This window comes from Camelus ferus, chromosome 21 (assembly GCF_009834535.1).
Source record: "Camelus ferus isolate YT-003-E chromosome 21, BCGSAC_Cfer_1.0, whole genome shotgun sequence".
NCBI classification, from domain to species: Eukaryota; Metazoa; Chordata; class Mammalia; order Artiodactyla; family Camelidae; genus Camelus; species Camelus ferus.
In genome coordinates, this window is record NC_045716.1 from 16,713,430 (window position 1) to 16,775,624 (window position 62,195).

Below are 62,195 nucleotides of genomic sequence, written 5' to 3' on the forward strand. Positions count from 1 at the left end.
TTTAATGCTCCACTGTTGCCATCCTAAAATTCCTGATTGTTTTTAAATAATGGGCCCTGCATTTTCATTTTGCACTGGACACCACAAATCATCCAGGCCACCCTCATGGAGCTGAAACCATCATGTATTCTGAAAATGCCACACATAACCTCTGGCTTACCCCAGGCCCTCAGCTCCTGAAAACAAGTTCATGTGTGTGGGTTGGGGGGGGGGTAGGGATAATTACACAAAGTTCTGATGCTCCCCCTCTTCCATGACTTAGGCATACTCAGACAAATGGCTTCCATTATGGAAAATCTGCAGAAAGGACACCAAGTATTCATCCTGGGCTGAACGTGAATTATTAATGTTGCATTTTCTAAATAATTCATCACGTTCAGTGTAACACATGGATTCTTATTCAGAGAGAGTGCAGTGAGTGTTTTCTACCTGTCTAGTCTTTTACATAAATTTTTTAGTCATCAGAATTTCTCACTAAATTTCCAGTTACAAACACCATTGATCTATTCATTCAACAAATAGTTGTGCCAGGCATTTTTCCATGTATCTGTAGACATAGCAATGAACAAAAGAGGCAAAAATTATTGACAAATATTGTATGCTTTGCTAAGCATACAAGAATACAAAATGAAAAAGATGTAGCCTCTGTTCTTAAGAGGGCATGCATTCTAATAGGAAGGAACCAATGAAAATAAAGCAAGATAAACACATCCATAGGTATCTGAAGAGAGATGCAAATTAGACATGAGAAGATAGGGTTTCAGAAAAGATAGAGAAAGACTGAAAGTGACTAACGTGTTTTTTATTAGATAGAAAAATTATCAGTGCCTGTGTACAGGTTTGATATTGAAATTCTACACATCTTAGCTAATTAAAATGGGAGACTGATCAAAGCTCCCAATACTGGGTCTGAAATAAGCAACTGCATCATAAAAACACAGCTTCATAGAAATTTAAGTTGGAAATACTTCTGGATAATTCAGGAAAGGGCAATCCTAAGCAAGCAGAAAATTTAGGATTATACATTAATTACTACTCGCCTTATCTTGAGAGAACAACAGATTTATCCACATGAGAAAAGTAAGTGGTTGGATTATTTGACACTAGAAATTTCATGGAGCTCAGATTTAATTGGCAAGCTACATTTGTTATGAGACTGTACAATATTAGATAATAAGTCTTTTGTGTTCTGAGACCCAATTTCAAAACTACGTTTGTGGGAGGAAGGATTTCCCATACAATCAGCAAACAATTCTCGGGACACCAGCAGCGTGTCCTGCAACTCAACACCATTCGACTCCATTCTAACGCCATCTGCCCAGAGATAGCATCAGATTCTACAAGTTAAGGGTTTCATCCTGCTAGACTGCCCCCCACCCCCGCTTCAGACACCAGCGATGGGGTTCGAGGCAGGCGGCCCCAGATGTGCCAATTTGGCATGTGAATTATTTCAAGCAAAGGACAATCAAGGTCCAACAGACTTAAGAAGAGCTTTTCACCTCTCCCTTAACTGCCAAGAAGACATTATTAGATAGGGACTTGTACCAGGAAGAGAGATATTATCAGAGTTAACTTTTTACATCAAAAAGACTATCTGTCCAGCAAGCATTTGCTCTTATCATCTTCCTGGGAATTGTCTTCTTCCCGGTTGGAAGCCCCAGACCACTGCTTCCTTCTCCTTAGCTCAGGAGGCATTTATAAGCCTCAATAACCGCTGTCTGGAACCTCTTATCTTTGGGATTCCCGTATGTATGAAATTAAATTTAGATTTTTTCCTCCTATTAATCTATCTTATGTCAATTTAATTATTAGGCCAGCCAAAGAAGCTAGAAGAGAAGGGTTTCAGAAAATTTTCCTCCCCTGTACCAGTCACAAGCCCAGGCTTTTATCTGTACTTCTGACCAACTGTCTAGGTTCAATTAATTTACCAGAGTTGCTCACAGAACACAGAGAAACATTTTACTTACTAGATTATTGGTTTATTATAACAGGATATAGCTCAGGATCAGCCAGATATAAGAGGTTCATAGGGACAAGGTACGGGAAAAGTGCCTGAGATTCCATGCCCCTACAAGTGCCCCTCTCGGCGAATCCCCATGTGTTCCCCAGCCCAGAAGCTCTCAGAACCCAGTCCTTTTATGGACACTTCACTACATAGTCATGACTGAGTAGATCACTGGCCATTGGTGACTGATTCAACCTCCAGCCCCTCTCCTCTCCAAAGAAATTAGGGGGAAGAGGGGAAGAGGGGGGAGTACTAAAAGTTCCAAAGTTCCCCTGGCAACCAGTCCCCATCCTTGGGTTATCTAAGGGGTTCCCAAGTCACCTCATTAACACCATCAAAGATACATTTATTGCTCTTATCACAGAAAAATTCAAGGGTTTTAGGAGCTCTGTGCCTAGAATGGGGTCAAAGACCAAAAGCGTATTTCTTATTATAAATCGCAGTATCATAGTAGGGTAAATCAGACCGATGAGTTGTGCAAATCCAAAGAACATAATTTATATGAATATGTGTATGGCAGAAACAATGTGAACACTATTCCTGGAGAAGTATAACACAGTATTAGGGAGCAGAAGTGAGCAAATCTGAGACTGCCACGCTTAATTCTGAGCAACAGGATTGTGCACGTCGGGAACCTACTAAGGGTGAGTTTTCCACAAAGCACAGTATTAATAATTGCCTGCTATCATTTTCCAGTTTGTCTATGTGTTGGCTGGCTGGTTTCTGTTTTTTTATTACTTGAGAGTGATTATAAAAACAACCTTTGAACTTAGAGCTACTGTGAACAGGAATTTTAAGTCTAACAACACCTTATGATATAGTAGCCCAGGACTCTTGCTATTTACTCCCTTTAAGCCCACTCATTTGTAGTATTAAAAAGTGCTTTTTTTACTCTAAAGAGTTTTATTATTATTACTATTATTAGCATTAACCAGAATCTAATCAAAAATAGTTTAGAGGGGGGTGGAGTATAGCTCAGTGGTAAGGTGCATCCTTAGCATGTGTGAGGTCCTGGGTTCAATCCCCAGTACCTCCATTTAAAAAGTAGTTGATAATGCTTTGAGGGTGCATTAACAGATGAGAACTACACACACACACACACCCTAGAAAGAAATCAGATGTAGAAGCAGCTCTCAAAAAAAAAAAAGAAGAGAAAAGAAAAGAAAAAATCCAAGACTTACTTCCAGAGGGTGAAATTTATGTAAGACAGAGCTGTTACAACTGCAGTCTTGGAGGTAATGGCCAAAAATGTCAAAAGAAAAGGGCAACGCTGTGAGGGAGGTCACAGTGGGGGTCACGGAAAGACGGCTTATGGTCCCCCTGGGGAAGCTTCTGTTAGGACGGTGCATAGATTCAGAAGCAGCATCACAGTGCAAGTGACTAAGACTCTTCACAGAAATTGATTTAGTGTGAAAGCAAAGCTCCATCTGGCAACCAGAAAATGCAGCACTACGGAAGGTGTTGCTTGCCGACACAAGGAATGTCCTGTGTGTCCTAGACTTGGAGAGACGGTAAGAACATTTAAATAGGGGGAAAACTTTTTAAAGTCAATGATTTGAACCAAAAAGAATCACATAGTAAACCCGAAAACCAGTCTCACTATTTTGAGAGAGTCTAAGTAGCAACGTTAGTGCCTTTCTGAGCCACAAGCCAAGGCGAAATTTTTGTGCAGTTTTACTTTTTAATTATTTTGTGTGTGCACATACACACACACACCTGGTAAAACAGTGCTTAGAGCAGGCGTTACTGAGTTATAAGGATGTCTTTTCTTCACCCTTCCCTTTCGCTTGTTGGAATAGTCTGGCTTACCCACTGCAAACTACATGCCCATTAGCAATGCTTTTTTGAAGTAAAGGGGGCTATTTCCATCCGCTGCCCTAGAGTCTGTGAAATGAACTGAGAGCTAACAGCCACCACCCCACCCTCCATTAGGCCTTCAACAACCACCACCACAAATCAATGAACCCAAAACAATTCTAATGGCTTTGACAGTCACTCTGTCACTGTCTTTTCTTGCACCTGAAACAGCAGCCCTTGTGTCTGGTCCTCCTGGGCTTCCTTCCTGTTAATAGCTCATTGCAAGCCCACGAAGAAGTCTGTAATAGAGAGCCAATGTGGGGAATTCTGTTTACAAATTTGCTCCACCGCGTCCTGCATTTAACCCATCAGTGTAGAGCCCAGAGTAAACAGCCTTTTCTTTAGACATAATTTGTTTGAGTCATTGTGTGTGTAACAAAGAGACACAAAAAGGATTTGACCCAAGGAGACCTGAATTTAACTGCCTCTTGGTAAAAGACACATTTTGATTCTTCTAAAGCAGCTTCCTTCTTCTCGGGAACAAATCACGGTTATTTCAAAGACAATTTGGCAGCTAGCCCCGTAACTATTTTGGATTGATGCCCTGTACTTGGCTGCACTTACTTTCTGCCTAACCCACCTTTGGCAGCCATATCCTTAAAAAAAAAATAAGTGGTGTGGTCTGTAAAAAGGACAGGGACTTTAAAATCAGATCGATGTCCTTTCTCTTCCCTCCAATCGCCAGCTATGTGCCTTTGGACAAGTTATTTAATCTCTTGGTTTCAAGTTCTCACCTATGAAATGAAGGCAAAAGAAATTTACAGGATCTTTGGGGGGATTCTAGATAATCGAATTAAAGGTACTGACCATATTTGGTACAGTGGGTAAGACTTTTAGCCTGCAAACTGAAGAGTGTTTGAATCCAACTTTATTCTATCACTGAATTTAAAATCTACCTGTGCACCTCTCATCTGCTGAGAGGCAGAGACTTAATCAGTTTGGTGACCAGTACCACCCTCCTTGCAACATCCTCAGGGTTTGATTTCTGGGGAGAGATTATGTGGAGCTAGCAATGGGTTGAGGAGCAGATTAGGAGAGGAGAGGGGAGAGGCGAGCAGCACTTGGTCTGGGCTGTTACTATCTGAGCAGGTACACGACTGCTGGTTCTGTTCCTAACCAGTTTTGGTTTCCTGCATGTCACTGTGGCATCACTCGTCGTTTTCAATCCAAGATCCTTTGTGACTGATGCCCCCTCAGATAACTCCAATGCCCCATTCTGTTCCCATGGTAACACGAGCTGTGGAAATCCAGTGGGGCTGCCTGTAGACCTGCACCAAACAACAGACAATCCTCAGCTTCAGAATAATTGATTTACTCGATTTCTCTTCAATAATGCTGTACAGATTCCTAACGCCACAGCTTTTGTTCCGTTTTTCCCAGAATCCTCTTGGCTTTGTTCTCTGCCTATCCAAATCCTCAGTGAAGTCATTTCTATCTCTTGTACTTAGCAGGTACTTTGTCTTCCAGTTACCCGTTACACCACATACACCACTCCGTTGGCATCTGTCATTGACTCCACTGGGAGAACTTGTGATGTAGTGGAAAGGGCATGGACTTAGAGCCAGATAAATCTAGATTCACATCTTCAAGTCAGCATATCCTAGTTCTGTGATCGCTGGAAGCTACTTAACCTCTCTGAATTTACATGTCTTTATCTGTAAAAACCGGTGATAATACCTATTGCACAAAGTTGTTGTGAGGAGAATTTGAAAACCGTATCTGCTCTGATGGTGCATCTTCAAACTGATGCATCAAACTGAAGACACGTCCAGGTCCATTTTACTTTACTAGGTGTTTTTATGAGTTTTGCAGACCTCGCCTCATTGTCTTTTAATTTGGGGTTACTGTGTTCTCATTTAACTGTTACAGTGATAGTCTGTTTGCAAGTGATGCTTTTGTTTGAACCAGATAAAATTTAGTGAAACTTTGTAATGATCTCTGTGCACTTTTACTTGTAAAATGGGAATTTCTGTACATTTTTACTTGTAAATAAAATTGTCATTAGTGCCCCTAAAAAAAAGGGGGGGGGCCTTTCTGGTGTCTGTTGTCTGTAATGGAGACAATGTGACATTTTCAAAATTAGCTCTTTATTGGTGAGGACAGAATTGTATGCAGACTTACAATGATTTGACTTGACACTTTTTCAACTTTCAATAGTGTGAAAGCGACATATATTCAGTAGAAACCATGCTTTGAATTTTGAGAACAACAGCTCTCAGTTAGCCCCGTGATCATGCGAGTAAACAACCATACACTTACAACCATTCTGCACCCATACACCCATTCTGTTTTTCACTATCAGTAAAAATTATTCATAAATTGCATGAGATACTCACACTTTAAAATAGGCTTTGTGCCCAACTCTAGGCTAATGTAGGTGTCCTGAGCACATTTAAGGTAAGCGAGGCTAAGCTATAATGTTGGGTAGGTTGGGTGTGTTAAATGCTTTTTCGGCTCACAATACATTGAACTTATGTTGGGATGATCAGGGTATAACCCCATTATAAACCGAGGAAGCTCCAGAGTGGCTAGCGCATCAGACTTCTCTGCTCTGGTCCCAGCTCTGCTTTAACTAGATTTGTTAATTTGGGTAACCTTTCCTGTTGGCAGAGAGTGTGGTCGGAAGACACTTATTTTTACCCTGCAATCTTGATGCTTTCTTCCATGTGCAGGTAGTGGCTTCCTTCCACCCCTGTACTCACTCGTGTCCCTGGAAAGTGGATGCTGACTCTCCCATCCCTTTGCTCTTCCATCCCTGTTACAAGCTGGCTGTCCACAGGGAATGCATTCAGCTCTGCTCCTGTGCAGGCAGACTCTTCCCTTGAGGAGAACCCCCCTCAGTTCAGTGTAGCTGAGTGAGTCAAGCAGCTTAATATTGAGGTTCAGGATCAAGATCATCTGTTCACAGACATAAGCCACAGCACCCACTAACAGAGTGTATCAGCAGTATGCACACTATGTGGGCTCTATCTAACCTACTCTTTTGTCTTATTTTATTGTTTTAAGTGATTCAGAACTTTGGCATAAAACAGGAGTGTAGTTATTTGGTGCCCCATACTCCAATGATTTTGCCTCTCTGAACCTCAAATTATTCATCTGTGAGTTGGCCTGTGTGCTTTCCATGGCCACTCCTAGTTCTGAAATTCTGCAATCCAAGGGAAATAATGAAGATGACAGCATCTCACACAGCGTGTGGTGTATGGTAAGTATTCAACAGATGGTAATGTTTTCAGTTCTACACATAGCAAGACAAAAAGATGAGCTTAAGATGGAAAGACTTCTTTGCTTTACAGGATGATGGATAAATGCATTTTGGATAACTTCCGAAACACCTCATCTATGTAGAACTTTAGAAAAACAACTAAAGTAGTGTTTCTAGTCCCCTTATTAATCAAATTATAAGCATTTCCCAAGGTCCTTAAAGAACAGGCCTTGGAAAAAATTAATTCAGTTACAGGATATCCCCTATAAAAGCCATCAGGATCTCAATGAGATAGTTGACTGACGTGTGGTTGACAACCAGAGAGTGAGAAGTCGTGGGTCTCAAATCATAGGTTCATGTTCTCAGACAATTAACCAATTCACTGAGTAGTACCATAGCTGGTATCTTGATGGCTGGGAAGCAGGATCCAGCCTCCCAAGAGAGCACTCTGGTAAAATCCAGATAAGGAGCTCTAGTTAGGTGGGCTAGTGTGTAATGGAAAAAAGTTAGTTTGGTGGCAAGTAACAAAAAAATTAAAACAAATTAGCCTAGTAAATGTGTGTAGGTGTGTTTCTCAGAAGTCAAGGAAGCCAAGGAGTTCCTACTAAACAAGAAAAACATGACTGCAAGAGGGATATAAATAAAACCAGACCCTGGGTAGAAAACATGTCAGAATTATTTCTCTCCTCTTCTGATTCTTTCTTTTTCCTTCCTTTTTCTTTCCTCTCCTCCTCCTCCTTCTCTCTCTCTCTTTATCTCCCTTTCTTCTTATTAAAATGTGACAACTCCAACTGGCAGATTTTTTTGGCCACTGGTAGATTCTCAGATTTTAAGAATCTCAGTACTGCATTTTTTTTTAAATCTCATGGGAGGACATTGGTACCCCCCCAGACCAATCATTTGTGACTAAAGAAAGAAAGTTATATATTTTTTTCAATGGAAGCTCTCACAATAGCAATATTTGGAGCAGGAGTGTGTTTGGGGATTATCTTCTTCTGGAGAAGATGAAGTGCTAGACAGATAATCCCATAGACTCCTTCTGAAGGCCATGGTGGGGCTTTGATGGCCCCATCCTATTACAGCCTGCCCCTCTACCACACTACTGTGTTTGTACCTGATGACATGTGAATACAAAGAATTATAACAAGACATAAAATAAAGTAGTTGCTTTACTAATAACCAGGGAAGGACTTAATACTCTGATGCAATTTTTTTTCTGGTCAAAACTGGGTTAGAGAGTGGAGTTGAGAGGTCTAAATGAAGTCTCTTCTTTTCTCCCCACAAAACCTTTGCCTACTTTATTCCTGAATCCCAGAGAGTGATTCTCCTGCACAATGTGAGACAAAGCCAGTCTGTAATGCAACCCATAAAGTCAGAAGAAAATGGCAAGATATACAGACTATGTTTGTCCCAAATGCCAGGTGAGAAGGCATTATTATTCTTCTCATGTACAGGAATATAAATCAAAGCACAAAAATGATAAGTCACTTGTCCAAGGCAGCATAGCTTAGAAGTGGTAGACCAAGGATTAGAACACGGGAACTCTGGGTCCAGAGTTGTTGGGTTTAAACAATTTCTCAGTAGAGGATGTTATATAATATACCAAGTAAAACAGTATGAATCCCCTCCCATCATTAAGTTCCTAGACAGAAATTAGAAGTCAAAACTGAAATTTAAAGTTAATTTTTCCCCTACATACATAATAGCAGACAAAAATTCTTCCTTACCAGTAATTACGTTAAGTATAAACTCCAATTATAAGACAAAGATGGGCATAATGGATTTTTTAAAAAAGTGATTCAACTATATGCTGTCTACAAGAAACACACTTGAGATTCAAAAGCATAAACAGATTGAACATTAAAGGCTGGAAAAACATATACTATGCTAACAATAACCAAAAGAGAGCTGGAGTGGCTAAATTAATATCAGAAAAAAAATAGACTTTAAGATAAAACTTGTTACTTGAAACAAAGGACACTTTATATTGATCAAAGAGTCAATTTATCAAGAGGTAAAAATTATAAACATATGTGACCCTATCAACAGAGCCCCAAAATACGTGAAGCAAAACCTGACTGAATTAAAGCAAGGAATAGACAGTTCAACAATAACAGTTGGAGATCTGAATATTCCCCCATCAATAAGGAATGGAACAAGTAGATATAAGATCAATAAAGAAATAAAACACTTGAATAACAATATAAGCCAATTAAACCTAATAGATACTCATAGAGCACTCCATCCAAAAAGCAGCAGAATATAGATTCTTCTCAAGGTTACATGGAGCATTATCTAGGATGGACCACATTTAGGCCATAAAACAAGTCTCAATAAATGTAGGAGTATTAAAATTGCACAAAGTATATTCTCTGACCACAACAGAATGAAATTATAAATCATGTGAGGCTTGGAGGTGTGTTTATTCTGAAAACTGAATATTATGTAATTGGGGGATAGATATTGGAGGACAGGTATCCAACTCTGCCACGTAGGGTTGTTGTGGGGACCAAACAGAATAACATGTGAGCAAGACTTCTGTCATTCATGAACCATTACACAAGGTGAGTCATTGCTATTGCTCATCTGGCCAGGTTGGCAGGGATGCCAGCCTTCTCCAAGGATGACTCAACCTGTAACTGAGCAAACATTTATAAAAAAAATAGTTTTATTGAATCCAACATTTGTTTTCTAAGATTTCAAACTCTTAGTACAAGCACAGACAAGTATTTCTCCATAGAGTTGATTAGAGAATAAATAGCCTTTTGCTACCAAAACTTGCCCTGAAACCCAGGTCCTCTGACCACTGGCTTCCTGGGAGCAGGGAGTCAGTCTACAGCAGTTACAGCTTGCCCGTCAAGTGCTGGGCACTTTTAATGGTCCTTAGATGTTCTTTCTCTCTGATGACCTTGTTTTTATTGAACATTGTCATGATTTCTGACTCTTTCAGAACCTTTTAGGTACTTTGACTTTGCATGAAAGAGAAGCAAGGAATTCAGCTGACATGGAATTGAATAACTGTAAGTCCGTAGCTTGTTAATTCATAGGTACAAGCAGAGATGAGAGCACCTGCACACTCTTATCTTGGACCCATGCCATCAGATTTAAGCAAACCAGCCATAACACACTCCTTTTTCCAAATCTGCCATCCACACAGCTCCTATTCACAGAGGAGTTAAAAACAACCTCATGATGATATCAGAGTCCAAAATAATTTCTATATATTGGAGAAAAAATAAAAATTAATAAATTGTCTAATATGCCCTTTCTAGAATGTTCTACTAAAGGGTCCCTATTAAAATAAATCATAATATATAGTATCTTTGATATGTAGCCCCAAGTGCTCACCACAACCTAGCAATTTCTTTGGAGTCTTACATTTTATTGTAAAACTTTGTGTAAAATTTTGCATTTTGCCTCAACATGTATCTGTGTAGGTTTTCATGTTGCAGTATCTAAAATGATGCGTCTTCAAATAATAATATTTCAAGGACAATCACCACATTTCACATGTGGCTGCTGCAGCCCCACGTAGCACTGCAGTCCTTTCTAGAAGTCTGGGGATAGGACAATGCCAGGGCTCATTTAGTATTCCCTCACGTGTTCTCACACTGGCCAGAAGCTTCCTTGCTCTTGCCGCCCTTCTAACCCTGTTTCTTTTTAGATGAGAGATTCACATTGAAAATGCTGAAAAGGTTTGCCTGTAGATAATGACAGTGCCACAGGGCACTCCCACTGGGCCTCATGCTGAGTATTTGGGAGACAGAACATCCTATTCACCTATTTTGTTCACTAATGCGGCCCAAGTGCCCGGAACAGGGTTGAGCACACAGCAGATGTCATGTAAGTATGACTAATATCACCTAAGGATCTCATTTGTCAGATCTTTTAATCCAGCAAATGAATAACATGTCTGATATCACAGAAGAAAATATTTCATGAGAGCTATTACTTATAAGTGTCTATTTTGTGACAGGCATGCAAATATATTTTAATTCTGCAAGAGATTATTTTTTTTTTCAGTCCATTTATCACAAATGAAGAAAATAAATTCAGGAGATTAAGTAACTTGATCCAAGTCACATAATTAGTGTAAGTTTTTTTCCAAAATGAATGCTTTCCCACTAGGCCTCACTGACTCCCACTTCCAGAAAGTGCCCACTTCAAAGGCGAGTTGCACAAAGACAGCCTTTGCCCACGTGAGATATGCCAAGGGTTATTTACATGGCTTGATCCCAAGCGGTTTTGGAATTTGAGTACCTAATATTTAGTTTGATCTACCTAAGTTTCATTCGTTAGTTTCATCAATATTGTTCTGTGCTGTCCGGGGTAGTAGCTACTAGCCACGTGTCTGACTAAGGAGCACCTAAAATGCGGCTAATCCCAACTGAGGTGGGCTATAAACATAAGCACACACCATATTTTAAAGATCTTGCATGAAAATAGGAATGTACACCAGACATTGATACATGGTAACTGACTATACTTCAATTTAAAAAAATAGGAATGCAAAATTTTGAATAATTTCTATATTGATTACAGGTTGAAATGATAAAATGTTATTAAAATTAATTCTTATTGCTTCTTCTTAGTTTGTAATGTAGCTACCAAACAATTTAGAAACGTTAGATGTGCGGCTTGCATTAGGATGAGCTCAAATTGGAAAGAAAATGGTGACTATCACATTGTCACTACTGGCCACAAAGAAACACTTGGTGTTTCCCAAACACGCCAAGCTGTGGCCACTTCATTCTTCCACGGCTTTGCATTTGCCTAGAACATTCTTCTTGGGCTTGGTCGCCTGCCTTGATCTTTGAGGGGGAAGGCTAATTTCTCTGTCTTTTTTGGTCCTCTTGGTCTCTTCTGACCTCGCTTTATTATAATCTCTAATACCACATTTGGCTCTTCCTTTTAAGTTTGCCTCTGCGAAAACAGTGAGCTGCTTGAGGACAGGGACATAGCTCACTATAATACCAGCTCCTGGCCTGACTCATATTTGTTAAATTAATAAAATTGAATTGGAATTTGATGCAGCCTTTCTGGGAATATTCTGTGACTCCGATTCCTTCTCCTTTTCCTTCCCTTTCCCAGAATTCAGTCCCAGTTCCTTCCTGACACATACATCTTATACTTCAAGGAAGTGCCAAAGTACAAGAAACTCTTTGAAATGAAAAGGCCAAAGAAATAAGGTTATCAAGGGTCAGTGAAGGGAGCCCTGATGGTGGGTTCTGGCTCCTCCTCTGCTCTCATGGGCTTACTCTCAATGAGTAAGTCACTTCATCTCCGCTGAACATTTCAGTGAGGTCGCTAAAATCTAGAATTTCTGAATTTAGTAGAGAACAAAGAACCATCTTAAATTAATGAGCCAAAAAAATAACCACTACAGAGAGTTTCAAGAGAGTGTCAAGCAAAATATTCTTTGTAAATCAAATATATGTAAATACCCCCAAATTCAATGTGACAATAAACACATCAGAGGGATTGCTTCAGGGGAGAGTGACGGGAAAGGGAAGTTAATCTATAAGGAAACAAACGAGCATGTGAAGTCCCTAGCGCAGTCAAGTGATGACAGTTTGCCATAAATTAATGTGTATCCAACCAAAATTGGTTTGGCTGGATTGATTGAAGAAGGGGAGAAAACTGCGAGCAGGGAATTAATTGTGACTTGTGGGCAACAGCAGGGAGCAGGATGGATTAGAAAGATGAAAGGGGTACACAGGTACCCCAGAAAGGTTACAGGATGAGGAATATGAAGCTCAAAGAAAAGCACGTCCTGTTCAAATCCACGGTGTCCAGACTTTCAGTCCAGTTCCTTTTCCCTGGGCCCTGCCAAAAAGCAGAAAGACCCATCTAAAGAGCTTTCTTTGACTTTACGTAATGAGACATTATATCAAGAGTGAACTTAATTTAGACGATGGTGTTGACCAGAGCAAACAGCAGTAAAGCAGAAATGATTAAAAACATGTCAATCACATTTATCCCTCAGAGCGTACAGTGTTTACACAGCTTCCTGATCAGCTTTGTTACCAGCACAAGACCCACTGACCCGGCCTTCTGGTGTGGAAAAAGCAAAAAGTACAGGCCTAAGGAACTCTGGTGTTTCTGAAAGCACAAATAAGAGAGGCACTTTTGTCACACCGCCCGCAAAAATCTGCCCACTTTGCAGGTAACAAAAGAACAACCACAAAAGGTTATCCTGAATTTTTGTGCTGAGGAATCCTGCTATAGATTGAATTGTGTTCCCCCCTGCTGCCCATGCCCCCAGCCGCTGCAAATGCATAGACTGAAGTCCTAGCCCCAATGCATCAGAATGTGACCTTCTTTGGAAATACTGTTTTTGTAGATGTAATTAGTTAAGATGAGGTTACCCTTGGAGGTGGGTCCCTAAGTCAATATTACTAGTGTACAGCTCTTTGTCTACTTAACAATGGGGTTATGTTTCAATAAACCCATAGTAAATTGAAAATACTGTTAATCAAAAATTTATTTAATACATCTAATCTGCTGAACATCATAGCTTAGCCTAGCCTACCTTAAATGCTTTCAGGACACTTAGTCTACTGTTGGGCAAAATCACCCAACACAAAGCCTATTTTATAATAAAGTGTGGAGTATCTCATGTAATTTATTGAATACCATACTAAGAGTGAAAAACAGAACGGTTGTATGGGTACAGGACGCTTGTAAGTGGATCAGTTGCTTATCGTCCTGAACACTGGCTGACTGGGAGCTGTGGCTCTCTGCCGCTGACCAGCGTCACGTGAGAGTGTCCTACCGCATGTCACTAACCTGGGAAAAGATCAAAATTCAAAATACGAGGTATGGTTTCTATTGAATGCATATCACTTTCACATCATCATAAAGTTAAAGAATGGTAAGTGAATCCATCATAAATTGGGGACCTTCTGTACATACAAAAAGGGCGAATTTGGGCACACATACACAGACACACACCTCCACATGAAGATAAAGGCAGAGGAGATGGGGGAGGTGCTTCTACAAACCAAGGAATGCTGGAGATTGTCGGCAGACCACGAAAAGCTAGGGGAGAGTCATGGGAGAGATGCTTCTTCACGGCTCTCAGAAGGAACCAAGGCTGACAACACCTCGATCTTGGACTTCTGACCTCCAGAACTGTGAAGCAATAAAGTTCATTTGTTGACGCTTCTTAAGTGCTTTGTTACTGCAGCCCTAGCAAGATAACACAGGCCCACAACTTAATGAACAAGGAATAATAGCTTAAGCTGGCTATCAGATGTAAAGCCCAGGGGCTCAGGATCTCTGCCGAAGATCTCTGCATAAGGACAGAGCCTGGATCCCTGGATCCATCACCTGGAAGCTATGAAGCCACAAGAACACTGTTTGGTGTATAATATGTACTCAGTAAATATTAGCTACTACAAATTGCAAAGATCTTTCACTGTATTTGATTTCATCTTCCCTCGGTTCTATGACAGTAATGATTTTATTCACATTTTACTACTGGAGAGTCTGAAGCCCAGATGTTTTAATTAGACAGTATGGGGTAGGTCTGGGGTATATGTGGATCAGGGTTGGAAGCCCAGCTCTACCTCCTTCCAGCTATGTAACTTTGGGCATAGTTTTTTCACCCTTCTCCCAATCTCTGTTTTTCCAGATTTCAAAGGAAGAGTTTTGAGAGAGACATGTGCATAGCCAGGGTCTGGTTTATACTTGGCCTTAGATAAATTATTTTCACTATTATTAATTGTCTGCAATCACACCAATTATTGGCAGAGCCAGGACTTGAACAAGCTTAGCATGTTTTCTGCTACATCTCACCACCTCCCTGAGAGCAGATGGTAAACATCAAATCTGTGGAAAATTAGCAAGGTATTGGGGAATGAGTCTTCTAGCAGAGCAGGACAAGAGGTGGTGTAGGCAGTAAAGTGCAGCATTGAGAAGGAAGCAGGCAAAGGCTAGGAGTCCACTGTAATCAACTGCCACCAAGAGAAGGATTGGTTTCCTCAAGGAATGGTACCATATCAGGAGCTCAGCTTTGGTATCAATTTTCCTCTGGACCTTTGCTATCCTTATAATTAATTAAGTTCTGGGCTTTATTCTTAGTTCTTTCTGTAACTCAGAAGATCCTCTGTCTTTCAAAATCTGCTTTAAATTAGTTACCCTCATCCTTTCATTATCTTTCTCCAGTGCATTAAAGATCCTGAAGGCAGTCATCTGATTTCATAGTCTTCATAATTACTGTTTCCCCCAAACCTCTCATGTACCTGAAATCAGCATTCTCCCCGGGCATTCCCTATCAAATGTTTGGATCAGAAACCCAACTTTTTAGCTGCCCTATCCAGATTGGCAGTTGCCTTTATGGGAAAATATGGGCTCACTCTACAATTTCAAGTTCTCTCATATCTTCCCCTTAATTAGTCAATACTTTGCAAGTTTTTCTTTTGCTTTTAGATATATTTTCGACCTAAAGAAAAATGCTGGGTCCAAAATACCTACTCTGCTATTGCTCAAAGCAGAAATCCCATTTGCCCATGTTTTTTCTAATGCAAGCCATCCGTTTTTCTTTAATGATTATGGTGTCTCTGCAAATTAAGAATATTTGTTCCTTGACAAGCGTGCTACAAATATTTTCACCTTGGTTTGTTGTTTGACTTTTGACTTTATTTGAGGCATTTCTTTTGGCTAAACAGATTTTTAAAAATTTCTTTACGTAATAAAATTTATCAGACATTTTCTATGTGACTTTTGGATTTTCTGTTTTGCTTAAAGGTTTTGTTTACTCCAAGACTGTCAATATATCAACCAATGCTTTCTTTTGGAAATTTCATGAGTTATTTCTATGTTTAAATCTTTAGGCCATCTGTAATGATAATTTTATTTTCCACAGGAAGAATAAGATTTTTGAAAAAGATTTGTGAAATATTTTGCATTTCATTAAATCAGAAGGAAGGTACCAGATATCCTTTCTACTTCTGTCTTCTTTTACGTAACATCTTCTAATTAAACAACAAATACGTCATTCATGGTAGGAAATTTGGAAAATACAGGGAAGTATAAGAAAGAAAATAATATCAGTGGTAAACACAGCAGCAGAGATAAACCTTGTTAGTATTTTTGGCTTATTTACTTAGGCACAATTATAATTTTCATAAAATTGGGATCACACATTATATATAGATGAAGTTTCTGATTTTCGATTTAATATTGAACCATCAGATTTTTAGCTCCGTATCATTGCCTAGTCTTCAAAAACATCATCTCAAAGAGTTGTATAATATTATATGCATGTGGTATAATGATAACTATTCCAACAATTTAAGAATGGATTAATGAGAGTGAAAATAATGCATCAAAGATTTGCACATGTTGAAAATATTTTCAAATGACTCCTCTGATAAATAGTACTTATTTCTACTTCTGCCAACTGTGTTTAAGGGCACATATCTCAAATGAAATATTTTCTTTTAATCTCTGCCGGAGTGGAAGATGACAAATGATTTATTGTTAGGGACTCTTTCTATGCAATGTGACTTGTGCACAGAAGGAATGTCCAGGAAACTAACTGAGGATCCCTTAAAGTCCTCAGGTCCCCAGCTGCTCCAGTCCTGTGTTCCAGATTCCTGATAATACCTGTGAACTCAGAATCCACAGCAGGAGATGACTGCCTCCCTTTTCCAAAGGGCTAAAAATTCCATCCAGCACAAAAGGCCGATCATTCTTCGGGTTGTTGTGACTCAGAAGTTTTACGTTCCCTGGCCCTACCAGTCTCCTGAGGAGAAAACCTAAGCTTAGATCTAGGCAAATGTGAGATCTCCAGAGGGAGTCAGCAGGTAAAGAGCAGGAGAGGAAAGGGGAGAAGAGAGGAAGAAACAGAGAGGAGAAAATGTTAGGTCCCGCCTCTGACTCTCATTTGTCCCAATGTATTTGAAGAAATGCAATGGCTGACACATCAGGCTCCAGGTGAGGTCTTAAGATCTGAGTCTCATTAAGGGAGTGGTGGTTTATCAGGAAGGCATGTTTTCTTCATGTTTAAAACAGCAACGGTGTAGCCATGGGACTAAGGAGGGTGGAATGTACAAGGTCATTAAACCAAGACGTCTCAAGGTCTTTCTGGTGAGTGGATTCTTGCTCGGATGAAAAGAGCTGTACAGCATTGACTAGTCTCCGAGTTTCCATTTATAAAGAAAAAGGGAAAAAGAGAGAAAGATAGAAGGTAATAAAAACAGCACTTAGCAAAAGTGTTTTATATGTCAATCACTGTATAGATGACATATTATCTTATTTGATCTTCACAACAGCCTAGGAGGTGCTATTATTCCCATTTTACAGATGAAAAACTGAGGATCATAGAAGTTAAGAAACTTAACATGGTCACACAACTAGGAAGTAAATGGCAGAGCCACAGTTTAAATGTAGATGTCTGATTTCCAAGCTCACGTTCAGTCCATGAAATTCTGATTCTATTGTGAGCGAAGCATTGAACATCTGAAGACTTGACTATCCCATTTTTAAATCTGTGGAAGAAGCAAACATAATTATATAGAGTTATCAGAGGCAGGAACATCCTCTAGTGGCTTGAAACATGTAAAGTTCTTTGTAAATTTGATCATCATGATGCTTATGTGTTTTCAGAGCCATAACATGAGACTCAACGTTTAATTTTTTTCCCATGATAACCTATTTATAGCGCAGGAAGCCAGCATGCTCTATACATAGAGGATAATGAAATCTTATTTTAACAATTCATAAGTTTAAATTTAATTAACTACTAAGTATGCTTGTGTTTCCATCCATGATCAACTATTCCATTGAAAACAGTGCAAGTCTGATCCAACAACCAGAGTCAGACCTATAGCAAAACTCTCGTGTAGGAGAAGGACGCTGATGGTGATCCAGTCTCTGCTCTCCATGCCCTTTTCTCCAACTGCTCGCTGCACTTTTTCTCAATCTCTTTTTCTTTGCCCATCAAGACCTGTTCTCAAGAGGCCTAGGATCAGGTACCTTCAATTTAAGATACATGTTAAACAGTGAGCTACTGGGTATCTAAATTATTGATCTCTTAGCTACAAGAGGTACAGGAGCAGAAGAGAAGAAAGGATGGAGGAGGGAGAGGAAACTGAGCTTTGTCCTTTATGCTGATAGTGATATTATTGTTAAATCAACCCCCGGTAACCGAGTGACAGAGTGAGAGAGAGACACAGGTTTTTCTTTTCTCTCTATAGAAAGATCACGGACATTGTTCAAGAATGTAGGTTGGAGACAATGTGATGAAATGGGAGAAACATAGCCTTCAAGTCCTGAGACCTGGGATTTAGTTCTTACTCTGCCACGCTCTAGTTTCACACTTCGGGCAAACCACTCTTCCTTTTTGTACCTCCATTTCTTCCACTGAAAATTTAAAAGGTTGAACAACTTCTTAGGACTTTTAGACTTTGATTTTCTATGGTTCTAACACTTGAGCATCCTTGATATCACAGCACTTGGATTAGTGACTATTATGTTTATAATTCATAAATAAGCAGGTTTACACTACGAGAAGAACATTTCCATCTCCAAGCTCAAGAGCATATTTCCCCTTTCCCGGTGTGTAGAATAAGTTCTTGTATGCTGAAATTAAATTATCATTGATTTTTCACCCAAACTCCTACCTGTCAGGACACATCATTTCCACCACAATCTAGGACTCTTCCTTCGCCCTCCTCTCACAAATGCTGTCCTCTCTTCACTGGGCAGTAAAGCAAGACTGAATTCTGCCTCTTGCCAGTTGCTTGACATAAAACAGAGCATTAGGACCATGAGGATGACAGAACCTGACACCTCACAGGATTCGTGTGAGACTAAACAGGATCTTGTATGCAAAATTATGTGCAGGTTGCAAAACCAGTACAAAAGGAAGGTGAGAAGTAACGATGATGACAAAAAGGAGAAGACATTCCATGGGGTTTTTACTCTCCTTTTCAAAAAATAACCCACTGTTATTTAATGTTGATATACATTTTCTTAATCTATTACACATCATAGGTGTTTTTATACAATGGCCCCCATCCTTTGTGTCCTTTTATCCCCCTTTCTCCCATTATCTAAGATAAGAGCTTTACCTTTGTGTAGAAATTGGGTGGTAGCCATGTGACTTCACTGCTTAAAATAAAAGCCACAACTGCTTTTGTCATTCTACTAGGCAAATACAGACATCCTGCCCCTACAGATGAAAAGACTCAGTTATTCTTTCAACCAATCAGGCACTGTGTTATGGTGAATTCATCATGGTCCCAAGCCTCATGGAGTTGTGTGATGCGAGAGGAAAAATAGACCAATGAGTAGAGGTGGTAGGAAATAGTGGTGTAGTGTTACATCCCATTTCTACTGTTCTGACAAGTACTTAGCCTTCCTATGTCTTAGTTTCTTCTTCTGTAAACTAGAAATAATAATAATACTATTGCCTGCTATATAACATTTTTGACAATTAAATAAGTGCTTATGGGTGTCTATCACATAGTAAGTACACGCTAATCACGAAGAATCCCAAATTTTCTTCCTCCTATTGCAGCAATTCAAGAATAATAAGACAGCTGAATGGCACCAACAGTGCCCAGGCTTCTTGGCTGAGCCGCAGCAAATGCCAAAACCACGTAGACAGAAATAAGCATCCTCCAGGTCCTGGCCTAAGAAACCAAAACCATCATCCTCTTCGTGACATATAGTCATAACCTGAGTCCTTGCCAGCTCTCAACCATAGCCACCCTACGTCTTTCTGAGAAGTCATTCCTCTGGGCTCTTTCCTCTGCTGGTAGCTCCCCAGACCTCCCTCTCCTTACACCTCATTCTCCTCCTTCCCCTGTCCAGGAGCTCCAATCGCAGCTGTGAAAGTGCAGGCTGCTGAGGGAAGGGTAGAACTTGGCTCCTCTCCCAAGGCAAGCAATTAGGGAACCATTCACTTCCCTTAATGGGCAAAGCAGCATTAAGCAGATGGAAGTCCAGACTCGGGTCACTCTGTAGAGAGCCCAAGCTGGAAGGGGGCTGCCAGTGTTTGTATGTGACCTCTAAATTGAAACTTAATTGGCCATTAATGGAAGTCATCTAATTAAAAACACTTGTAATTAAGCACGAAGAAGAAAAACAGCCTGAATTTTGGACTTGGAGAAAGCAGAAATACATCTGAGATATGATATAAACCCATACTTGAGAGCATATTCAATGACATCCTGTCTTCTATCATGCAATGCTTACACCACATAAAAAAACCTACCATTGTGCCCCCCACTCCTCAGCTTCACATTTCCAATCCAGAAATTTCAGGACAATTCATTGACAATGGGAGCAGTGCTAGCTCTGTGGTGTCTCTCAAGAGGTAAGACAAGAACAATTCGGAAAACATTCAGAAGTAATACGGAGTTGCTGCGACAGGTTGCAACAGAGCGGTTTCCCTTATTCTGGACCCCCAAGACTTAAGGGGTCCTATAGGACAAGAATGGAGGTTCTTAAACTTATTTTTTCTGCATTTCAAAAATGCAAATAGGAGTAGCATATTGACCTGCAACAAGGAGGCAAAAATGAGGAAACAGAGCCTCAGAGGTCAAGTTACTTACCCAAGGTCACAGAGCCGTACTCGGCAGAGCCAAGGCTTTACAGTAATCCTGCCTGTCCTCTCTCATAGATAATACCTGCAAACTGTAAAGTACATCACCAACAGATCCAAATTTACCTTCTTGGGGTGAAGCAATGGCATCCCAAATCCATATGTCATAATACAACTCCTAATTTGTGTGTAAGTCTCCTAGCCCAGTGCCTGGCAGTTAGAGGGCAGAGGAGCAGCTAAGAGTGCCGTTTTTGGACCCAGAATGCCTGAACCAGATCCTCACTCTGCCACTTACCAGCTGTGTGACCTTTGGGAAAGTTCCCTCTGTATAGCTCAGTTTGACCATCAGTAAAATGGGGGAGAACAGTCCTATCCCATTAGAGAGAAAGAAGGCAAAAAATATTCTTCAAACAGGGTCTGGCACATAACGAGCCCTCATAAGAGTTACGCCAAGATGAACGAGTGTAGTCTTTCCCCGGAGCTCCCTTGCCCAATATGTTCCTAAACCTCCCTGTGTGCTTCCTGGCATATGTAATAAGATCATTTCTAGCTCCTCTCCCAGCTCTAAACTAAGATACTCATGTAATCCTCGGAGGCTGTAAGAGGCTTCAATAACTGCCCCAGGTGCCCAAACAGACCATCTCTGCACCACCACTGTTGCAAAGGCAGCTGCCAAGAAGTGGAGAGGCCATGCCACCCCCTGCTGCGCAGCCAGCACTGTCCAGCCCTCGCCCACTCTAATCCTCCTGACACGGGAGAGAGCCCGGCTGCCTCTGTGCCACACTGTCCCAAGCATAGCCTGGACTCACCCAACTACCATAGCATACGCTTAGACCTGCTTGAGGGTCTCAGCAGACATCAGCCTGTCTCTCCCCCTTACTAGCCTACCATCCAATGAGAGCAGTCGCATTCCCAGTACCCTCGGGTCCAGGTCCCAGCCAGGCTTTTTCTGTCCCAGGATCACCCCCTGCCAGGGCTGGCTTCGTGGGCATGTGATCGGCATAGTCGCACAGGACCCCATGCTCAGAAGGGCCCCACACTTGGGTTTTAATGCTCTATATTGACTATTTTGAAATTCTTAATAATATTATCTTTGAATGTATGTTTTATAAGTAAATCTTGACAGGACAGGGCTGGGGGGGCTGTGCTGCTGGTTTGGAAACGTGGTCCACCTGATTATCCGGTCACCTCCCCACCTCTCTGGGACAGATTCTCGGCCACTCTGTTCTCACCCAGGCCCTGTTACTGCTGCCTCCTCTGCTTAGGTCATGTGGGCAAGGGGAGGCCCTCATCCTGCAGTTGAATTTTGCCCCGGCAGGGTCCTGGGCATAGATAAAAGGAGACTCTGGCTGGAGCAAGGCAGCAGCTGTACATCCACACCTGGATTGGACCAAAGAGACTTTTGGGGGCAACTGGGGGTGACTGGCAGTGGGGTGGGGGCGGGGCTCTTGCCATGTCCCTGCACAGAGTTTGTAATCCCTTGGCATCTGCCTGTCCACCAGGGTTTGGGACAGGGGGTCATGAAAAGGGGATACTGATTTCCCCAGCCCTGGCCAGGGCCCGCATTTTCATTCTGCACTGGGTCTGCAGATGTCAAGGGCCCCAGCACTTTCTCAGGATGACTGGCCATGGTAACACCAGTTACCTTTAGGGAGAACCCCATGTCCACCACGAGAGTGCATTCAGACCCCATGACCCCAACAAGTCAAGGTCCTTGGATCTTACCTGTGACTACTTTGTAATCAGAGAAATATGAAGTCATGATTATACCACAGGGTTTTGTATGTTACTGAATTCCAAAAAAGTGGCCTTTCAGGATTTCATTGCTTCAAGGCTCCATTATGACAATAATAATCGTTAAGTAGACCAGGGAACCAACGACAGTCTAGTTTTGTTATTCAATTGGAAATGGTGAAAGAAAACATTGTTCAGGAAGGTTTTAATGAAAGAGAGGACTAAGCAGATCAGAGTAAGACTATTAATTCAATAAGCTTCATAAAACCTTAGAAACATTTTGAGCAGGGGAATAGTTAAAAAATTAATCAAAGCAAGCTTTGGGAGGCAATGTCTTTGAACATACTGCCAAGGAGGCAGCCCGTACAGCCATGGAAGCAGCACCTCCTATCCTAAAAAATAAATATGACCCAAGACAATGTCTCATCTCATTTGAATCCCCGGGACTCCCTCATATGTGTTTAGGCTCCTATCATGTTTACATACACAGGACATCTCCACCCAAAAATGTCTGTAAATAAAAGCAGCCGTCCCTGGAGGATGGGGTGGATGGAGAAGTGTTTAAGGAGTCTTGTGCTTTCCTAAAAAAATGACAACTCAAACCAAACCATCTCGTTTCCCTTGTCCCCACTCACTCCAAGAGGGAGGCAAACAATTCCTTGTCATGTGTCGTGTGGTCTTTAATGTCACCGTCTCAGTGTTGACACATGATTCCTTTTACATAGTTGTGCTGAGGTTTTGGATGAGGTTAAGTGGCCACGCGTGTGCTATTCACTTTTTATGAAGCTTTTGGCCACTCTTCTATCTCCTGCCGTGTGACTCAGGCAGGAAGCACTGGTTGAAGGAGTGAGAACACTGCTAGTAGCCGGGATGAACAGAAGGGACATTGGTTAAAAGAGACCTAAATAGTTCCTCTTCCCTTTAGACAGTGGCCCCCACTCCAAAGAGGAAGTTCCCAAATTTCCACCTACAAAGCGTTTAATGGGTGGATAGTCCAAAAGAGGTTGTGGTTACAAATTTCAGCTGTGACTGGGACCATATCCCCCCCTACCAATAGTAGAAAATGCATCTTTTTCATCTCTTAATCTCCAGGACTTAGCACAGTGTTGGAATGTATTAGGTGAAGAAGCAATGTTTTTGGAAGGAAAGGAGGAATATCTTAGACATTACGACATGGCAAATAATGCAAGGGTTTTCCCTTCAAATAGGGATCTCCTCCACTAGTTTTAAAGAATCTTCCTGAAATTTGTTTTTATCACAGAGATAAACATGGTACTAACTGAAGGCTGTGAGCCTCCTGAGGTCAGGCACCACATGTCCGTCATTTCCCTGCTGATCGTGGTGCCAGACACAAAGTATTGGGGGGGCAACAGTTACGTGTGAGATGGAAAACGTTCCACTTCCGGTGACTGCACTGAGTTAGGTCAGGTCGGGTCATCAGCCCCATTTCAGCGTAACTGGCCCTCCTTGTTTGTGTGTGATTTTGGAAGCAGGACTAAGACCAAATTTCAGAGCCTTCGCTTAGTACAAGTGAGCCCCCGTCGCCTGCTTTGTCAGGGGCCCCACAAAGGTCTGCAGGTTGGTGAGCCCTGCAGACCCCGACCTTCCTCCCAGCTGGGTGCGAGCAAGGCGGTACTGACAAGGCAGTCAGGATCGACCCGCCCGGAGCAGGGGCCAGAGAGCTCAGCAGGCTCCCTCACCACTTACTTTCCCACTCGCTGCTTCCTTTGGGGCCCAAAAGACAAGATCCGAGAAGGTTAAACACCATAATAATGTGCTCCGTAAAGCATGAAGGAGGCCTGGCAACCCCTCGACTCTGCAAATCCCCAATCAGTAGAGACTAAATTGATCAAAATGGTAAAGTTGCCAAGCTGCTGCTTGGTTTCAGAAACTCTCCAGGTCTGGACCTGTGAAGGGCAACTGCCCAGAGGAATTTAGCTCTGGTCTGTTGGAGAAAGAACACAAATTTTGGATTATTTCTATCTCCAATGGGCCATGATTGGAAGATGGATGCCATCAATCTGATCTAGTCTGTTTACAAGAAATACTAAAATAGAAACAGGAAAGGCCAAGGTCCAAGGGAACTGGAATCCTTCCCCAACCTGCTCAGGCACCGGAACCTAAGTGCTGTGCATAAACGTCCGTCAGACAGTGATGAATGTCTCCGTCCAGCCACAACCATTGAGAGAGGAAAACAGCTCCCACCGAGGGACAAGCCAGCCATAAACCCTCCAAAACACAGAGCTCTGAAAGATTCCTGAAAACACAGCAAGGCATTTAGATTTAAAAAAAAAATAGGAGCATCTTCCCCAGCACAAACGCATCATTGTTATCCAAGGAGCAATAAACTGGATGTTTGGAACACCGATGTGTGACACCCTTGCTTGACAGATGTCTCGCCTCTAGGGGAAGATGCACATGAGACAGGAAAGCTCAATTCTGAGTTTTAGACTGTAATGTCTTTTTGCTTTAACGGGCATGTATATTTGCTACTGCCTCACAGATATAGAATAGGTAAGAGGTATGATCAATCTGTTTTTTTTGCAAAAAGATTCAGGGTGGAAAAAAAGATAGATATCGATTCAACACCTGATAACAAGGTTATAAATAATAAGGGCCATTGCTTTTGATGTACAGAGAAGCCCAGTGGTCCCCAAAAGCTGACCCCCAGATCAGCATCAATATTATCTGGAACATAACAGAAATGCACAGAGTCAGAAGCTTTGAGACCTAGCGATGTGTGTCTGACAAGCCCTCTAGGAGATTACAATGCATGCTAACGTATTAACAATAATGACATTATTGTTAGTAGCACACATTATTAAATGTTATTGTATAACCTTATATAATAATAAAAATCCCAATCACAACCAACCCACACCAATTAAATCAGAAGATCCCTGCCCCGCGCCCTCAGGGATATTCTGACTTAACTGGTATGAAGTGTGACTGGGGCTTTTATGAGCTCCCCCAGTGATTCTAATGTGCAGCGAAGTTTGGAAACCTTGGGATTAAGAGTAAAGAATTGATTCTCCACGTAAGTCTCTCATCCTTTCTTGTACCTGGCATCTGCAGCCACTTCAGTTTTGAAGAGTAAACGATCAAGGGGTCACTCATCTTTCAGAGTCGATACAAAAATGTAGGTAGAAAGGCTGCACCCAGGCAGGAGCACTGAGCTGTGGCCAGGCGCTAAAAGACGCAGCCCCTTCGACTGAGTCCCCGGGAGCCCCTGTGCTCAAACCCAGCAGCTGTTTCACCGTGGATTTGCTACTCTTTTTTGAAAAATAAAAATGCATGTGTCAAATGATATAAACATCGACAAATATTAAGCAACCATTCGTTTTAAAAGTGGTAATTTGGAGCGAAGTTGAAAAGTCTGTTATGATTCAACGACTTTCTCACTAATATTTAACTCTTCTCCCATCAACTCATCCTATTTTGCTGCTTTCGAATTAAAAGCTTTCTCAGTAATTTGACTTCATCTTCCGGTATAGCTCAGTCTGAAGATGACTCTCTCTCAGCATACCTCAAAACTCTGTCTCCACGTCCGAGGCAATCCAGTCCGTGGTTTATATTCCTCAAGAAAGGGATGTACTCCTTTGCCTTGGGTTGCAGCAAGATGGCAAATTCTAAGGGATGCTGGGCCTGGGAGTTAGGAACTCCTAGAGGAGTGAGGCAGGCGGAAGCAACCGTGCAGCAGAGGGCCATGGGATGAGTGTGGAGGCCAAATGCCTGGTCTGAAAATGCAAGGCAGAAAGGAGGCAGCAGAGCAAGTGAAGAGTGCCAGGATGCCCAGGAAACTGTGAGGGGCCAGTCAGGGGTACAGGAGCCTAGATTATACGCAGCATCATAGAAAACCCAAGCCATGAGGGGAGACTGAGTAACAGGAGTCAAGAACTGAGCAATGGGCCAAATTCAAATACTGTAACAAGGCATGGATGTTTTCAGTGGGAAGAAAAAAAAAAAGCGCATGACTCAGACTCTGTTTGAAACCAGACTTGGCTTACCCCAGGACAAAGAGACACAGAGAAGCAAGCTGCAGAGCCCAGGCTGCCCAGCGCAGGGGGTACTGCCCATAACAGATACTCAGCACTGGTTTGTTGAATGAAGAGATGTTCAAAGTTATTCCCAGTTTTAATCACATATGTTTCTCTACCACAGCATGTTTGCCTCTCAGCAGGGCTTCCCTCCCTGTTATCAATGAATCTGTTACAGCATCTGGAGGGTAGAATGGAAGTTTAGGTGCACTTTGGGTAAAACACACCAAGCTACGGGCTGGAAAATCTGGATTTGGGCCCCAGCTCAGCTTCTAACTAACTTTGTAACTCTTTGGGCAAGTTCTTTTATTACCTCTGCCTCTCAGATCCTCTCCAAGGAAACGAGGTAACCAGCACAGGAATACTAGGTGATCTCTAAAGTGTGCTCTGCTCTAAACCCGTTGGCTCCCCACAGCAGGTGCGATCCTGAAAAACCTTATCAAAAATTGACTCGTCGTGTCCGATTCTGTGGAAACCTGCCTATCACTGGCTTCCTGCGGTTGGTGAATTTCCAGACATTCTCAAGACCTCCGTGGTCAACGGGAAGGAAGTCTGATCGTTGAGGCTGTTGGTGGGACTACAGGAAAACCCTGTGGGCATCCTGGGGTCAGACTTACAGCGCATTTGTTGGCTGACTTAGTTTAACTGGAAGTTTTGCAAGTTTTCCCCAAGGAAAGCCCTGTATTCTGCCAGCCTAGATCAGAGGCTGAAGAGTCAGATGTCTCCGTTTTAGCTTTGGCCTTTGTGCAGTGGGGTCAGAGGTGAGGGTCAGAGGAGTAAGGCTGTGGAGAAAAATATCCCAGACACATGACCAGTGTGGCATAAACACCCCGTTAAGTCCTCCCCTTTTGCAAGTTCCCCAGAGGACCAAGCCCGCACCCCAGACGGCTACGTGCTCGCCTGCATTCCCGGCCAGATGCGAGCTGGCCCAAGGGCAGCCATCTGGACTCTGAAAGCCCATTACAGCCCTAGCAGGCAGCTGAATCTAGTTAGAGATGACAGCCTCTCCCCGCCCGCCGGTCTCAGGCTTGAAATCACACACTTAGGAAGCATCTGCTTGGGACACGAGACGCCCCTCCCCTGGGGACTAAGGGAGGACGGGAGTGTGGGAACACAGGCACACAGGCAGACGCAGGTTCTGGGCAAGGTGCGGAGACGCCTTCCTGTCGCCCCACCCCTGCTCTGTTATCTTCTCCTGACTCGCCGTAAGGAGCACGTACACACAACACACACACACACACACACACACACACACACACACACACACACACACACGCCTGAATTCATTCTCTCAGGGATGTCATTAGAAACATGGCTTCGTTTAAAGCAGAAACAGATGAGAGATACCAGAACATCCAGGACTGTCGAGCAAAAAGCCGTCTGCACTGGTAACTGTCACATCCCCGGGCAGCCCAAGCCTGAGATGGGGGGAGGCTGCTCTGAGGTTCTTGGGCTGGGGCCATGGAGAAACTGTTTTCAGCTCCACAGCCCTTTTTCTGTGAACCTGTAGAAGGCCGTCTGTCGGCAGCAAGAAGACTAATGGCCACTCAGAGGATGGGGTGCACAGGAGCAAATTCCACCCTCCTCTGCTCCAGATGGCACAATGACTAAATGCACATCCTTCCCCCAAGATGGGTCAGGGTCACCCACTCAACTCAAGACAGCCTTATGTCCAAAACAGAAAATGAGGACAACGAATGTCGGTGGAAGTCCCGAGTGTCACGCCATTCCTCGCATGACTGGCTGTGTCCCGCCACACCTAACCAGGCTTTTGTGAAGACCCCACGTTTTCTTGCTTCCATGATGAGCACAGCCTCCCCCTCCTTCCTGGAATGCCCTCCTGCTCTGCTCTGCCTCATAAGCCCTGGCGGAAGCAGGGGAGTGGTCCAGAACACGACCTCTGAGTGCCAGAACTCCTGGGTCCAGATCCCAGCGTTGCCACCCTCAGCCAGACTCTTCCCTAACTTCTCTCCCCTGGCTTTCCTTTCCTGCAACGTGAGGCTGATGGTGACACAGCAGTTGCTTCACGCGGTTGTTTTAAGAATTGAGCACAGAAGCTTCCCTGATTCTTCTCTCATCTTCTCTCACCATTCTACCCAACAATTCCTGCTTGGAGTGATCACATTGTCTTTCAGTTATTAGTTTAAGATGCCTGTCTCCTGCCCTGGTTTTGAGTTTCTCAAGGAAAGAGATCGTGACTTACTAATTTTCACATCGCCAGTACAAAATGTTTGGCATCAAGTAGGTATTTGAAAAAAGCGTATTGAATTAAATTGGATGAGAAGCTAATCATAATAATAATACCCTTCAGCCCATGGGTGGTAACTATGGGATAGGCATGTTGCTAAGAAAGGTACTCATATTAATAAGCAGTTTCATTAAATTTCAGCTATGTTCTCATCACAGCTCACATGTTTGACTTTCAGAAGCATAAAGGAAAATCGCTATTATAAACTAAAATTCGAGGACTTAAGGCAAAGAAAAAGAGCCAACTGGAGACGTGGAAACAAAGACAAATATTGGTCTTCAACAGAGAGAGAGATGTAAGAGAAGTGTCATCTTGGAGTCTGTTAACACCAAGAAAGGCGGGACTGTGTGGCCACCCTTGCCTTTAGGGAGGCAGACTAAAGTCCAGAAAAGAGAAGTCTATGACCCAGAGATGTGCCTAAAAGGAGAGCGAAGTTCCTTGAAAATAATGAGAAAATAAGGAACAAAGGGAATTAGCGCAAAACCTAGGGGGTGCATGGGCTGCTCTCTATATTATATAGACATAAATAGATAGGTAGCTATAAATATATATACACATATACATACACTTCTCTCTCTATGTATATATACACATATATGTATACATTTATGTATATGTATTGTATGTATATGTATATATTATATATGTATATGTATATATATTATATATGGTATATGCATATATATGTGTATATATGTAGCAAAAAATGGAAGACACTCAGTCTACTTCCAGTGTGGCCTGGGAGAGGCATTGGTGGTACAGAGGTGAACTGCAGCTGCCTTCCACTAGGGCCTGGAACTGTGAGGACAGATGTCAAAAAGGCAACATCTGAGTTAGAAGAACACAGGAGGCTCCTTTTCGCAGGGAGAAGAGGTGACTGTCTAATGTCCAGATAAACAGAAAAGGAGAGCACCACGGCTTAAGAAGGGATGTCATCTTGACAGATGGCAGAGCTGAGGCAGATCAGCTCAGCTCCTGTTTGCTTCCTTCCTCCCCATCGGCCAGTTAGGAAGTGGGAGACAGCATTATCAAGTGAGAACTGATAACGAAAGTAAGTGAAACGACAGTGAGACAGTCCTTAGCAAGTTAAAAGAGCAAGTTAAACCTCCTGCCCAGGCAAATTTTATAAGACAACCATCTAAGTCACATTTGCGTGCCACCAGTCTTATGTTGTGAATTTAACTTCAGAATGGCTTTGGAGGTTCAGAATGAAGAGCGGACGTGAGACTTTGGGCAGGACCCTGAAGGAATCATATTTTAAACTGATACCGAAAACTCATCTCTATTTCACTTTAACATCAAAGAAGAGAGAATGAAATCACGCTGCTTAGTTTTGTCCTTTAAAAAAAGTATTTTTTTAAATGTGTTTTAAAAAATGTGTTTTTTTTAAATGTGTTCTAACTTCTATCATGAAAAAACAAATAGTTTCAGCATAAGTCACGTTAAAAAATGAAAACCCAACTTAATGAAACAGGATGTGGGGGACTATAGGACAGCAAATGTTAAATGTAAAACAAAGGTGAAGGGAAGAAGAGAGGGTCCACTTACCGGGTCAGACAGGAGCCCATGCTGAGTTCTCATTCACCCACCAGAGGTCTTGCCCAGGCTCAGGCATTCCCACTGCAACCCGTCCCATCGCAGCAAGGCCTTGTGCAGAGTGGTTTAGGAGCGCCACCCTGTGTCAAATTCAGAAACTACAAGTTTTCACTTGAACAGCTTTAACTAGATGTATCCAACTGAAGTTCCAACCATAACCTAATTTCAGGTCAATGGTTACTTCTGTAGCCCATGCAACTCAATTTAAACACAGGTTTAATAGTCCTTTGTTGGATGATTTTTTTAATTGTCTGAAAGCAAGATAAAGTCATGGAACTGGATATTGTCACCATCATCACCAAGCGATAGCAAGTACTCCCTTGACCACACAAGTGTTTCAGGTGTTTCAAAGTGGAAGCCCTTTTATTTACCGACAATTCAATGCCCTTAATCTTTGTCTTTGAACCCTCCCTCTCCCGGCTTTATGCCCTACACCTCAGAGAACAGCAAAGCCTCACCCCCAAACATTTTCTGTGTCTTGAAACCTCTGCCATTTCAGGCAACGGCTGAATCTCCAAGACATTCTTTTTAATCCAAATTTGGCTGAATTTAGAATCATGAAAGGATGAGCTTTGGTCCAAGGGATGTCGAAAGAGGAGCAGAAGATGGCTGAGGGAGTATCAGTGTTGAAATGGGAAGTGCGGTGACCTGGGGGATGGAGGGAGGACAGAGGGAGAAGCAGGTGCTCCAACTTTAAGGCACTGCTCCACCCTATTTCCCTCCTAGTTCACATAAAATGTTAACACAGTCTGCTGCCTCATAAATTCATTTTCTTCCAATGACCATATAGACTAACCCGTATTTTCCTTGTAAAAGCAAAAAAAAAGGTCTTTAACTTTACTTGCAAAATAATAACCCTGACTTTATTGCAGTAAAAACAAATTTAATTTCTTCTTTCCTTGGTTTTAATTACAAACGGCCCCCAAATTAACTGAGATGCTTCTGCTGATTCCAAAAGATGCTTTGGTTCAAGTTATTTCTCTCTGATCATAAATTTCCCTAAGCATATGACTTCTTTTGTTTCATGTTCCTTGTTTATAGAATATTTTAAAGTGGTGAACAAACTTAATTTTGGAGTCTCTTCATCTTTCTACTTACTACTTCCTCCCTACTTGATTTTCACTTCCTTAGGGCAAGAATTATTTTTCTCTTTCTCAATGTCTCTCCTGATAGCACAGTGTAATGCTCAATGTGCATACATTGAATTAACCCAGAAAGAATAATGGTTGATGTGGAGGAAAACCCTTGACCATGGTGGTGACAGAATTCCAAAATCAATGGCCAAGGACAGGAGCAGAATCCCTGGCTGTAGGACTCCTTAAGAAGTAAGGAGATGTGAAAGCAATTAAGTGAAAAATCTTAAGAAAAGTCTCCAGCTTCTCAAAAGATAAACTCTTTAATAAAGAACCCAGGAGTCTGCAGCCTTTGAACTGTTGCCTCTGTGCAAAGATGGAGGAAATGAGGATGGGATGGAAGGAAAGGGAGACGTGAGGCAGGGAAAAGCTGAAACAGATACGTCTGTCTCCCACAAGTGGGGAGACACTGACGCTCTCTCTGCTCTGGGAGCTTCCACTTCCCTCCAGGAGCTTCCAAATTCAGCTGTTTGCATCTCCACAACCATTCCCAGGCTCCTTGTCTTAACAGAGGGAATGCTGAATGGAGATTTGAAGCCAAAAATATCTTCCATTTGTCAATTCCAGGGGCTGGGTCAGATAGGATCATTGCAAGCAGAGTGGTGGCATCAGCTTCTCAGCACTGAGTAGTTGAGTTCACAGTTGAACTTGCCTGCCTTGAAGCAAGATGTTTGAGGAGGCCTGTGGGCATTGATGGAGAGTGGGCGGGACGCCTCTCTGACGCTGGCGCACCCCACTCTAGGAAAACCCTGTCTACGCCCGTTCACAGGTGCTGCTGGTTGATAACCTCCCTACTTCCTTTATCTCCAGCAGGTGGTGCAAAAAGATTTGAGATGGTTTGGAAAATCTTCAAGACCCCAATTCCTCTAAAGATTGGTTTTGGGAAAAGGAAACTTCTGAAACCCAGATCTCAAGCATAAGAGGAGAGTCTGTGAAAAATGCCAGGCATGGAACGGGCATATATTGGCTAACTAAGTAAAATACAGGCTGAGACAGAGGGGTGGGGATTTACGGAGGTTTCCGGTCGCCTTGGATAAAGCAGCTTTTCATGAAACAGGTTTTTCCTTAAAGAAGAGACATTATGCTGTACACCGGAAGTGACACAACACTGTAAACTGACTATACTTCAATTAAAAAAAAAAAAAAAGAAGTATTTCAAAATGTTAACAGGCTGATGAGATCACAGGTTTTTTTTTTCTCACTATTTTCCCTGTACTTTTCTATATTTTCCAAATGTTCTGCACTAAGCAGATCTCTTAATTTCATACTTGCCAAATATTGTTATAAAAATCTCTTTTATATCAATATTTATTCACTATATTTCTAAGTTATATTGTTTCCTACTTCCTACCTTTGTAAGCCGCAGTTGGCAACAAAATTTAACTTTTCTTTGATAATTGGGCGTGTTGGAGATGGTTATGTACATTGCTGTAGCTGTAATTTTTCATGCTGTAAATATAATTGTAAGAGAAATGGAATGTGAACCGTTCTATCAACCCACACCATAGAGCTATGTTTTCATATTGAAATCCTAAGTTCTTTCACGTTAGAGCATTTTCTTTGATTTCTCAAACAGAGACGTATTATAGAAAGATTTTAAACAACGAGGTGACGTGGGTACGAATCTGGTGGAGCCCAAAAGAGAGACCAAAGCAGAGAAATCAGTTATCAGAATTGTCATGATTCAGGCATAAGGAGTCAAAAGGATGATGACAGCGAGAGGGAAGGAAGAAATGGAAGCAAGGGATACTCCAGCCAAGGAGTTAAGTGATGGACATTCAGGTCACAGAACAAAGAGGAGCCAGTGATGGTAACAAGTCCAAAGAGATGGAAAAATGAGAGTAACTTCAACAGAAGTAAGTAAATCAAACGGTGACGATGCTACGTTAAGACACGTCATATTACTGAAAATTTTATAGTAGATTAATAAGATGTGTTTGGTCATTAAAATAGTATAACTCCCAGTAGTAAAGAGAGTAAACATTAAGACAACAGCAATGTTTAATTTTAAAATATACAAATTATCTATTTGTAAAAATTGGAAATGAAAATTAGATAACACTGGCCCAGAAGAAAGGGCTCTGTAAGACTTTTTTAAAAGTCCCTCTTGTGGGTTGAATCATGGCTGCCAAAACAATGTGTTAAGTCCTAACCCCTGGTACCTATGAATCTGACCTTACTTAGAAATCTTCTTTAATGATGCAATCAATTTAAGATGAGTTCATACTGAATTAGAGTGGGACACAGAGGGAAGACAGCCATGAGAAGGCGAAGGAGGGGACTAGAATTATGCTGTCACAAGCCAAAGGAGTGGCTGGAGCTCCCACGACCTGGACAAGGTAAGGAAGTTCCCTCCTCTAGAGTCTTAGGAGTGCGTGTAGCTCAGTCCACACCTTGAGTTTAAAGTACTATCCTCCAGAATGATGAGAGTGTAAATTTCTGTTGTTTTCAATCACAGAATTTGTGGTACTTTGTTATGGCCACCCTGGAAACCACATACAGCCCCTCTTCAGCGCTCAGAGCGGAGAGGAGAGGTAGATGTTTGGTTCTGTAGGTGGGGTGGCTTTTACAAGACTGTGTCACTATGGAAATCCACTTCCTGTGTACGGTTACCCATTAAACAGCCGGTGAGAGCAGGAGCGTGCTAGTTCAATAACTCTGTGTACTTTTTCCTTGACGGGGGTGGCCCCTGCTGTTCTCTGATCACTGAATGAGGAAGGCTGAAGCCTCATTACCAGAAATAAAGAGGTTGTCCACCCTGCTTTCCTGGAACACCCCACCCCCACTAGAGAAACGTGCCCTCTGGGCACCTTAATGCACCACTTCCTCTCTGGCAAAGGCTGATGGTTTTCATAAAACTGACAAGCTCACAAATAGTTTATTTTAATGTAAAATGGAGAGACACAGGTCAAGAAGCTCAGCTATAAATCAGGAAGGAGCCAGTGGAGGGAACATGGAAGTCAACCTACAGCTAATATGGGATACCCATTACCAGTATTGGGTATACCCTGAAGGCTGTGATTTTCCCACTCAAAATACTTGTGAGACAGCTGGCATTATTTTAAAAACAGTCTCATCTTGTCCGTTTGATCAGAGAAGACCTAAAGTGCCCTTGGTTATTAAAGTGATGGGAAAATTAAAAGTTTGAGTTGCGTAAGCTTCCAGCGGAGCTTAACTTGCCAATTTCTTTTTTCTAATTTATGCTTAACTCAGCAAACATTAATTGAACCTTTATCATGAGCCACACACTGTGCTGCGTGCTGAAGATACCAATAATAATTTTTTTAAATCCTTCCTCTCCAGGATTTTGCAGTAAAAAAATGAAAAATAAAAGGTTAAAGAGTACTTAGGTTTTTTTTTTTTTCTAATTGCGATGCGTTAATGGTTACTGTTGAATGACATAAGAATAATGGTGGTATTAGTAATAGTAACGTCGAGTGTACTGTATGTTTTGCATGTAACAGGGGAACAGAGAAAAAAGTGTGCCTAACTCCCTCTGGAGAGATAAGGTTGCCTGCCTGCCCTCTATTCCTCTGAGGGGAACAAAAAAGCCAACTTTAGGGGTGGTGCGTGGTAATGAGCCAGGGAGAGAAAGAATAGTCTCTGCTAGGACCTTGAGCCTTGAGAATTCAGTCTGTCTTTGGCGAAATGCAAACAGCCCCGGGGAGGTGTGGGAAGGTATGGGAGATGAGGTGCTGGCTATATCTTGAAAATTTTTGTGTGAGTATCATTTTCTGCACCAACTCTTCTCAAACAGGTGTCCATAAATAGAATGGAAGGGATTTTTAATTTTTGTATAGAAATGTATGCATGCATGTGCATGTGCTTGGTCTGAAATACAATCTTAAAAAATTCATGTTAACCTAATATTCTAATGCCAGGATGACCACCTTGTGAGTGAGTCCTGCCACGTGACTTTAGATGTTGCTTTTGCATTCATCATGTTTGCACTGTTTAGTACTTATCTGGTTGCAGCCTGTCACATATGAAAGGTGGTGGACCTTCAGTAACTCGTAGCTATCTGTCCCCGGGTAGGAGTATCTGTGGCAGAGACTACTAGTTGTCTCCTAATATAAGTTTCTCCTTCTTTAAAGGAATGAAACCCCAAAGATTTAAAGAGATTTTTACATCTATGCAGATGTCCAGGGGAAAACAAATATCACATTGCCAGGATTCCCTTGGATCAAGCTGTGGCCTTGTGGATAAGTTCAAGTCAATAAATGATAAGCAGAAGTATCTTGCAGCACCTTCCAGAAACCTTCCTCAAAAGCAGGGTGACATCCCATATATGTCTGTGAGACTGAATTTGCCATTGTGTTTTTCAAATATCCCATGTCCTTAATGATTCTTAATTGATTCTCTTAATTATTGATATAGGCAAATTAACATTTTCACTGTAATTCTGGATGTTTGTTTTTTTCTATAGTTATTTCAATGTTCACCTTGTCTATTTCAAGCCCATATTTTGGGGAACAATTTTAAATATTTGGATCGTCTCAGTAACATTTAACTGAGAAACTTCACGTGATTTTATTGTTTCCACTTGTGTTTGTATTTAGAACCGTTTTGCTGTCATGGCACTCCTTTTTAAAAAAACATTCAATCTGACAATTCTAAACATTTAATTCGAAAATTTAGTCTTATGTATATATATATATATATATATATATATATATATATACATAATTACTGATACATTTGGACTTAAATTTCTATCTTATTTTGTACTTTGTTTCCTTCATCTTTCTCACTCCCTTTTCAGATTCATTGCGGGTTTTTCTGCCATTTCAATTCTTATCCTCTGCTAGCTTGTAAATCATACTTTCTTACTTAATCCCTTTGGTAGCTACCCCAGAAATAACATGAATCTTAATTTATGGAAGTATAATGTTAATTAATGTCTTTACCCTTCTCTTGGGCAATGAAGGAACCACAGAACACTTATTTGTTTTACTCCTTTGAAAACTCTGTGCTTTATTGCCATGCATGAAACATTTCATTTTCCAGATCCCACTTTTATACAGCCAGGATTCAGTGACTTGTACCCACTGACCTGCAGCTTTCTTTCCCTTCATTCCTTCTTGCATCTCAGTCCTGCATCTAAGAACATTGCTTTCTGTCTGAAGCACATCTTTCAGAATTTTATTTAGTGGAGAACAAACTCTACTTTTTTGTTTATCTGCCTGGAAATGTGTATAGAATTTGAGGTCGATACATTTTCTTTCAGGCTACTGAAGATACTCCACTGCGCTCTGATTTCTATTATTACTGTTTAAAAACCAGCAAAAATGTAATTGTCACTCTTGAATATAAGTTTTCCCTTCAGTCTGACTGCCTCAAAATTTTTCGTAACTTTTTATTATGGGGAATTTAAAACATGTTCAAAATTAGGAAGAATCATCTAATAAACCCTCTTGTGCCTATTTCCCAGCATCAACAATTCTCAACATTTCGCCAGTTTTGTGTCATCCGTTCCCACATAGGCAAACACTTAGACACCTGTTTTAGTATTTTATTTTTTTCAGGAGTACTTTAGAGCCAATTCAAAATACTGCATTGTATCTTTTCATCTGCAAACACTTCAGTATGTATCTCTGATAAGAACTTTATTAAAACAAGCACCATGCCGCCAGCACAACCAGTAAAGTTAACAAGACGCCTTGAAATCTTCCGATACCCATTACCCATTCTCCGTGCAAGTTTCCACTCGTCCCAAAGGTCGGCTTGTGGGAATCAAGATCTAAACAACAGATTGCTTTGGCTTTTATTTCTGTCAAGATTATTTTATTACGAGAGGCACCGGTTTGATCTTTTTTTTCCCCTGGCTGTTGATTTGTCAGAGAAACCAGATAATTTTCTAGAAAGACCCACATTCTCTCAAGTTGTTGAATGATTTCTTCCTAATTCCATGAATTGGTAGTCAGACCTAGAGGTTTGATTAGACTCAGGTTAAAAATATTTTAGGCAAGTCTACTTCTTCAGTATATTTATGATGAATAAAATGTTTTTCCTTCTTTCAGTGACTTTACGATTGTTCAAGTGGTGTCAGGTACAGCCCCCATTATGAAGTTTCCCTCAACCTTCCACCTAAGATTTAATACCACTGAGGACTATTGTCTAGGTCCATGGCTGCATTAGAGGTTGAAACATGATGATTTCCCTGTTTCTATTCCTTCTGCATCTATTAGCTGCAAGTCTTATAAAAAAAAAAATCTTTCCCTTATCTAGTCTTCAATCACCTGAAAATATAGTTTATACAGGAAAGACAGGATAAGATGCTTAATTCTTTCCCTTGGTTAATTTTTAGGATAGGGAGTTATTGCTTTAAGCAACCTTCAAAAATAGTTGGTCCGTGGAAGCTTTTCACATTGATTCTTGTGTCTTTTTCAAAAATCAGTCTTATTGCAGTATAATGTACATCCAATAAAATTCACCCATGTTGAATCCACAGTTTGAAGAGTTTTGACAGGCGAAAACATTCATGTAAACATAACCACAATCAAGATACAGATCATCTCCAGGACCCCCCAAAACTTTCCTCCTGTCCTTTGAGGTCAGTCCATTTGCCCCACTCCAGCCCCAAGCACCCACTGGTCTGCTTTCTATCACTTTAAATGTACCTTTTCTTGAATTTCCTATGCATAAAATCGTACAGATTTCATCTTTTGTGTGGACATCCTTCTCTTAATATAATGCTTTTGAGATTAATGCATGTTGTTTCATGCATAGGCAGCTCTTTTCAGTGTGGAGTAGTTTTCGATTATACGAATGTACCATATTTTATTTATTGATCCACAGTTTTATTGGCCATTTCTTCCCTGCATGAGTAGATCAATACTCAGCCACTGGATACTCAAAGGGACCCCTCTGCAGACCTCTAGAGCCCACTCCCTTCTTCCTCTTTCTCCGTATTTACCTCCTATCTGGTACTTTGTTCTGCAAATTCAGGCCACTGATGCCTGCTTGCCTCATTCTCTGTGCGATCAACTCAGAGACAGATGGGCTCTGTTTTGGTTCCTTTTCCTACACCACAGCCTGAAAACTGCTTCCAGGTACTAACTGGGGGCAATCACAGAGCTCACCTTGTTTCTTATCTCAAAGGGATCACAAACCTGCATTGCCTGTTTTTGAATGTCTGAAAAGAGGCTTTTTAAAAATATATTTGGTTTGATTTTCTAATTTTTTAAGGCAGGTGGGCAATTCCCACAAAACTCAGTCCTTCACGGTGGAAGTAGAAGCCCCCTGCATATTTTTGACATTAGGTGAAATTAGGTGGGTTTTTTTTCCCCAATCAATCTTTTGAAGTGTAATTTATATATTTTAAAATTCACAGCTTAAGTGTATAGGTTGTCGGTTTCGACAAATGTATGCAACATATAACCACCACCTCTATCTCCCCCAGACAGTTTCCTCAACCTTTCTTTCCATCAGTCTTCATTCACATGCCTCAGTCAGGGCAACCGTTTCTCTGATCTCTGTCCACATAGATTAACCAAATCCAAACTCCAAACAGTGGAGTTTTGGTTTCTGAGTCCTTACAGGGAGAGCCAGGAAGCTGCTCAGGCCCTCTTTGGCACACTCAAATGGCCTGCAGGACCCAGGATGTGCTTGGCCGCCATTCCTTTCCCAGGCTCACCGCACTAAGGCTTGTTCTTGCCCTTCGACCTTGAATTATTTCTGCAAGCCTCCCCTTTTCAGATGTCTCTCAAGGTGTCATGGAATAACGAAGCTTTTCTAAGAAATCCCTCACTATCACCAGGTCTGGGAGCAACAAAGGGTTGGAGTGGAGGCCCTTGTCTGGTTCTGTCATTCGTCAGGTCTCCAGCCGGGGAGCGAGGTGCGTGTCTTTGCAGGTGTAGGCACCCGATTCTCTGTGAGGACTTTCTCGGAACCTCCACCCACTCATTTAAATTCTGGCTGTGAGAGAATTACCTCATGAGAAAGGATGGGAAAGGAATTGCCTCCCACGGTGAGAATAGTGGATTTTTCTCTCCCTCTCCCCGGTAATCTCCTTACAATGGCTTGCTTGCTAGGTGATGGCTATGGGTACCAGGGCCTCTTGAGCTGCCTCTCAGTACATCTGGGGGAGTTAATAGGCCCCAGTGTTGGCAGTTCTTTTTAGACTGTGGCACATCCATGCCTCTTGTTTTCAGATGCGCCCTAAGGCCACAGTAAAAATCTCCTGATACCTTGTTCTATAACCAATATTCCAACCAGCCTTCTACTGCAGGGTCCAATGTGAGATCGCAAAAGTTGATTTAAATTGCACTCAGCCTAATTCTGTTGTGACAACATTGAAGACCTTAAATATGCCCTGGAGTACACGAAACATGGATAGAAGCCTGGGGAAGGTCAGACAGTGTGCAAGAATGCAAAATAAACAAATTAACTACTCTCCTGCACAACATGTGCACAATCTGACCAAAAAAAAAAAAAAAAAAACCCCAAAAAAACAAAACAAAACACAGGGCGCCTTCTTTTGGAGCCTGATTTGGTTTCCAGCAAGTAAGAACGGGCATTGTAAGGGGGGTGGGGACCAGTGCGGCAAAACAGGAGAAGAGGGTGGGGGGAGAAGACTGAGAACACAGCAAGACACTCCTTGCTTTCATTCTTGGCTCCTATGGACACAGCCCAGAAGGAGCACTGTGGGCTGGGAGGGAGGGCTGCACGGCTGACAGGCTTCCTTAACTCACGGAGCTACTTCCAGCTCTGGGACTGGTGCCCATGCCCCGGGGAGCTGGCATTCCTGACCAGGGGAGGTGGCACGGAAGAGCGCTTTCAAATGTATTCAGAATTCTCCCCTGCAGCCCTTTCCAAAGGTCCCTTTCCCCCCTCCTTCCCTGACACCAAACTCCTAAGTGTACTGAAGAAAAACAAGCTCTTAATCCAGGCGCAGCCTGGCACAGCGAGAGAAACAGGCGGCATTCTCGCGGTGAGATCCCTGGGTTGAGGGTAAGTGCTACTCACGGGTTCTTTCATAAAATTTAGTCTACACTTTAGACTAAGAGTAAGCGGTCTTGAAAGTTCTTCCTTGTGTCCTGACCTTATCTTCCCTTTCACTGCCAAGCTTTTTCCTGTGGTATTATCACCAAAGCTTTATTAATAGCAATCCATTTATATCCTGGGCACATATTGTGCTCTTAGCACTGAGATGCATATTGTGAAGGATGCAGAGAGAAGGAAGGATGCGTCCCTGCCTGTCAGTGCTGCAGAGGGCAGAGGAGGAAGACGGGTGAGGGCAGGAGGAGGAGCTCCCGTCCAGTGCAGGTGGTCTCAGCAGAGCTGCCCAGACTACTTGCTTTGGATGCCTGTACTATTATGTGACCAGCAGATCCCACTCTTCCCACTGTTTGAAATATTGAGGGTTCAGATTTGGCATGCGCTATTAGACTCCAGAGTCACAGACGTGAAAGTCTCTGAGAGTCAGAACTGTGTCTCATTCACTACTACCCTCAGGTCTCAGCCTAGTACCTGGCACGCAGGTCGGATTAAGGGCTGCGTGGACCCGCCCATGTGTGAATTAATGAACTGAAGGGGCCCCAGAATGGCTTTGTCCTAAGTGCCCCCATCCTCTCCAGGCCCCTGAGAAGACTTGGGGAGACTTTCAGGAATAGTAGAAGGGAATTCTCTCACTGGGTGAATAATGCTTTATGTATATATAAAGTGCATCTGGGTTTTTTTCCCCCAAAGAGTTGTTCGTATATTTTTCACTTGATCTTTACAGCAACCTGGCTGGGGGTTGCGTAGGGAGCCTACCATCTATTACTGTTTTATTGTCAAGGAAACTGAGGCTCAGAGGAACACCTTGGCCCTCACTACTTCCGTGTCGCTCTGGAAACTCATGTTACTATAGGGCAAATTTTTCCACTTCCTCAACTGTGGATTCAGAAATACACAGGATTCAACCACTGATCTCTGATCAAAAGCCAGGAGTCAGGATCCCAGTTTTGTTTTATCAGCGTTGTCACAGTGCCTGGGAGAGTCTTGTTCTATCCTCTCTGGACCGTGAAGAGGATGGAGAGGCACATGGTCAGGGGACCACTGAATAAGCACTTCGATCTGGAGAGGAAGAACGCCAAGCAGGCGGAAGCCAGACTCAGCCAGAAACTGCAGAGACTAGAGGCCATCTGCCTGTACCACGTGAGGTCGCTGACCAGGGAGCAGCGGCAGCTCCAAAAAGACCTGCAGAGGTTGCAGCAAGGTAAGGACCCCAGGACCGGACCAGGAGAGGCAGAGCCAGGCAGCACGCCATCCTCGGCTGAGGTGAGAGTGATCTCCTCGGCTCCTGGCGAGGGCCCTTTCAGACGCCTGGACACCAGGGAAGCGAGCACTTCTGATCTCAGCCTGAATTCTAGGCTGCCCATCCTTCCATGTCCCTCCCTCGGTTACACAGCTCCCTGGAGCAGCCCACAGGCAACCCTTGAGCTAACAGTCCTCAGGCTCCCAGTCACTTCAGTCTTTCACATGAGCTCTCTCTGGCTTAAAGTCTTAGTTGTCTGCGCTCTTATTTTATTTTCATTCTGCTTTCCTTTCGCTTTATCTGGGTTGGTTTGGTTTCAGCTCTTTTCTATGCCTGGTCAACAAACATTCATTGAGTCACTATTAATGTGCAAGTCATCTTATGAAAGGGAAGTGTTGAAAAAAAAAAGTTCCCTGGGATTAGCGACCAGAGAGCAGTGTGTAAGGAGGGCTGACCTCTGAAAGGGCTGAACAAGGAGCACCCGGTTGTTTTCAATGTTCACCCATCTGAGCATCAGGCCCTTTCTTCTGTAGGAGGTGAATTTCTCAACTACCCTCCTTGTGTTTACACTAAAGCCCGCAGATTTTGCTTAGTTTAGAAAACCTTGCACAAGCAGTTGCTGTGCATTCGTACACTGATTTCTTTGTCTTCTTAAACTAAAGGGCGAACATTTCTGTCATTTTCCCCAAAGACACCTCTTTACCCATAAGCCATGAGCTTATTCTTTATAATAAGGCAAAGCTTATTCCTTATAATAATTCCATCCCGTCAAACCTTGTGTTGCCAAAGAATAACCCTTTCTAAATGTACACATCACTTGGAGGACTATCCACTTAACATAGACTATACAGTTAAGTAGTTACAATAAGAGAAATGCTACTGACTTCAAAGACTAGTTTCTAGTTAGTAGCTACTGATCATCACAAAAGGAAGGGCCACACGATGGTGTCCAGAACTCAGACCTTCCAAAGATTTCTTTTTTTAACCATTCAGTAAAAAAAAAAGAAGGAAATAAAACTGCCTGCTCAGGGATTCCACCTTCATCCAGTAAAACATGAGGGCTAAGAACACAGATTCCAGACCCAGATTGTCAGGCCACCATCCTGACTCCACCACTTACCAGCTGCGAGGTCTTGGACAGCCTACTGGACTTGCCTCTGTCTCAGTTTTCTCTAACGTAAAGTGAAATGGCGTTCGCTACCTTGTGAAGTCATTTTAGGGTTCAGTGAGCCCTGGAACAGTTCCTAAATGCAAAACAAGTGCTATATAATTGTTTGCTTTTGTCAATCAGCGGGTCGCTACAGGATTGAAACTTGAAACTCATCTACTGTTCTGTTGAAAGTTGCCATAGTTACCCAGTTCGCAGACACTAGTCTACTTTTCCTATAATTCAGATAATCCTACTTTAATATTATTTCAAAATTCAGCTCTTCAAAATTACAGTCCCTTCTTATGTGAGGCAGGCGCAAGAGCTCTGAAAATGATATGGCATGTTCCAGAGGAAAGCCAGATGCCACAATTCAGTATAAAGTCACTGCGGTCTACACAGCTAACACATGGGCCCAAAAGCCAAGAGTAACGTCCAGATTACTGGCCTCGGAATTATTTCTAACCTCCAGCTTTATGCTTTGAAGAGGACTCTGAGCAAGCAATTGAACTCCTCTGCTTTCAACTTCCCTGTCTGTAATAAATGATTAGACCCAAATAGAACGAGAGCTCACATAATGGAAAAGAATCTTAGAAGCCTTTTGGTGGAATCCCACTTCCGTTCAGGATACTGAGGACCAGATGTCTACTCTCAGTGGGATGTTCAAAAGACCAGGTTCGAGGTAGGTGGCTGTCCTTGATGACCAGAGAGTTTGCCTCAGTGACAGGTGGTATGAGAAGTGTCTGGACCAGGAGGCGGATGCTTTTCAGGACAGAGGCCCCTGTCTCTGTGTCTTTTGGATAGTCACATCCACTCTGAGCCTCAAACTTCTTGACAGTAAAATTAGGGGAGAAGGAAGGAAGAAGTATGAATTAAGTGTCAGTATTTATCAGGTACTGTACGAGGCAATATTTTTCCATGATTCATTTAACAAAATTGTTATTGAGATTCAACTATATGCCAGTTGGTGGATTGTTTAAAGTGTACACCCTCCATCTTCACCTGTAGAGATCTGGATCAGTGGGTTAGGAATTAGGCTCAAAATCCACACTTTTTAACCAAACTGTTACTAAGGCAGATTATTCTGGGACAGGTGTTTTGTGGGACAGCGTTTACAAAACACTATTATGGCAACTCAGATAGATGCAGGAATGCAGATATGAAAAAACATGGTCTGTGCCCTCAAGATGCTCACATTTAAATTGGAAGGTCACTGCACTTGCAAAAAAATTATAGTAGAAATTTCTAATTGCTAAATTAGAGTTGTTTACAAAGTAGAACAGGAGCATAAGAAGGTTCCTACGTCGATCAAAGGGCTTCCCGTGAGATGTCCTAAAAGGGGCAATGCGTGAGCAGACACTTAGAGAAGGAAGAGGATGAAGGTGAGCAGGGGAGGGAGGTGGTGGGCAGTTTGTCACTAAGGCATGTGGAACGAGGCCACTCCTGGCAGATGGAACAGTGCGTACCAAGGCCCCTGCATGAGAATGACATGCTGTAAATCGCTCAGTACCGCAGGTGTGTCGGGTAAGGAGAAGGTGTAGGTGCCATGTTTTAAGGCAAAGCAGCACAGGCAGTAACTCCAGTCATAAACGACTTCATAGGTCTTGCAAAGGAGTTTAGATTTCACCCTATAGGGTTTGGGAGTGGGGAGATTACATGTCCAAATGTTAGAAGGTTCACTCCAGCTGCGCTGTGAAGGGTTGACCAGATAGGAGAATTCCAGAGTTCAGGCCACAGTTTAAAGGCCTAAACTAGGTTATTAGCCAAGCGAAAAAAAATGAGTATCTTGAGATAATTAGAAAGTGAAATTGCATCTTGAGCGGATCAGCACCTTGAGGTGTTTAGAAAGTGGAATTATCAGGGCTTTATGACTGATTCCACGTTCAAGGGTAAAGAGAACCAGAGTCAAGCGTACCCTGCCTGGCACAATGTAGACACTCAAACAGCGTTGTTAAATTGGGTAACTGGATGGTTACAGGTACCGTGCTTTCAGAGAGGGAACACTGGGGAAAGACGAAGGTTCAGAGAAAACACACACAGATTTCTGAACCTGTTGGCACTACAGATCTAAAATGCAAAAGAGTGAAGGCTGGAAGGAGTACCCCAAAGTCTCTTAGTTTATAGGAATTAGATGAAGCTTTCACGTGGAAAAGACCGACACACACAGAGACTCAACACACACACACACTCAAGAAGACAACAGAAGAGTCCAAAAAGGACCATCTCTTGCCTTGACCATCTCACGAAGAAGCGGTTAGATAAAAGTACTAGGAGCTTAGTGTGAATTCCAGGCGTTTGATCTGGTCATTTCCCTCTGCTGGTATCTGCTAACCAGGTGGAGATTTAAGGAACTCGCTCCCTTTAGAGCAAACTAGTGCAAAACTTCCAAGCCCAAGTGACCAACTCGTGAGATGTCTTGAAAACAACCTGGGTCCTCTACAGCAGCTGTGCCTACAAGACGCTGACACATTAAGTCAAAGAGGGAGAACCCCACTTACTAACGGCCAGCAGTTACAGCTCACGGCTCGGGTGCGTGGGAGGGCGCATACTTGAGGTAAATGCAGCAATAGGCCACCAGCTCAAGGTATGGCTCACACCCACTTTGTTTTGAAAATACCATGCTCACCAAATAAAACAAACAGAATTCAAACAAAACCTCCGTGGGCCTGAGCCAGTTTAAATCTCTGACCTCAGTGTTTCTAAATCCTTGCTAACGCATTCTAGGCAAATATTGGGAAACTGCTTTAGGTTTTTCTGTTTCCATTCATCATGCCAGATCAGCCTACTCTGTCATGTGAGCCAGTGGCATTCATACCCTGGTTCTCTGCCTAGGGAATCAGTTTCCAGCATTCTTTTCCTTCCTCTCTTACTGTATTAGTTCATTAGGGCTGCCGTAACAAGTACCACAGACTAGGTGGCTCATTCAGTAGAAATGCATTCTCATGGTTCCGTAGGCTTGAAGTCCAAAATCAAGGTACTGACAGGGTTGGTTCCTTCTGGGGCTGAGGGAAGGGTCTGACCCAGGCGCCTCTCTTGGGCTTGTAGATGGCCATCTTGTCCCTGAGTCTCCTCCCATCACCTTTCCTCTGTTTATGTCTCTGTGTCCAAATTTCTCTTCATTATAAAGGCACCCATCACATTGGACTAGGGCTCACCCTAATGACATCATCGTAACTTGATTATCTCTGTAAAGGCACTATCTCCAAACAAGGTCACATTCTGAGGTCCTGGGGATTAAGACTTCAACATGTGACATTTGGGGCGGGGAAAAAAACCCACAATTCAACTCATAACACTTGTTAATTAACTCAAAACAGATATCATCAAGAAAAGGTTCTCCTCTTACTTTGGCAATGGGTGTCAGAAGAGACCAGAAGATGTTCTGGTGTTCTCACCACAGGGAGGGCAGAAGCACAGAGTTCCACAGGCTAATAAAGTGAGGTAAGAAAATACTTACTAAACCCGTGGTGATGGCATTGAACCCCTTTTCCCAAATGACCTCTTTAAATTGTCCTTGCCCTGAGAAAAATGCCGCCTCTCCTTCTTAAGGAAAGAGCCATTTCCCGGCACTGTTGCCGCCCGTTTTCACCTTCACCCTCTTCCCACCCACTTTATGACCTCACTCAATGCTGCCCTGAAGAGGGCCATGGTCTAATAACTTGAAATTTTTAATATGAGCCTCTTCATTGGTTTTCAGAGACCTTTTTTCCTTTTCCCTCCTTTCCCAGAGCACTGACAGCCGAGATGACCCAAGAAATATACAAAACCAAGTCCCAGGTGCCTCTTTCCCATCACATTGGTCCCACGAAACGCAAAAGGCAATCGCTACCTCAAAATAACACAACGTCTCACTTCATGGAAGAGAAGCCACAAGCCCAAGAGAAAGATTCTATAAACCCACCAAAAGCTCAAGACTCCAACAAGGGCGTCTCTCCTCTGTGTCAAGATCAAGAAGTCTCCCCTCACACCGTAGACCAAGGCCCCGGTTCCAGCCCAGCTGGTGATAATGGAATGGTGTGTGGAGAAGAGACCAGATCAAATGATGCCAGCATAAGGCCAGACCACAACACTGGGAAACGGAACCCCCTGGATCCCGCGGAGTGCGCAGGAAACTTCAAAGGCGAGCCCCCATTGTCAACCTACTTAGAGTTGTTTGCAAAGGCCAGAAACGCCCATTACCTCCGGCACAGGGTCCCGCCCGAGTCTGAGAGATTGCTTAGCATCCGGGAGATCTTTGGGCACAAGGAATCCTCGTAGTCCAGAGCAGAAAAGGGGCGTGAGAACAGGGTGACCAGCTAAATTACTTCCTCTCCAATCATCCCATATAATCTCACAACAACACATGTCATAATCACTAAAGAAAATGTGTTTCTCAAGCAATGGTAGGAAGCAATACAAATATACATACATATATATATATAAATTTTATTTTAAACCCTAGTTTTTATTTTCCTTATGGGAATATAATCTTTCACTGAATGAGCAACACTAGTATGAAAAGTGAAGGGAGAGGTGAATCTTCCGAAACCTTGTTAAGCAGTGTGCACCTGTTGCTGATGTCATCAAAAAGGGAACTACTCTGATGCCTAGACTTTGTCGTAAAGGAAGAATATTAAGGGGCTTGCTTACTTTTGCAAGCCTTTTCTTGTAGGAGATTCTTATGTTGCCACCTGCTGGCAAAATGGCATAGCTCTTCTGTTTGTTTTAACTTCACATCTAAAAGGAAGAATAGGAACTCAGTGGAAAATGAGTACTATCACGTGGTCTATAAATACCCCCACCCTCCTGTCACAGCTCTGTGCTCCTTGTTGATGCCCTTTCCTACCTCCTTTCCTTTCCAGGGAGCTCCATTTCGGTTTTCTCATTCCCACTTTCAAGCTGCTGTTTTCAAACTGTTTGGATCCTAATAAAAGAATAATGAACAATTTACAAGAAGTGTGCTCCCTAGAACATTTTCTTCCAAGAAGCGAAGCAGTGCGGGAAGGCAGGCCAGGGGCGACAAGACTGACTGGTGGATCTCTAACTTCCTTACCCCAGCCATGACCGGGCTGGCGGAGCAGGGACTCCCAGGGTGGAGAACTTCGTTTGCAAACTTCCCGAGCCCTCTATGATGTGTTCTTTCTCCTTGTCTATCTCCATTACAAGCAATCCCCCCTCCCGCCAAGGATGACTTCCCCAGAGCATTCATCCCACTTGTAAATGGGTCTTTTTTCTGGGCTGGCCATAACTTCATGGCCATCACCCAGGCAACAAGGACGTGGCCTCGGCCTCGCCCTCTGCACCACTTGATTAAACCACCCCTGTTCCAAGTGCAGCACATTCTTGGGAACCCAAGAAACACACATTCTGAACGTTCCTCCTTGTTATCGTGCTTGTATCTTCACATTTCTGATGGACCCAGGGCTGCCTGTTCTTCTAACCCCCAAATTGTACACGTTCTATTTCGAGTGACATTTCATGCATTGCCACAAAAGTGTGCATTTACAGATCTTCTAACTGCACAGATTTTCTTCTTATCATTTAATCTAATACATTCTCCTTCTTCGTGACAATGGATACATACTTTTATGCATACAACTCAACACAACCCAAGGGAAGTGGCTGCATGGAGTCCTGCTTGATCCAACCCATTAAATTCTAAAGAACTGTGTAAACTCTTCATCTTCACAGACCATCCTGAGCTCTAGACTGACTCTCACCCAATCAGCTTACAGTCATTCATGCCAGAGGTCCCAACTGAGTATAAATGCGCTCCCCAAAAGACATGTGACTATGTCCAGAGGCATTTTTGGTTGTTATAACCCAGGTGAGGGAGTCAAAAGACTCGACTTATATCCCATTGCACTAAATCTTTGCAAAACCCTCTGAGATAGGAAATCAATGAGATAATTGCTCTCATTTGACAGAAAAAAAAATTGAGGCTCATAGTAAGTAAAATGGCTCTCTCCATACAAGAATCTGAGTGAGAAACAAAGGCCAGAATACTGCTTTCCTGTACTGCCCATCTCACTCAAAGAGAGACAGGGACCACATGACGTCTAACAATTTATGCCTCCATTTTCAGCTATGACATACTTTTCAACCCTATAAATAAAAATCTTCAACCATAAAAATTAAAAAGAAGTAGTAAAAAGGGGAAATTCGTACTTCAATTTTGAAAGAACATGACATTTTTTAAATTACATTCATTCACTTTTCAGAGATGTACTGGGGAGAGACAATGTCTTCATTTACTTCCCCACGAGGGTTAACCTGAACCCACCCAATAGGAGGGAGTCCACCTTTCGCCTGGAGGCAGGGGCATCTGGGTACTCTCAGAGGTGGTGGCTCAGCCTCTCCCCCAGGTCCCAAGGTCTGGAGACTGTGCAGGGGACTGGGCAGATTTCCAGCATCCTCAGTGTGGGGGTGAGACTGGGTAAGCTGTTAGCAGTAGCTGGAGGGACCAGAGCCTCTGAGGGCGAAACAGCCCTGAAGGCAGGGTCAGGGGACCTGTACTCGGGGGAGGGCGTTGCCCCCACACCAGAAGCACCAGGGCAGTGGAAGCCTAGGTCCAGTCCAAAGAGAAGTCAACAGCCCTACATCACGCACAAAGCCGGCATAACCAGGTACCACTGGCAAACAGAGGACAGCCTAAGGTGTGTGAACTGTTTCGTGAGCCACCTCCCTCCTTCACCCCATCGCCACTTGGGGCCACTGAGGGCAGAAGGAGCAAGGAGGGGAGGCCAGACCTCACTCCTCAGCCGGAAACAAGCTGCATTAGAGCAGGAGGGCCACTGGGGTGGGGAAGAGGGACATTAATACCAGACCAGAACCATAAATAGTATTACCTAAATGTGGCTTAAAGAATGTCTCCCAGAAATAAAACTTTCAAAAGAGAAGTGACTGGAAGTTATTGGATCTGACTGAGAGGATATTAAGCAAAGTTAGTGGAAGTTACTGGGAGAAAAATGATATCCATACCGTGTTTATACCTCACCAAGTTGAGATTTCTCAATCTAATCTATACGGAGAAACAACTGTGCTAAGAAAAACATTTACTACAGTCACACATGAGAGATATCTCAGGTTCGGTTCCCGATCACCACAGTGAATTGAATACAGAAATAAAGGGAGTCACACGAAGTATCTGGCTTCCCATGCAGGTAAAAGTTACATTTACACTATATTGTAATCCATTAAGTGTACAATAGCATTATGTCTAAAAAAAGTATATACCTTTATTTCAAAATACTTTATTTCTAAATAATGCCAAGACTACTATTGCAATAGTAACGTTGAAGATCACTGATCACTGATCACAGATCACCATAACAGATACACAGTGATGGGAAAGTTTGAAATATTTCAAGAATTACCAAAAGGTGACACGGGCAGAAAGTGAGCAAATGTGCCGATAGACTTGCTCAGCGCAGGGTGGTCACAAACCTTCAATTTGTAAAAACGCAGTGTCTACAAAGCACAATAAAGTGAGGTGTGCCTGTACAAGGAACGCAGTTATTTGCCCTACGGTCCTCACCTCAAACACGGCTCGAGATGTCGCGCACGTGAGACCTCCAGGAGGAAAGATTTCGCCTAACTAGATGTAATAGGAACTATACCCCAGATCTCCCGTCTTCCCACCTCTTACAGTTGTTCACATGTTGCTGCTGTGTCCAGATGGTAGGCATCGATCAATTAGAAACTGTAAATGGAATTTAATGTAATTAGTTCAGTTAGTTTGAACTGCTCAAGTGTAATTCCATTAAAAATGTGGCACAAAAGTGAGTAGTAAAGAAACCTTCCTCATTAAAGAAAAACACGTTAAGAAATACACACAGAGACTCCAAACACACTTAACACTTGCTGCTTGGAATCAAACCCATACCAGCATGGACTCTCTCAACTCAAAATTATTGTTAATAAAACATTATTTCAAAAGTGTGTGTTAAAGAGAAAATGTATGCAAGCCATAAAAAGAGATACTTAATTATGCAACTCACCATTGGGAAATCTTTGAACGCTCTGGCTGAGGACTGTTTGTTCATATTGAGGCAAAAAGAAATGAGGCAAAAGGCACAGAGAGTGTGTTCAAAAGCAAAGCACAAAACCTGCCAAACTGAGTGACTGAAACATCTCACAGCAGGTGGAGAGACTGACAGGAAGTGGACAAGCACTTGCCTGCAGAGACGTCCCTGAGTCCTCCGCCTATCTCTCCATTAGCTCCGGCTCCAGGATGTAGGAAAGCATGAGCAGAATAATTAATAATTCCAATAGGTATTTTAATATTATTAATAAAAGATCAGACAGATGTAGAATATGTGTAAGCATTCATATTTGAATATTTTTCTCAAAGGATTTCCCTCACTTTCTTTAGAGGGCACACACACAGAGGTCTCCCTAAACAATGGCTCAGAAAGGAAGGTGTCCCTGTGGTCTCAGAGGGTGGTTCGCCACCAGTGCTCACATGGACAATGTAGCCACTCTTGGCATGCAAGTGGGAGGTGCTCATGTTTCAGGGAGCGTCATCTCCAGTTTAGACTCGACTACTTGCCCTAATATGTTTTTCAAGTTCTGGCAAATTTGGTTAAAAAAATTTTTTTTTTCAGCAGTATCTTCATCCAGGTCCATCTGGAAATAAAAGCAAAAATAAATATAGCTCGAGTCTTAAAGGAAAATGAGAGTAAAATCTGGATTAAAAAGGAGGGCATTAAACATGTAGAGGAAGAAAATTAAAAGCTATGGATGGAAAGAGTTCAGCAAGATAGGGTTTCTCTAGGAATTACCAGGAGTTTAAAGATGTGTTCTCTCTCATGGTCCTAACTCCATCCTTTACCAAACTTCCTGGGACTTCTCATAAACTAGAAAGGCTGACAGGTCTCCCAGAAGAGGGAGGTATCATAGCTATGTCACAAGCCTATGAGATAATTCAGATAAAGAGCCCAGGACAGCCCCACAGCAGAGGGCTGTTACTTCATAGCATTCGTTAGATAAATGATGCCCCAGAGAGCCTCAGAATGCGTGCGAATGAGCTAGACATATGTAGAGAGCCATGAACCCCCTAGTCGTTGCTCTGACGTGTACTTCCATGCCAAGTAGCAACATTTGCATCCCACGTTGCCCTCACAGCCATCTCGCTCAAGTGGCTATAATGAACTTCCTGAAACTACGGCAATTGTTTTGGTGGTCGGTCTTATAATCAGGAACTAAATGATAATAAAATAACTCCTTCCCTGCCATTTTCATTTCACCAAGGTGGGCTGGTGGAAGGTCCTATTGAAAGCCACACTCGGAAAGTCAGTGGTATATTTGGAAGGGCTGCAAGGTTCCTGGCCTTTGCTGTGCTGGATATCCTCAAGGCTGAAATTAGATTTCAAAGCACTGCAGGATGATGTCCAGATAAGCTGAGATGGATGGTCATGGTGACAAAGGAGAGGTTCTAGTTCTCAAGTCTGAGGACAAACAACAAACAAAACAGTATCTTGAAAACAAGTTCACTTTTAGCCATGTCGATGTGACACTGTGATGAGTAATAAATATGTATTTGGTCTTCGTCCTCATTCCTGGTACAGAGCTCCTAAAATCCTTGGGATTTCCTAAGCAAAAGCAAGAGAGAGCAGACACCAAAAACCAGAGGGAGCTCCAGCTGTAGCTATGGCTATAAAGTGCACCTGCTGGAGGTGTGACTTGCAATGGAGCACAGCCTCTTCCCAATCTTGGCCCAGCGAGAGGCTTCCAAGGAAGAAAAACTCCAGTCTCCCTTTTACCCACTTTGCCATCTCCTCCTCCTCCTTCCAAGGGACAAAGCCAACTGGTAGCCACGAAGGTAAGGGAATCTGGTAGATTGTTTGTCATGCCAGTGTCTCTAGCCACAGAGCAGAATGGAGAAAGAAGCAGTGTGGATCTAGAGGTGTATGTAAGAACAAGGACTAAAACTCGCACCCTAGAGATCTCCAATATTTAGGCATCCAGGAGGAAAAGGAACTTGAGAAAGAATAACCTGAAAGGCAGAAGGGAAATCAGGAAGCATCATGTCCTGGAAGCTAAGGGTAGAAATGATCAGCTGTGTCAGCTGCTACTGATGGGTCGAGTGAAATGAAGATCATTGCAAGTAGCAATGAAAGTCATGTTGTCAGTGATCAGAACTGTTTTGGTAGAGTGGTAAGCATGAAAGTCTGATTGAAGTGGATTTAAGAGAAGAAGGAAAGAAGGAAGGTGAGGCATTGGGTACAGAGACTAAAGACAGGTCTGAGTTTTGCTACAAAGAAGAGCAAATCAATGGAACAGTAATTTGCTGGGGGAAATGGGATAACAAAAAGTTTTTGTTTGATTTTTTTTGTACAAAAGGAAGACACTGACGCCAAAATCCTCACCAAAATTTTAGCAAATAGAATCCAACAACACATAAAAAAGATTATACATCATGACCAAGTGGGGTTCATCCCAGGGACACAAGGCTGGTTCAACATACGCAAATCAATCAGTGTAATACATCACATCAACAAGAGAAAGGACAAAAACCACATGATCATCTCAATCGATGCAGAAAAAGCATTTGATAAAATTCAACACCCATTTATGATAAAAACTCTCGCCAAAGTGGGTATAGAGGGAACATATCTCAACATAATAAAAGCTATATATGACAAACCTACAGCCAGCATAGCACTCAACGGTGAAAAACTCAAAAGCTTCCCACTAAAATCTGGGACAAGACAAGGATGCCCACTATCACCACTCCTATTCAACATAGTCCTGGAAGTCCTAGCCACAGCAGTCAGGCAAGAGAAAGAAATAAAAGGGATCCAAATTGGAAAAGAAGAGGTAAAAGTGTCATTATATGCTGATGACGTGTTACTATATATAGAAAACCCTAAAAGGTCCACACAAAAGCTACTAGAGCTGATTGAAGAATTCAGCAAGGTAGCAGGTTACAAAATTAACGTTCAAAAATCAGTTGCATTTCTTTACACTAACGATAAATCAACAGAATAAGAAAGTAAAGAAACAATCCCCTTTAAAATAGCACCCAAAGTAATAAAATATCTGGAATAAATCTAACCAAGGAGGTGAAAGAATTATACACAGAAAACTATAAACCATTGATGAAGGAAATTAAAGAAGACTTCAAAAAATGGAAAGATATTCCATGCTCCTGGATTGGAAGAATCAATATTGTTAAAATGGTCACACTGCCCAAGGCAATCTACAGATTTAATGCAATCCCTATCCAATTACCCAGGACATATTTCACAGAACTAGAAAAAATCATAATAAAATTCATATGGAACCATCAAAGACCTAGAATTGCCAAAGCATTACTGAAGAGAAAGAAAGAGGCTGGAGGAATAACTCTCCCAGACTTCAGACAATACTATAGAGCTACAGTCATCAAGACAGCATGGTATTGGCACCCAAACAGACATACAGACCAATGGAACAGAATAGAGAGCCCAGAAATGAACCCACAAACTTTTGGTCAACTCATCTTTGACAAAGGAGGCAAGAATATACATTGGAATAAAGACAGTCTCTTCAGCAAATGGTGTTGGGAAAACTGGACAGCAGCATGTAAAACAATGAAGCTAGAACACTCCCTTACACCATATACAAAAATCAACTCAAAATGGATTAAAGACTTAAACATAAGACAAGATACAATAAACCTCCTAGAGGAAAACATAGGCAAAACATTATCTGACATACATTTCAAAAATTTTCTCCTAGAAGAAATAAAAGCAAGAATAAACAAATGGGACCTAATGAAACTTACAAGCTTCTGCACAGCAAAGGAAACCAGAAATAAAACAAGAAGAAAACCTACGGAATGGGAGAAAATTTTTGCAAGTGAAACCGACAAAGGCTTGATCTCCAGAATATATAAGCAGCTCATACGACTCAATAAGAAAAAAATAAACAACCCAATCCAAAAATGGGCAGAAGACCTAAACAAGCAATTCTCTAAGGAAGACATACAAATGATCAAAAAGCACATGAAAAAATGCTCAATATCACTAATTACCAGAGAAATGCAAATCAAAACTACAATGAGGTATCACCTCACACCAGTCAGAATGGCCGTCATTCAAAAATCCACAAATGACAAATGCTGGAGAGGCTGTGGAGAAAGGGGAACCCTCCTACACTGCTGGTGGGAATGCAGTTTGGTGCAGCCACTATGGGAAACAGTGTGGAGATTCCTCAAAAGACTAGGAATAGACTTACCATATGACCCAGGAATCCCACTCCTGGGCTTGTATCCAGAAGGAAATCTACTTCAGGATGACACCTGCACCCCAATGTTCATAGCAGCACTATTTACAATAGCCAGAACATGGAAACAGCCTAAATGTCCATCAACAGGTGACTGGATAAAGAAGATGTGGTATATTTGTACAATGGAATACTACTCAGCCATAAAAACCGACAACATAATGCCATTTGCAGCAACATGGATGGTCCTGGAGAATGTCATTCTAAGTGAAGTAAGCCAGAAAGAGAAAGAAAAATACCACATGAGATTGCTCATATGTGGAATCTAAAAAACAAAAACAAAAACAAACAAACAAACAAAAACAAAGCATAAATAAAGGACAGAAATAGACTCACAGACAGAGAATACAGACTTGTGGTTACCAGGGGGGTGGAGGGTGGGAAGGGATAGACTGGGATTTCAAAATTGTAGAATAGACTACACTGTATAGCACAGGGAAATATACACAAAATGTTATGATAACTCACAGAGAAAAAAATGTGACAATGAGTGTATATATGTCCATGAATAACTGAAAAATTGTGCTGAACACTGGAATTTGACACAACATGGTAAAATGATTATAAATCAATAAAAAATGTTAAAAAAAAAAAAAAGAAGGAAGACACTGACACATTAATTCACTCCAAGAATTGCTAATTTTCTATTCCATCCTGAAAAACAATCCAATTTTTATAGCGTCCTAGAGACTTTGAATCCCATTAAAAAACCCATGCCTAGCAGCATTTCTCTAATAGAAATTATCTTTTCATGCTGTGATGGCAACACCTGTTCCTACTTATCCTATTCAGCATCCCCATACATTTACCACCACTATTTCATAAATCAGGGACACAACTAGAATGCAGAAGTTATCTTAAACAGAGGTCAGAGGAAAATGCCTTCATGTTCAGCTGAGGATTAAGCAGGATTCCAGCATTTAGACATGCATCGTCTAATCTCTGAAAACTGCAAGGGAAACATAGACATCTTATTTTTAACTACAGTTAGAAAACCATACAAGATTATGACCAAAAAAAAAAAAAGGAAAAAAGAAAATAGCATTGTTCATTTCAAAAGAAGATAGACAAAGGAATTGATATACAATATTACAGGGTTGTAATAGTGAAGAACCTTTCCATTCTAAGTTAATCACTAAAGGGGTGTTGCCTATAAGCTTAAGTTATACATTATGGCCCATCTCTGGGAACTCTGCCTCCCAGGTAATGATCATTAAGCTAAAATACCTTTGTTTAACTCATAGGAAGCAACCTGGCCAGGCCCACCTGTGAAGGGCTGCAGGCTGGAAGAAATTAACACAGCCTCTCTGGAGTCTGTCTGGAAGCAGGATTTTACCCCCTCCTCTTTTAGTGTGAAAGAAGCCTGAGTTCTAACTCAGGGAAGACGGTTCTTTGGGACACTAGTTCTCCATCTTCTCGGTCTGCTGGCTTTCCAAATAAAGTCATTTTTCCTTGCCCCAACAACTCATCTCAATTTATTGGCCTGTCATGCAATGAGTAATATGAGGTTGGACTCAGTAACAAATTTTGGTAAATCAGCCAGGAACCTTGCTGCTCATGGCCAGCTGGCCCCAGTTGGTAAATCTGGGGGAAAGTCCCTAGCAGCGGCCGGGATTATTTGTCCTAAGGATGGTCTCTTCAAAATTCCCCGAAGCGGCACTGGCTGCCCCAGTGCTGGGCGGTTGGAGCAAGGAATTGGCGTCTGGGAACCAATGGGCTCAGTGCAGTAAGGTAAGTCGCTCCTACGTTTACAGCCGGAAACTCTATTCCTCTCCATTTGGGGCTTTTTTGTTCTCCAGAATAAGCCAGTTTGGTTTGCATTTGAGTGGGTACTCTTTTGGAGAGAGGAAATATTTGCTGGACTTTTACCTGATTTGTGAACCAGGTTATTTCTTTGGATACTAGCATTTGTGTGTGCCTTTTGTGTTTTGTCTTGTACTTCTGTCTTTAAAAACTGGGGAATGTTTTAACTACCCCTAAAGAAAGTCCACTGAGGGATATTTTGGATAAGTGGTCTGATTACAGCTATGAACCCACGATTAAGAGGAATATGAAAAATGGGTGCATAGCACTTGTTGGGATCGCCACAAGGTGTTTGTGCAGGGTTACCTGAGGACTCTGCATACCATGTACGGCCACCTTTGCTCTGTTTGTGGTCTCCTGTGTCGTTGGTATATGTAAAACTCCCAAACCAAGCTTGATTTATTTAGGGTTTTCTGTTTGTCCTTTTGGGTTTTTTTCCCTTTCATTTCGTTTTGGTATCTTTTCTCCATTTATAGCCGAATCATTTTTGATATTTAAAACTTTTACTGATATCAAATGGAGGAAAAGAACAGGGAAAAAAAAAGTTGCTGTCCAAGAGTGGGACATTCCCAGAGAGAGGAGAAAGATCCCACTTGGTTCCTAAAATCATCAAAAGCCCCAGCCCAGAATTCAGCATGGTTGGTTGATGCCAAGGCAAAATGGTTAGAGAGGATCAGTTGCTATTTATGGTTTTACAGTAAAATGCTGAGGAATGGTGGCCTTTGAATGTCTCTATACAATCCTGCAATTAGAGCTATTCTGTGAAAAAGCAGGGAATAATGATAAAATCCCCTATGTGCAAGCATTGTGATATTGCATCAGGGAAAATTAGAAAAGAAAGGGACTGAGAGTGAGGACATATCGCTTCAGACCTTAACTCCTGCAGCTGAGCTAGCTAGCCCTACCACTCTGGCTGTTTTGCCGATACATCCGCCCCTTCCACCACCTCCTGTTCATATCCAGCCCCAATTCCCCACACCGGAGCTCGGGAAGTGGTTGGACTGCCTCCACCCCGTTATAGGGATCATCCTGTGTTAGTTCCTGGGGCACAGGAACCTGGTCTGTTATCACCATCTAAGACCCAACAGAGCACCAATTTGGGCCGGGAGCCACTTCTGAGGCAGGGCAGTTTCCCTTATGCCATTATCCAGTTGGGGGGCTAAATGCAGACAGACAGACAGCTGGCTTTCTATGGATACATAGTCCTTTCTCCACCGCAAACTTGTTTAATTGGAAAGATCACAACCTTCCTTATAGGGAGGATCCTCTCTGAATGACAGAATCGTTAACTCCTATTTTTGCTACTCACCACCCTTCATGGGCAGACATACACATTATCATCAATATGATGCTTACGGGAGGTGAAGGAGAATGGTCCTTGAGAAGGCTGGGGAAGAAGCGTACCAGCTCCACCTAACAGACCCAAGTGGTTCACCTGAAGCCCACTTGGCAGTACTCACAGCTGAACCAAATTGGACCCCCCCCCCCAATGAGGGAGGAAGTCCTTTATTAGAGCACTACCTTAAGTGCATCTTGGCAGGGCTTTGAAAAGAGGAACCAAGCAGAAGGGTTTAAACAAATTTTTTGTCAATTTGAGTACTGTGTGCTTTGGTGTGTTCCTCTTTGAGTTGGTCCTGTGTGTATCTCTCTGTGCTTCATGGACTTGGTTGACTGTTTCCTTTCCCAAGTTAGGGAAGTTTTCAGTTATTATCCCTTCAAAACTTTTCTCTGATCCTTTCTCTCTTCTTTCTGGGACCCCTCTAATGCGAATATTGGTGTGCTTCATATTGCCTCAGAGTTCTCTTCAACTATCCTCATTTCTTTTCATTCTTTTTTTTTTTTTTCCTTTTTCTGTTCTGCATGTGGGAGTAATTTCCACTAATCTGTCTTCCAGCTCACTGATACATTCTTCTGCCTCATTTAGTCTATTCTTGGTTCCTTCTAATGCTGTTATTCATTCCAGTAATTTTATTCTTCAGTTCTGTTTGGGTATTCTTTCTGTTTTCCAACGCTTTGCTAAAAAACTTTGCTCTGTGCATCTATCCTCCTCTTGAGTTCTCTGAACATCTTCGCCATCATTACTCTAAACTCTTTCTTGTGTAAATTGCCTATCTCCTTATCACTTATTTCTTCTTCTGAGATTTTACCTTGTGCTTTGGCTTGCTTAGAAGATATTCCTCTGTCCCCCTCATATTGTCTACTTATTTGTATTTTTAGGTACATTAGTTTTGTTTCTCAGCCTTGTAGAGGTGGCCCTCTGTGGGAGACATCCTATGTGTCCGAGCAGTACACTCCTCTCTTGTCACCCAAGGGCCAGGGCCCAGCTGGTCTCAGCATAGAGTCTGGCCTGTGTTTGTGGATTCCCCCCACAGGCTTAGGGACTATTTTCTTATTTCTGGTATCTGTCCCCCTCATAGATGAGGCTGGACTAAAGGCTTATGCAGGTTTCCTGGCAGGAGGAGCTGGTGCCTGCCCACTGCTGGGTGAAACTTAATCCTGGACCTCTGGTGGGTAGGGCCATGTTTAGAGGTGTTTGTGGCTTAGTAAGTCTGTTGATGGGTGGGGCTGTGTTTCCACCTAGTTGTTTGGCCTGAGCTTCCCAGCCCTTAAGCCCACAGGCTGTTGGGTGGGGCTAGGTCTTGGTGCTAATGATCCAATCAAGATGTCAGCCTCCAGGAAAGCTCATGTAGATGAACACTGCTGGAATGTCTGCCACTAGCTTTTATGTCTCCTGAGTGAGCCGCAGCCATCCCCTACATTCCCAGGAGAGCTTCCAAAACCAGCAGGTATGCCTGGCCCAGGTTTGTATGCAGTCACTGCCTCTGCCCTTGGACCTGGCACATAGGAGATTCTGTGTACACATCCCAAGAGAATGAAGTCTCTGTTTCCCCCAGTCCTGTGGGGCTCCTGGAGTTAAGCCCCACTGGCCTTCCAAACCAGATGTCCTGAGTCTCCTCCTCCCAGTGATAGAATCCTGGGCTGGGGAGCCTGATGTGGGGCTCAGAACTCTCACTCTGGGGGAGACTCTGACTAAATTATTCTTCAGCTTGTGTACTGCCCCCCCAGGGGGTAATGAGGCCCCCTCCTACCATCCTGCTCTGGTTCCCTCTTTGTTTCCAGTTAAAGAACATCTTTTTTGCTATATTCCAGTCTCTTTTTTTTTTTTTTTTTTTTGATAGTTTTTTAGCAGTCAGTTGTGGTTTTGTTGTAGTTGTGAGGAAAGGCTAGCTCACTGGTCCTACTACTCTGCCATCTTGACTGGAACCTCCCTATTTATTGTCATTTTAAACCTTGTTTTCCAGTTGATCTCGTATTTCTTCTTTGTTCCTTTCTCTTTTTTGTTTTGTTTTTGTTTGTTTTTCCTTTTGTGGTTTGATGGTTTTACTTTGTATTAGCTTGAGTTCTCTAGTTTTGGGTTTTTGTGAATCTATTGTATTTTTTTAAATTTGTGTTTACCTTAGTTTTCGAGTATGTTAACTTGAAAGTATGTTAACCATTACTGTACCTACTTGCATTAGACTGGTAGTCATATAGGCTCAAACACATTCTAAAAAAATTCTACATGTTTCTTACCCCCCCAACCACATTTTGATTTTGATGTCCTATTTCCACCTTCATGTTTATCCTTGTGCTGTTCATTGCAGTCATCATCACTCTCACAATTTCTTTTTTAATCTATGTGCTGGCTTGCTTAAGTGATTTAATTTTTCAATTGTGATTTTCTCTTTCCTATAGATTCTTGCCTCTTTTCTATTTAAAGAAAACCTCTTAATATGTCTTTTAGGATAGGTTTAGTATTGCTGTAGTATTTTAGTTTTTGCTTGTCTCATCCTATTCTAAATGATAATCTTGCTAAGTACCCTAGATTGCAAGTTTTCCCCCTCTCAAGACTTTGAACATACCTTTCCACTCTCTTCTGGCCATGTTTCTGTGGAGAAATAAGCTGATAGCCTTATGGGGGTTCCCTCGTAATTAACTTTTTTCCTCTTCCTGCCCTTAGAATTCTCTTTTAACTTTGGCCATTTTAATTATAATTATGTCTTGGCATAGGTCTGTTTGGGTTCATCTTGTTTGGGACCCTCTGTGCTTCCTGAATCTGGATATCTGTTTTCTTCTTAAGGTTTGGGAATGTTTCAACCATAATTTCTTCAAATACATTTTCGATCCTCTTTTCCCTTTCTTCTCTTTCTGAGATCCCTGTGCTGCACTGATTGGCTTGCTTTATATTGTCCGATAGATCTCATATATTGCTTCTATTTTTTTTCTGTCTGCTATCCTGATTGGATGATTCCATTATTCTATCCTCCAGATCACTTATTTGTTCTTCTGCTTTATTTATTTGCTGTGGATTGCCTTTAGCTCAGATTTCACCTCAACAAGTGAGTTTTCTAATTTTAATTGGCTCCTCTTTATATTTTCTACAGTGATCTGCATTTCTATCAATAGCCTTTCTAAATTCCTTCAGCATTTTTATTACTTCCTTTTTGAACTTGGGGATCCAGTAGACTGAAGATGTCTGTTTCGTTGTTTATTCTTTCAGGGGATTTCTCTTGTTCTTTTTAATTGGGAGTAGTTCCTCTGCTTCTTTTTACTTATATTCCTGAGTCTATGAATTTCGGGGAAATAGCTATCTACTGTGACCTTGAGGGACTGTTCTTATGTGGGAATGTAGCCTGTGTAAGCCCACTATTTTTGGTGTGAAGGCTATTTTTAGCTTGGATACCTGACAGATCTCTCCTCAGTGTTTGCTGACCCTTATCCCCTTGCTAGGGAAGATGATGGGTGCTGTGGTGATCAGAGCCTGCACTGGATGTTGCCTGGGGCCACCTCTTTGCTCTGTGGCTGTCATAGCCCTTTGGGGGCAGGGTCTGCTCCCCACTTGTTGGCATAGGAGTCTCTAGACCTGCCTCTGAGCTGTGGTGTGGGGTGAGCAGGACAGGATCAGTTCCACCAGGAGAGGAGTCAGTGAGTATTTCTCCACAGGAGCTGTCTGCTAGGATGTGTACTCTGTGGTGTTGCCTGTCACTCACTGTGCAAGCTCACAAAGGCCACAATTGCTGCCCTTGGCCCAGCCTCAGCCATGGGAGTGCAGGCAATGTCTTGATGTCCCTCAGTGCTGTGCTGACAAAGCCACCAGTGCAGATCCCCTGAAATGAGGCACCTGGACCCGCAGTCGTTGCTCATAGTTGAACACCTGGACTCACCCTGGGAGCTATGAAATGAGGGTAGACCTGGCCCTGCCTCCCTGTTCACAGGCCCACAGAGCTTGCAGCTGCTGACTCCAGACTGTCCTCGGCCTCATGGGCACCAGTAAATCCACTGGGATGTCCTGCATGTGCTGAGCTTACAAAGACACTGGCTGTATAAATCCTTTAAAGTCACAAAG

The 62,195-nt window shown here is 42.4% G+C and overlaps 1 protein-coding gene and 1 long non-coding RNA gene across 4 annotated transcripts; one reads left to right on the top strand and one right to left on the bottom strand.

The window, feature by feature from the left end:
• Positions 1 to 15,697: 15,697 nt before the first annotated feature.
• Positions 15,698 to 42,897, bottom strand: LOC116658675. Its single transcript, XR_004313929.1, has 3 exons — positions 42,731 to 42,897; positions 30,190 to 30,317; positions 15,698 to 17,560 (listed from the first exon to the last, which is right to left on the bottom strand). It is a non-coding gene; the product is annotated as an uncharacterized LOC116658675 (long non-coding RNA).
• On the top strand, positions 40,076 to 47,686 carry CCDC190 (coiled-coil domain containing 190). 3 transcript variants are annotated; one of them, XM_014554924.2, is made up of 4 exons: positions 40,076 to 40,322; positions 41,330 to 41,571; positions 46,075 to 46,198; positions 46,486 to 47,686. In XM_014554924.2, the coding sequence occupies exons 2-4, from the start codon at positions 41,385 to 41,387 to the stop codon at positions 47,012 to 47,014; spliced, it is 840 nt and encodes a 279-aa protein (XP_014410410.2). In that variant the 5' UTR covers positions 40,076 to 40,322; positions 41,330 to 41,384; the 3' UTR covers positions 47,015 to 47,686. The 3 variants fall into 3 exon arrangements, with proteins under 3 accessions (XP_014410410.2, XP_014410414.2, XP_032319736.1); XM_014554928.2 differs by having other exon boundaries at positions 40,077 to 40,322; positions 41,095 to 41,571; XM_032463845.1 differs by having other exon boundaries at positions 40,077 to 40,322; positions 41,152 to 41,571.
• The last annotated feature ends 14,509 nt before the right edge of the window (positions 47,687 to 62,195 follow it).

Excerpts from the sequence above, each read along its gene's own strand:
- CCDC190 (XM_014554924.2), top strand. The coding sequence starts at position 41,385 with ATGGAGAGGCACATGGTCAGGGGACCACTGAATAAGCACTTCGATCTG. Across the intron at positions 41,572-46,074 it reads CCTGCAGAGGTTGCAGCAAG|ATATCATCAAGAAAAGGTTC; the intron begins GTAAGGACCCCA and ends AACTCAAAACAG. Across the intron at positions 46,199-46,485 it reads CCACAGGCTAATAAAGTGAG|AGCACTGACAGCCGAGATGA; the intron begins GTAAGAAAATAC and ends CTCCTTTCCCAG.